The 60,948-nt window shown below is 37.0% G+C and overlaps 2 protein-coding genes and 2 long non-coding RNA genes across 7 annotated transcripts; 3 read left to right on the forward strand and 1 right to left on the reverse strand.

Annotated features, from left to right (window-relative positions):
- The first annotated feature begins 22,325 nt into the window (after nt 1-22,325).
- Nucleotides 22,326-28,408, forward strand: LOC135767076 (uncharacterized). Its single transcript, XM_065276678.1, has 10 exons — nt 22,326-22,462; nt 23,247-23,555; nt 25,387-25,680; nt 25,972-26,032; nt 26,139-26,219; nt 26,417-26,508; nt 27,361-27,413; nt 27,614-27,697; nt 27,820-27,873; nt 27,966-28,408. Exons 1-9 carry the CDS (start codon nt 22,342-22,344, stop codon nt 27,871-27,873), a joined length of 1,149 nt encoding a protein of 382 aa, XP_065132750.1. The 5' UTR covers nt 22,326-22,341; the 3' UTR covers nt 27,966-28,408.
- A 5,656-nt stretch (nt 28,409-34,064) lies between these two features.
- LOC135767079 (uncharacterized) lies at nt 34,065-39,962 on the reverse strand. The gene is made up of 4 exons (XR_010541886.2): nt 39,575-39,962; nt 38,488-38,588; nt 35,803-35,888; nt 34,065-35,169 (listed from the first exon to the last, which is right to left on the reverse strand). It is a non-coding gene; the product is annotated as an uncharacterized lncRNA (long non-coding RNA).
- On the forward strand, nt 37,757-46,538 carry LOC135767080 (uncharacterized). 4 transcript variants are annotated; one of them, XR_010541888.1, is made up of 10 exons: nt 37,757-37,892; nt 38,001-38,097; nt 41,917-42,262; nt 43,829-43,888; nt 43,985-44,029; nt 44,800-44,877; nt 44,988-45,041; nt 45,272-45,443; nt 45,554-45,651; nt 46,317-46,538. It is a non-coding gene; the product is annotated as an uncharacterized lncRNA (long non-coding RNA). The 4 variants fall into 4 exon arrangements; XR_010541890.2 differs by having other exon boundaries at nt 37,779-38,097; nt 41,917-41,977; nt 42,103-42,262; XR_010541887.2 differs by having other exon boundaries at nt 37,780-38,097.
- Nucleotides 46,539-52,031: 5,493 nt separating this feature from the next.
- On the forward strand, nt 52,032-58,924 carry LOC135767078 (polymeric immunoglobulin receptor-like). The gene is made up of 10 exons (XM_065276679.1): nt 52,032-52,232; nt 52,608-52,919; nt 53,009-53,305; nt 53,387-53,443; nt 53,557-53,599; nt 57,816-57,913; nt 58,092-58,138; nt 58,340-58,423; nt 58,546-58,599; nt 58,698-58,924. Exons 1-9 carry the CDS (start codon nt 52,133-52,135, stop codon nt 58,597-58,599), a joined length of 1,092 nt encoding a protein of 363 aa, XP_065132751.1. The 5' UTR covers nt 52,032-52,132; the 3' UTR covers nt 58,698-58,924.
- The last annotated feature ends 2,024 nt before the right edge of the window (nt 58,925-60,948 follow it).

Here is a 60,948-nt window from a genome sequence, read left to right on the forward strand (position 1 = left end):
GTGTGTGTTTGCGCAGCGTGACAGCCGATTTTAACAGACAGAGTTGACAGAGTTCGTCACTGTACATTAAAAATCCCACACGAACATTACAGCGTAAATGCAAGGATTAAGATTGATTTTATATATAACAGATATATACATTTACCCCTTATAAGTTTTTAAAAACATGGTAATGTTTTAATGTTTTGCTTTATTGTTTTAATGTCAGACAATCATTGAAATGAGGGAAAAATGAAGAGAAAGGCAGCAGATATAGCATCCTTCTTCAGAAAGAGTAGCAAAAAGCAGCCAAACAAATCTTAGTAAAATACATTAAAGTAGCCTTCAAAATTCACATGATTTTCTGGTCTCTATAGTTTTTTCAGCAACGGGAGATATAAATTCTGGTTTCAAAGTAAATTTCAAAAGTTTTATTTGATTAAATAGTTTAAAAAACATGGAGGTTGAATTATGACTATAAATTGTATGTTAATCTCAATTCATTTTAATAAAAATTAAATTATTGTAGCAATTGTATGTTATACATCATTGTGATTAACACACCTATAATACTTAAAAGTATTTTAAGGTTGGATGATAGAGATTTTATATGCCACCCCAGAGTAACTGCTGGCCCCTGCCTGGCCACCCCTATGAAAAATCCCTTGCTCTGCCACTGATTAGCAAAACACAAAAAATACATTATATTATAAATCTTTACCCGGACAAGTGACTTTTGTGCATGGACAAAAAGTGAAACACAAATTTACTTTTCCGAAGGACAAGTTCCTCAAAAAGTTAATGTCAAGCCCTGATAAACATATTACAACAATTTACGATTAACTAAGAATAATAGTAAACTTCATTATTGTTAATATTGTGACTCTTGATGAGTCTTGATGACGTATGCAGCTTAGAAATGCGACCTCCGGAAGGCTGCAGACTTAGGATTGAGAAACGGCCTCTGTATCATCGTTTGTTTCAAAGGTTTCGTGTGTTTAAAGTTTTAAGGTTGACCAGTTTGATTAAAATAAATAGCACCTGCACTTTTTTGTACAATTACTTCTATTTATTAGTGTCAACCTTCTATTGTTCATGTTTAACAGCTAACAAAGTTACTCATCTACAGGGGTCTAAAATTAGAAAAAGAGACCTTTAAGACACTTTATTATAACTAATGGTCCTGTGTAGCACATTTACAGATATTTATATTAAAAAAATACTCTGGTAAAAATAGAAGTACTGATTTAACTTCTTTACTCAAGTAAAAGTATCAAAGTAAAGGCTTGGAAATGTACTTAAAGTATAAAATTAAAAGTAGCCATGCCTTTAGTTCTTTATAAGCCATTGCCTACATTTTATTTGGATGTCGGCAAAATAGGCCTTCTTTTGACATGAACATTTGCATGTTGCACATTTAGCTGTTAAAGTTGTGTAAAAATGCAAAAAAAAATAAGTTAAAACATATTTTTATCATGGTTGTTGATATAGAGAGAGGTGGTGATGGAGCAGTGGACAAGACACTTGCTTTTGATTCCCACTGTTACACATCCACCAAATAAGTAGTTATGTGTCATACTGTACAAAAAAGTTGCATGTTGCACATCTAGCTGTAAAATAAATTAAAATGTGTTTTTTGTTCAAATAAGTTGTTATGGGTCCTACTTTACTATCCGTATAGATCCGCCACCAGTTTGATTGGCGTGTGTGTGTGGGGGGGGGGTCTCAATATATTTTCCTGCTTTTTTGTCCTTAGCCAATCACATGCCTGTGTTGGTAGAGAAACTGTTAAAATAGAAGCTTATGTTACATTTACAGGTTCTGCAGACACGAGAAGAGATACAACAATATAGCTTAAGACAGATAATGCCGTCAGCTTTTTGATCGACTATTATGTTCTATAGGTGCTGACGTCACTGCCTGCGTGAAAACTGATGTAAACGCAGTTGACTGCATAGCCGGCTTCTTGATTTGCATGTAAACACATGAAAACAGTTTTCTATAATAAGCAGATTTTTAATAGTTATCCGCTTATTCTGTGCATGTAAACGCACTCAGTGATTCCCAACCTCAGCCACTTCCGTTCCCTTCAGCACTCTCCACTCCCATTTTTGAGGTCGTACCCAAGCAAACCAAAGAGGGCTGAACTATGATAATGTGGTATTGTCTATGTCACCAATCCCAGGAAATGAACTGTTGCCTACAATCCGAGTGTTTTTTTGTAGTCCTAGAACGTTTGAGATGATAACTCGCGTTATCGTTTTCTTTGAGGTATGTACTTTTTGAATATCGTTAACATGTACTAATAAACACCTACACACAAAAGGATGTCTAAAAACGTGTATCTCATAATAGGTGCTCTTTAAAACAACAAACTTATACAAATGCAGTACCTAGCGCTTCTGCTCAGTCTTTTCCAGTTTTTGTTTCCCCTGATCCTGTTGTGAAGATAAAAATGTTTTTTTTTTTCAGTTTTCTGGACAGGGTTTAGATTGAGCCAGGGCTAGGCATTAGTTATATTAGGACATTTAAGTAATTTTTACAAATATACCTTACAAAAAACTATTTATTTAATGCCGTGACAAAACAATGGCAATGATGTATGTTATGATATGCCATTACAAGATGTTTTTAAATTATGCAGCTCAAACATGCATTTTAGTCTGGCTCTAGGATAAACCCTGTCTAGAAACACCAACAGTAAATGTATTGAAATCCCACATAACTGCAAGCAGAGATTCACAGGGTTTGTGCAGATGTTTTACTGTTCATACAACATCAAAGAGTTAAACAGAGATAAAGCCATATTATTCATATGCATTACACCATACATTAGACAGCTTCAATAAAATGTTTGTTTAATAACAATATTCAATAACAATGTTCAATAACTCAATGTAATATCAAACTACATGACAACCTGTATAGCATGGACTGAACATGGCTCACCATCCTGTTCTCCTTTAAAGAGACAAAGTTGAATGGTAAACAGAAAGCTTTTACATTAATCTTTACATTTAAATCTTTAATGAAAAACCTCTATCAACTAATTATATCAATTCCCACCCCTGGTCTAGTGTGACCTTACCATTAGACCTTAATTAGCTGCTTCAGGTGTGTTTGATAAGGGTTAGAGCTAAAACTCTGCAGGACACCTGGGGCACGTTCAAGCCCTGCTAAAAAAACCAGCATCAAACCAGCATGACCAGCATGGGAATTATGGTCACAGCATACCAGCACCAAAACACAACATATGCTGGTATGACCAGCATGGGATGCTGGTGCTAATGCTGGTTTAGCTGGTGCTAATGCTGGTTTGGTGCTGGTTTAGCTGGTGCTAATGCTGGTGCTGATGCTGGTTTGATGCTGGTTTAGCTGGTGTTCACTAGCAAACCAGCACCAAAACACAACATATGCTGGTCTTGCTGGTATGCTGGTTTTTTCAGCAGGGAGTTCAAAGTGGTGCGCAACGTTTTGCTATGTTTTCCAGTTTCCTGGCAACCGTGTGCACTGGTATGCAATGGGGTTTGAGATACGTTTTCTCTTGTTTGGTGGGTGTGTCAGAACTGCAGTCCATTCAGCAGCAACATGTAAATAAACCACATATTTATAATGATTTCATCGGGCTCTGGAAACATTTAAAAAGAATACAAGAATGGCCTTCTCAGCTGCCGTAATTGCAACTCTTGCCTCATAAGAACAGTGTGTTCACCATTTCGGTTTAAAAAAAGTGGTGCACCGTTTTGTCGGGGCTGAACGCAGCCCTCCAGGACCAAGTTTGGGCACCCTTGGTTTAGATCTAACCTTTACAAAGCACACCTGATTCAGCTAATCAGGGTCATCAGAATTAATAGAAACTTTCAAGCAGTTGTGTTGGAACTGGTTAAGACACAGACTATTAATTCAAAAATTTAAACTTATTTTTCCACTTTTTTATATTAAAAAATGTCACCAAATATAATTGTGTACATAAAGACTGAAAAACAAAATAATATTTTAAAGCAGCCTTCCCCAACACTGTTCCTGGTGACACATCAACAATGTCTATTTTGGATGTCTCCCACATTTGACCCCATTATTTCCTGTCCCTACTAGTCAATTCAGGTGTGTCTGAATAGGGAGAGTTAGAAAACATGTAGCATTGGCGTGTCTTCAGTAAAGCGGTTCAGAAACTATTTTCATCATGCTTATGTTAGATAATATGGTTAGGTACAAACTAGGGGCCCTGAGAATGTGCCACGGGGGACCTGGTTTTCATTTATCGTATATTCTGTGTAATTAATCTCAGAAAATAAGGCTTCTAATCAATAGCACTACATTGTATAAATGTATATGTTTGGTTTAATTCAAATGTAATGTTTTGGAATGTCTTATGTCACTACTTTTCTTTAGGGGGCCACTAAGGGATGCACACAAGGGGGGTAGCAAGCTGAAAATGTTTGAGAACCAGTGCTTTAGGCACATTTACCTAAAATTAAATAAAATATTAACATTACTATAAATTCTACCTCCATGTACATGATTACCATGCACCATAAAGGGATTTTTTTGTATGACACTGCCTTCTGAATCTAAATGACTCTCTAAGTCACCCTTATAAACATAACAGATATAAAGAATTAATCTTTCTTTTTTTAACAGGGGAAATGTCTGTCTTAGAAGGTCTTCGAATTGTTTAGCAGGAAGATTAAGGGATTTGCTCAATTTCATCAAAGGAAGAGCTACAGAAGTACAAAAAAATTTAATTCAAGTCACTGTTATGTGCCATTATAAAGTAGACCAACTGCATAAAAAGTTGTCAGGTAAAATTACCCATACGACTGTTGAACACGGACATGTTTGTATCCAACATTAGACCCACTTCAAATGAAAATACAACTAAAATACAAAATGAATTACATTTGTTATGAAAAACTCACTTTTCTGGGTTTTGTGGTGTTCTTTTGTGTCTCTGGTGCTTCCACACACATATAAACTTGGAAAAAATCCATCCATGCTGTTTTGAGTGAGATACAGGTTTCTGAATGTCTTCTGCCTTGAGTCTCAGATTGCACGGTTTCAAACTCATCTCTGTTGTGACGTAACTAGCCTTGTCGTCACATTCCGTTTGAATTTTCCCGCCCACCAACCCACTCGCAGGTCTCCACCCACCAAGTAACTAGAGAGCAGTCACTTCGCTGATATGCTCTACTGTCATCATGTCTCACGGAAATAACAACGCTATTTGGATATTATAGATTATACTCCCATCTACTTTTAAAAACAAAGTTTTAACGCGTGTTTATTGCAACGTAAAGTGTTATCTTATATACAGTTTGTTATGACGTAAATAGTCCTCAGATTGTAGGTAATATTAAATCTGATGTAGACAACAGACTATATATCTATATTTCATGGATTATAAGCATTTGTGGACATTGAATGTATTTTATTGGACTTTCATGGATTATTCACACATATGAAACAAACTGGATTCGATTCGCGATCGTTATATCAACACAAAAGGTAAGAAGTCACGTTTATATTCTGCATGTTGTCATCTGGACTTCTGTCACAAAATACTACATTTATGATGCTAGAGCATCTGTATCTTAAAACAGAGACCATACACTGATGCTAAACCCATAGATCTTTTAAACGATGTATAGTAATGTTAATATATTATTAATGTTTGTAGACCGTAGGCTATATAGATATTGTTAGCACCGTAAACTGACATCCTCCCACCCAAGAATAGGTGCAAGCGAGTGGGTGAACTTGTTTGTGTGTCGGTTTTAGCAGTCATTTGCGATTGAGAATGACGAGATGGCTAACCGCTATGCTAGTTAGTTTTCAGCGTGGTTTCTCCTGCAAAACCAGTAACATGCTACCAGTTTTCGAAAGTTAAAAGAAATATTTAACTGCTTTAGTTTACAATTCTACATGAACTTACTAAGTAATAGGGGTGTGACGAGACGAGATTGGGTTGACGAGAACGAGACAATATTTTTACACTTTATCAGAAACCCTAAATGATAAAATAAATGAATAAGAAACTGAAATCACGTTATTTTTAAATGTTTTAACTAATAAAGGACTGGCCATAACAATTATTTTGCTAACTGATAATGAAGTAATTTGTTATTTTGGGTAATAAAAATAGACCCAAGTGAGCAGTAGCCTTTAAAATTACATAATAATGAGGATGCAATAATAATTGGTTCAAATAAAGTATTAAAACCAAGTTACATTAAACAACATTACATTAACAAACACAAAACAACATTACATTAACAAACACATTACATTTGTGGCCTATAAATAAAAAGTTTTATGTATTATAACAAATGCATGCAGGGGGCGATAGTGGACTCGTCTCGCAAACGCTATCTTCATTTTCACTTTCACTTTAGACGGAGAGAAACGCTTATTTTTAGCCAAACAATGTTTAAATCCATTTTAATAATATTTAATATATCTCCATTTCTTTACACTACAAATGATACAGCTACTGTCATTTTTTTGTTTTTTGTGCAAGAACATGCAGACATTAAATCATGTAAACTCTGTGTGAGGGTTTAATCTGCTGAGACACATCTGACATTGATAGTAAGACAGTCTTTATGAAGTAAATGCAGTTCAAAAATTCGACCTCTGAAGGATGCAGTCTTTTATTTGAGAAACGGCCAGCATTTCACCTCCACAAGAAATCTCGTGAGACACATTTAGTCTCGCGAGACACATTTAATCTCGCGAGATATGTCACACCCCTACTAAGTAATAGTGTTTGCCAAACTAACCAAGACCGGGCCTTACCGACCCGGTTTTTCTGACAAGGCTAACGTACCCCCAAGTCTCTATCACTTTCCCAAGATATGGTCCGGACCTCCCGCTAGCTTCTAGCAATTAGCATGCTGTCCACAAGCAGTATACATCTCCCGCTGGGTTTAATTTCTGTAATTTGCGAAAATAATGCGTTTGAAAATGTTTAATAACAGGAATATGTTAGCATTGTCCAGGGAAAACGAGTGTATTGTTGGGTTAACGTGATTTCACAAAGTAAGATGTGATCCTGGATCAACTCCGTTGTTGGTCCTGGATCAACATTTTCATTAACCAATCAGATTGCAGGATTAGGATTAGTGTGTATGTTAGATTTAGGTTTAGGATTGGGTTAGGGGCTTTTAAGAAATACTCCTCAAACTATTATTTTACACTAATTTGAGGGTTTAAAAATGGTTGGGGTTTGAGTTAAGGGTAGGTTGGGGTATCTTTGATTAAAACGTTGACCCAGGATCAACAAAAAATTTTGATCCAGGATCACATCTTACTTGGTGAAATCACGGCGATCGTATTGTTGAGACTGCTACATCACACTCTGGAATCATTATTTCATGAGTTTCTTCTCCTGGAGTGTACTTATTAGTGATACTTTTTTGCTTGATTTGCCTGTTGGCAATACATAAACCGTTAATAATAATATATAAAAATAATAATACAGTCTGGTCTGCTCGCGATACCATTGCACATGCGCACATGACGTTAGTAGTGGGCCGTGATCAAAGGAGCAGCAGCTCATAAATATGTAATGACCACCTCAAAACGGCACAATCTGAAATGCACTGAAACAGAGGCTACTAGAGATGGGTAACAATCTTTTCCTACAAGCTATTTCGAGCAAACAACTTTTGAATAGAGCCTGATCTATGTATCGGCCGGCCGATATTGTCGGCCGATATGAGCTAATTGCATTTATATCGGCATCGGCGTTTATAACGGCCGATAAAACATGAGAAACAGTCTCTCATGCTTCACTTATGTTATGAGTGTTGCATAGTTTGCCCACAAGAGGGAGGTCTGCAACTCCTCAGTTGACAACAGCACCAGAAATCCACTACAGAAGAAAGCTATCAGCCAAGTCGATTGCAGAGCATCACACCCGGCATGTAAACTCAGAGAAAAAGCGGAGGTTACCTGTGGCGCGTGGCCGGCGAGCTCAGAGTCGTATTTGTAAACAACGGTGGGTTATGACTTAATATCCACGGTACGTCTTTTGTTGTTTTCACATCTGTGGCAAATGCTGACGGTCGCAAAGTTGCTCGTGACAAAACAACATTGCGTTTGGTGGCGTCAAACGGGGCTTCACAGAGAATGTGCTAAGAATGTCGGCAGTTTGGCAAATAGATGGTAAGCTGTTTTAAACAACTTTGGTAAAGAAATGCGGATGTTAGCTTCAGGGGCCTATACCATGAAGCCGGTTTAAGTGGATAGCCAGGTAAGTTTAAGATTAGTTTGCGCCAACCCTGGGTTTTAGGTCCCATGAAAGTAGCGCGGCTTCAATCGGTGTTCGTCGCCATGGTATCTTACGCTGCACGGCTAACCTGCCCCAGGGCAAGTTATGTTCTGGATTCAAGATCTGAGACTGCAGTTTGACCAATCAGCTGCGAGCAAAGACATATATAGGTGACGTAACTAATTTCCAGCGCCTGTACTCTGTTACAATGGCATCACATTTTCTTCCCAATCCTGTGGACATCGGCGCGCAAATTGTTAGAAGAGCACTTCGTAGAGAACGAGTTTTTAGGGACAGACAAAATCCTCTTGACTTTCATGATGATTATTTGTATGAAAGGTACAGATTTTCCGCGGAAGGAATAACATATATTTGCGAACTTCTTGAGCCGCATATGTGACCCGTCACGGAAACCAGGGACTCAAGTCGGCAGCACAAGTTTCGAGAAAATGAGAAACAAAGTTTTTTTTTCGAAATTTGTGATTTTCGTTTTATTGCAGAATCTGTTAGTTGAGATCACGAAGAAGCCTCTCCATGTTTGAGATAGCAGTTTTTGTATATTTAAAAGCGTACATTTTGCGGTTAAAATAGGCTTGTTTTTCCGGAGATTCTAGCGTGCAGCGGGGGGCGTCATTGTCTGTGTGTATATTTACATACTGTAAAAGCTTTTGTTTTCGCCTCCGCCCCCAAAGGGATAAGCGTGACTACTAAATAAGGATAGTTCGCCCAAAAATGAAAATAATGTAATTAATGACTCACCCTTATGTCGTTCTAAACTCGGAAGACCTCTGTTCATCTTCGGAACACAGTTTAAGATGTTTTATCGTTAGATTTAGTCCGAGAGCTTTCCCCTTCATTGAAAATCTATGTATGGTTTCCATGTCCAGAAAGTTAATAAAAACATCATCAAAGTAGTCCATGTGACATCAGTGGGTCAGTAAGATTGTGTTGATGCATCGAAAATACAGTTTGGTCCAAAAATAGCAGAATTGCGACTTTATTCAGCATTGTCTTCTCTTCCGGCTCGAGCGTGAAGTCACGTGACTGTAGTGACGCGCTGCCCTGTTCCTCAGACATGTTTGCTAAGTTTTTTTTTTTTTCCAAACGTATAGCCTGCGTCTCCCCAGACTGTAAAGCTCGGGCGCACAAAACAAAAGAAAAATAAAAGAAGCTGGGGCGGAACAAATAACAGTCAGCCGCATCGTACGTCAGCCGCGTCACCGACTTTATGCGGCGCCGCAGTCGGATGACGTCAAAGTACCACGAGAGCTCTTCAAGAAATCTTACAGAGTAGTTTAATTTTGACTCGCTCTCGCGGTACTTTGACGTCATCTGTATGTCAGTTCTTGCAGCGCAGCATGAGTCCAAACACACAGAAGTTACACAGATATACAGTAGTTGTATTCTTCATATAATTGGCTACATGTTTTGTCTATCAATATTTTCCATGAAGTCATTGGCTGATGGAGGAACGAGCGAGCCATTGGTAACCTCTCTAAAGGATGTCACGTTTTCGACGGCGCTGTTTGGATGATCTATTATACTACTTCCCTATTTTAAATACAAACTTTGAAGGCGGGTTCATGTGTTTAATGGAGTGTAAGCTCATATACCCTTACATGTTACGATTTAAATAGTCTTCAGATTATATATTATATTGTATTACCAGACATTCATGCAAAATCTGATGTAAACAATCTATATTTCACGGATTATACGCATTTGTAGACAAATATGGTCATTGGATAATCTGAAACAGACTGGATTCGACTTGTGATCCCCACAAAGGTAAAAGAGTCATGTTTATTTTTGCGGGTTGTCATTTGGTCATAAAATACTACATATGATGCTAGAACATCTCAAAAAGGGTTTTACAGGGGGCATGGCTTAGCTAAATGAGATGTAAATGAGCCCTATTGTCTCCCCCAGCTGAAAAGAAGAGTCCCTTTCGTCTCGATTTTCTCGGTTTGAGTATTTCTGAGTTCCTATATTCAAATGGCCACAACTTCTCCAAATCTTATCAGATTTCCATGTGTTACACATCGTTGGAAAGCTTAGAAACTGCACTTTCAGAATCTGTGAATAACTCAAAATGCCCAGATCCGACTTGTGTCCCTACTTTCCGTGACTGGTCACATATTACAAATGTGACTCGTCGAAGCCATGCCCTAACTGTACCGCAAATGGTATGTATTGCGTTGCGTTTTTTTGCAACTGGTACATATTTGTATGCGGTCGGTGATGCGGAGAACATTGGAAAAAACAGTTTGTCGAACCATTCGCAAGGTGGTCCTCGCACTGCAAGGTTACATAAATAGTTTCATTGTGTTCCCTGGACATTTATCGCCCATGTCCATAAAAGAGGGCTTTTATAAAATTGCCGGTAAGATATTCATAGGGTCACATCACATGAACAAATGTAACATTTCACATTGTTTTTTTACCTTCAAAAATCAGATTTCACTTAGAGCTCCTAAATGTATTAGTAGGTAAATGTTAAGACTGGTTGTATTTATTTTTTTCATTATTTTAAATCATATGATAGGATTCCCTAGAGTCATAGGAGCAATAGACTGCACACATGTTGCAATCTCCACAGCTCTGGGAGAACATGAGGCAGATTATGTGAACAGAAAGTCCTTTCACAGCCTTAATGTTCAGGTAGGTGTACTATACATGCAAGAATTGTTTTTTGCATTAACAGTGATCTTTAACGTAATAGTGACTTCAACAGATAGGACAATGATTTACTGTACATTTCATCTGCAGATGACTTGTGATCATGAATGCATGATCACAAGCTTGGATGCCAAATGGCCTGGCTCAGTGCATGAATTTTCCGTGAGTCTGTGTTGTGTCAGCGATTTGAGGAAGGCAAGTTAAATTTGGTAAAGTACAAAAACACTTTAACATGTTCATTTTAATTGTGACAGCCAAACTAACACAATTTTACCCTTTTCTGTTCCATGACAGGGACTTTTGATGGCCTGTTGGTAGGAGACAGAGGATATGCATGTCAGAGGTTTTGGCTAACCCCCTATCCTGACCCTCAGACAAGTGTAATACTGGATTTTAATTAATCAACTTTAAGTTTATTTATGAAGAGACACTATAAAACAATTAAACCTCATGTGGTGTTGCTAACCCAAGTTTGACTCTTAGGTGAAACTGTTTACAGATATGCAACTCCCTGTTCTCCTAATCTCTTCATCACAAAGGCTTTGGCACTGTTAGCCTTAAGGCTCACATCATTGAGTATCTGCTGAAATATATGATGTAATGTATACATATTATGTGGTTCTAAGTTGGTATTTAATATTAATGTTTAGTATTATTTTAAAGGTCATGGTGCGATGAGTAAAAAGGTCTCATTTCTATAAGTCTAAGATATGATGGATTAAGGATTTAGAACTTTGGATAGAAGATGCATTTCTTGTAGAGGTGGGGTTTTTCCTTGATATTTCTGGCTAGTTTGACCAGTTGCCAAGATACTCCTGGCTAGTTTGACCAGGTGCTCTTTAGTATCACTTGGCACAGGTCAAACTGGATTTTGACCAGGTGTTCTTTAGTATCACTTGGTACAGGTCAAACTAGATTTTGGCAGTTTTCTCAAGCTGTGTATAAAAGGTGGCCTGGTAAAACATTCTGGGAGCCATTCTGTACTCAAAAGCTCCCACACTATGTGTGTATTCAAACCTTATGGAGGATCCTATAACCAGGAGCTTCCACACTTTGTGTGTATACTAAAACATCATGGAAGAAATCTTTAACAAGAATCTTCCTAGACCACTTTGTGTGTCTTTAATTGCCAGGTATGCTTTGTATTTTGTGAAATGTTCATTTTTCTATGCTGATCTTTAAGTGAATGTTTTGATATATTTTTGATGGATTTGAATAACCAAATTATTGATTTAAGTGTAACCTGCCTGGCAAAATAAATTGTTAATCTTTATTCATTCTAAAACTTGTCAAATCTTTATTATATTTTCAGGGGTTAAGTTAGATGTATTGAAGGGGGCATAGATTAGGAGAATTGCCTCTATTGAAAATATTACTGGAGTAATTGCCTCCCCGTTTTAAGGTTAGATGGAGTAACCTCAACCTAAAACATAGATGGATCCTCTTATTTTCAATGTGTTTGGAGAAACCTCTAACTTTAACTTAAGTTAGAAGGAGAATGCCTCTATGCCCAGCTGTATGGAACTGCCTTAGCACCTTCAGAATTACACCTTATTCCCTATGTGAATATAATTCACTCTAAATAAATATAATAATAATTTTATAAATTATGATCAGCATCAGAATAGTATTGGTAACGAAGAAATTGGAGTCAGATTATAATTTAACCACAGAGGTCAAAGAAACAAATTAAATAAATGGAATTACTCTTCTAGAAGCGCTACGGAGGGAACGAACACGAGACCCCTTCACCCACTCCACTTGTATCTGTCGTTGGGCTTGTGAGTGGCGTCTTACACAAGGCCACAAAACCGCTTCAATGTGGCCCTCAGTAGAACCAGGGTCAAGATTGAGATGACCTTTGGCATCCTAAAGGCACGATTCAGCTGCTTTAGGCGCTTAAGAGTATCACCAGAGCGGGCGTCACAGATAGTGGCTGCATGTGCCATTCTGCACAATATAGCCACTATCAGAAAGGAGAGAGTACCACCACAAAATCACCTTCTCCCTGATGAAATTGACCCAATTACAGTTGACCACCCAACTGGCGCAGCTGTCAGAAATGCTATCACAACTCAATATTTTACTTAATAAAAATCACATTGACACTGCAGATAGGTCTCAAACTGTTTTATTTTTCATGTCATGTGGCTGGGGGGAGAAAAGTAAGAGAAAGTTACATTAATAAATATTCATAGAGTTCATACTGAAAGGTTACTAGGTTAAATAAGTTCACATACTGAGGTCTGTTTGTTCCAGCTGCTTGATCTCCAATTTAATTTTTTAAATTTGGAGTGTTTTCAGCTCACAGTCTAGCTCCTTCAATGTGCAGTCCAGTTTCTTTTGTAAAGGGCCCTGACTGAGTCTGACTGAAACAATTCAAATCACAAACAGTCAGTAAAACTCTTCTGGAGGTTATTAAAAAAACAAAAACAAAACAAAAAAAAACATTAAAAGTGGCATGACTTTTTACAAACATAAGAGTGACTAATTTATGTCAAGTGTTTAAAGCATTACCTTGTTCACATTCCTTCTATAGCCCATTGAGGAAGAAAGGGCTTCAGTTTCTGGGGCAGGTGGTGTAAAATCCTAGAAAAAAAAGATGTGTTCATGTGTAAGGGCCAGTCACTTATGACATTCAAATGTGTGCAACAATAAAAAGCCCACTGCATTCACCTCAGCAACTGTGTCAGAACACACGGAAAGAGTGTCTTCATTTTCTTCACCCTAATAAATAAACGTAGTAGGCCCATGTAATACATAACTATTATAAATCAGGTTAAGTTCATGGTGTTCTGTCTGCTGCATACTGACCTCTGGGCAGGAGACTGTGTGTACAAGAGCTGGCCTCATCAGGGACACTGCATTTCCCTGTACTGCAGAACATAGAGTCAGCCATATTTAATACTTTAAAAAGTAGCAATGCATTGCACACACATACCCAGTGTTACTTGCTTCGAGGAGCCAGCACCAGGGTCAGATTGCACAGCACCTGCAATCCCATCCATAATCGGCCGCCCCTTATTGTTACTAAGAGCCAACTCCTCTGCCACAGTGTATTCTGGAGGAGGTGGCCCTCCCCCAGTTTTCCTTATGTCACACTTTTTTCTGTTGGCTGCAAACAAGTATTTGTGATAAAATGTTAACAAAAATAATACAAGTTTCTGGTAAAAATGCTACTTACCACTTTGAATTATATTTTTATATTTAGTTTTGATCTGCTGCCAAGAACGTATGGAGTTGGGGTTGCATCTAAAAAAATTCAATTAATATAAAAAATTCTGTAAGTAATAACCATACACACGCACACGTCAATGTTTAATACATTTGTTTCTATTATTATACATATATATAACTTCACATTATTGGCCTTTACAAGGTATTTATTTAACTTACGCATTAACACAATCTGCAATCTTCCTCCAACATTCTTCTCTTGCTTTGGCAGCAGATACAGTGTTACTGCGTGCTTGAAATACAGTTTTGTATTCTTCGTATTTCTGAAGAATAACCTCTTGCTCCTCCGCAGAAAAGTACACAGCTCTCGCTCTATCCATATTTAACGCAATTGGTTGTTCGGTGCCGACGTCACTCTTTTATGTGCACGCGCGCGTGGAGTAATCATAGCTTAAGGTTGACAGAGAAAGTTGATGAGCCGCTTCATGGGACCAATAAAGCCTGATTGCATCGGTTTGGTTTTGTCAACTCCAAACCAATCCTGAAACCCAGAGTTTGTTCAGCTACCTTCATGGTATAGGCCCCAGGTGTGCTCAACTTTTAAGCAGCATGTGTGTGGAAATGTCCGCAAACAGTTCAGGGGTAAACTGATTGGCCCGAAGCTGTCAGCGCGGTCTGACGTCGTCCGTTCTTAAAGCCGGTAATCCTATATTTTTGTTCACACACAGCACTTACTGGTAAATTACTTTCATTCTTACAACCGGTCTTACTAGTAAATTGGGAGCACTGATTTACCGGAAAGGTTCTGTTCACACATGACCTGTTAACTGCAAATGTTTTGATTCAGATTCACAAAGAGAAGGGGAGAAGATATACGGGTCCGTTGTGAATGTGTTTGTGAGAGCAAATATAGTGTAGTTACAGTAACTACAGTAGGTGTGTCAGAAATGATTAAACCAGAGGGGACATGTATTATAATTTATTTACAGTACACAGACTGTTAAAATCAGCTTCAACTGGAAGTAAGTAAAAGTGTTAAATGTTTAAAACAAGACAGTTTTTTGATCATTTAAAAATATATACTTTTGATGTGCAATTGTTTAGTCATTGAGGCTGTAATCTAAGGCTTTTTTAACATAATCCCTTCTGGAAAATGGTTTATACAGCCCACATACATAGAACAGGCAGATATTTTGCAATTGAATGTTGTGTAAGTGCAGTTTATAGGAAATGGGTCTAATATCCAGTTTATTTTAAAAATCAAAATATGGGCTTATAAATCGGCCCTTTTCGAGTTAATATCGGCATCAGCCCCCAAAAATCCATTTTGGTCGGGCTCTACTTTTGAAACATGCTTTATGGAACTCATACACCTATTTAACTTGTGGAAAAGCAGTCATAAGATGGGCAGTAGTGGTAGTGTGTAGCTGTGGTCATTATATTTAGCATTTAGCATTTTACAATACTGTTTAAATATTAACTTAAAATGCCTTACTGGGTAGATGTTGACGGACCAGAAGATGTTGATGGTTCCGAAGAATCACTATGCCAAATATAACACATGTTAATTAATAACCAAATACACAATCAATTTGCATAAGTGCAATGGCAAAGGAAACAACTGTCATAAAAATGAAGAGGTCTTAAAAACATTTTTGGATGAATTCAATTTCATGACAAGAACATAAATTGTGTCCAAGAAATCACCACATTAAGTTTCTACTGACTTTATCTTCTTTCTTAACATTGAAGGATTTCATTGCATTGAAACCAAAGACATAAAAAAAAGAAAGTCACACATCTCTGATTAGTAAAAGAGAATTTTTTAAATATTGTGTTAACAAACCCTAACCCTTCAACTTACTTTTGTTGACATGTACTGAGATGCTTTTAAAGCTCACAAAGTGGCACCTTGAGGGAGCATCTGTGGCAGGTCTCCATTGCCAAAAGCTACACATACAGAATTAAGTGAAATCAAAGTTGTAATTTCTATAAAAAAATATGTAAGTTCAGACAAATTACACTTCTTTTTACATTACCTCTTTATCAACTTGACGATTGCATGGCATTAATCGATGCTGTAGAGCTATTATGTATGCTATTTCCCTGCTTAGTCCACTCTCATGACAAAGGTAATCTATAGTGTAGCCACCTGATGGCACTTGTATGTCTATTAAATCCTTATTTCTGCTGGCTCACATTATTTTAAACCCACTGCTTTCTTTCAGTGCAGGGAAGTATTCATACAAAGCTGAACAAAACTCTTTGAAAGAGCATTTGCTATCCCTAAATTTAACATGCCTTTTCCCGACCCCAGCAGAATGTAAAGCAACTGTTTCCTCCGGCCTTGGAACAGATGTAGTGTTGGGCTCAGGCACACAGAAAAATCATTGGACCAGGGAGAGGGTTTGGGTCTGGTTCTTACTCTTTCACTGGAGCCATATGGCCTAAAAAGAGAAGATAGAGTGGACTGAACTCTGTGACTTGGGTTTTAAGTGAATGTCGAAGGACCCTGATTGGGTCCAAGCAAAACCCTGGCCGCATCCTGGACACTTAGGATTGCAGCTTACAACTAACAATACTTAGCAATGTGATGTTGAGATTGAACCGGTTTTATAGTGACAAACAGAAAGTGTGACATGATGAGATTTCAAAATAAAAGACTAGAAACGGAACATCATATAAAAATAAAAGAATTTAACAACAGAACACAAGACAAAACCATTACAGGGGCAAGAGAGCACTATCTGCTGTTGTCTGCAGGTATAAAGTCAGAGATTTGTTTATTTAGCCACAGAAAGCCATTGAGAAGAAAACCCAGAGAGGAATTTGTTTCAAAAAAACATATGTGACTCTTTCCCCAGTGAGGGGAAACAATGGCAGGCTTATAAGTTTCACTCATATTTATGAAGTCATATTGACTTTTTCAAATTTAACCTCACATAAACACATACAGTAAAGTAATCATTGACATTTTAGCCGTAAAGTAATATCTTTGCGTAGTTTCCTTTCCTGTAATGTTGTTGCGTATTGATTCAAACAAGTACAGTAGTTACACTCCAACTGTAAAGTTAGCTAAAGAGTTGTCATGTGAAAGTGACGTGAAAGACTAAAAATAAGAAACTGCCCCTAAGAGTTTAACTGAACTGCCTCACACAGTCTTACAGCCTCTTGGTATACGTCTGAGCCAAAAGAACTGCTGCTCATCAACGGATCAATATTCTTCCTAAGTACAGCTAGCAACACATTCTGAAGAAAAGTAGGTGACTCCTGGACTTTCACAGTCTAGGTGTCATCTAGCTCTGGTACTGGGCCCTCTCAATCCACACCCCAATAATAAAATCAGTCTAAACAAAAAGTAATCAACATAACATTGAAGCACATGATTTTTTTTTCAGGTTAGGCTATTCACAATTCACAATGGAGTCTCTGTTGTCAGAAATTGGCCTCAACCCCTAGCTGCTGTGGAGAACGATTTCTCTCTGAGTAGAGAGGATGTTGATCCCATGTTCTCTGGAACAGATCCAGGTGCATGTTGATACAAGGCAGCATCACATAATGTAGGCAAATCATATGAATGTCTAACGAATGTTCAGAGAGCCAATTTCCTCTAGGTACCGTAAAGCGGCATAATAGTTTCAGGTGACTGCCCACCAGACATCCCTCCAAAGACGCTCAATCCTCTGGTTGTGAACACTTTTGCCAGTAATAAAACTGTTCTTTTCTAGGAAGAAAAAGTGATTTTTATCAATATAGTGAAACTATCATTAACCGAGAGCATTATCGTAAAACCAATTTACACACTTGTAATACTTGATATAGCTCGACAAAAAGTGAATTGCAAGCACACACATTACAAGTGACCGATCACTTATTCCCACCCCTTGGACGCAGATGTACGGAAGCCGAGAGAGGACATGCACTATTATTATTTTTGCTTGCTTGTTTTCTCGTGATCACAACTTAATTTCTCGTTATCTCAAGATAACAAAAGTTGTTTTTTCGTGATCTTGACATAACAAAAGTTGTATTCTTGAGATGTGATTAAAGCTTACGTGTACTTAATAGAACGTGTTGTTTTGTTTGTAAACAGCAAAAGCATGAACAAATGAGATTTTACTTAGATCAGAGATTCTCTCAAGCTGAAATGGATTTGTCAATATTTGCAATTTTACAGTGGTGAATTTAGGGACCGTCTTTAAGTTGCTCAGTAATATACACGTTTCTACTTTTAACAGCATTTAAATAGAAAGACTTAAAGTCAACAAACAGTCACAAAACCACCGTGTTTATGTGGTTGTCAGCTATAATGCACACTTTTTAGATTTTTGATATTTATTTAAATAAAATTTAAAGTTATCGTTATATATGAACTGCCCTTTAATCATGATGTTTTCTGCAATTGTGACGACCGTAGCATGGGGCTTCTTATGCTTGCATTGTGATCTGTAAACACTCGCTTCCAAATTAGTCATGTTTCTTACCCTATTTAAATGAAAATCTTTTAAGTACCCCTCATATGTAACACCCAACTTTAGAAAAGTTGTTTCAATAAAACGCACAAATTATGCCTTACTTGATCAGTTTGTGATTGCCATCAATATGCCACAGTGCCAATGGTGCTGCTACACAGTAAGTTCTTCTCTGGATGACGTTCAGCTGAACTCCAAGTAGAACTGTTCCTAAAGGATCCACGATTTTCAGCATTTCTAACAGCCATTATCGTTGTAATTTAGTGGTAAGAGAACCATTAAAAAAAAAAAAACATATATTATAGAATACACTCAAGAGACACAGAAGGTAAGCTAGTATGGGATGTAGACTTACATTAAAAGAGTTTGGAAAGCAATTACTTAAATGATCATTTGGGTGTGTGTCGTGCATTGGGGAAGGAAATTTATTACAGTTGTAATTATGCTTTGTCTTAGCTATAAGCGTCATTTACAGGCAAAGCATTGTTCATAAGCAAAGAAATCCTCTTACATAACACCACAAGCTCGCAAAAATCCACTAGCAACTCTGATGCCAGAGTTTGGGAACTGTAAAGTGGTGTCTTTTGAAGTCCTTATCTGAGATATTACTGTATACCTGTCAAACTGATACGCCAAGCTCACGGAGGCTTCTCTTTACAGTTGCTTTGCTGATACCAAATAATCTGGCCGAATGGTAAACTGCAACTCAAGAAGAAACTCCAGGTGGTCATAATTGGAGTTGGGCGTCCCCACTCACTGGTACAAAGAGTTGAAGCTTCAAATCGTGTAGCTGTTTGGTTCATGCTAGCTTGCAGAAGACCCATGCTCTAGATATTTTTCCAACTGTCTGGTAGATAAACTCAAGAGGCAGATCAACAAACTGTAACAAAAACATGTTTATGCTGTCTGCCTGCCTGAAAACAAATTCTGTTTGTTCAGATTGATGGACACGTGGAATTGCATTTACATACAGAAAACGTAGCACGCAAAATCAATTGCCGTTCGACCCCGCCCCCGCCCTGTGAATCACTGCGTTAACTTTAGTCGTTACAAAAGCATTCATTTTTATTACAATTTTTGTACATTTTGCATGCGTGTCATGTATTATCATAACGAATATTCTGGATAGTAGTCACTAAAGAAAAAAACGAAACTAAACATTACAAAAGTTGTTCCCTTTCTTGCAGTTAAAAACCGAAGAACGACGATGTATGTTGGTAATCAAGTAATTTGATAGAATTTGACAGGTTAACCCTTTTTAACGAATGCATATATAAAAAACATAGTTTATAAAGATAAACGGAAACAATATTCATTGTGAGGAATGGAAGAATTGTGAGTTACAAAGTCAGATGCTTTTGGCATCCGTGTGAGCAAAACAATTAAATAAATAACATGTGAATGACGCGTACAATATGACAGATTTGGGAAATCTGTATTGGATTATTATTTGGAAAATATTACACTGCTTTGTTTGGCTATAATAACAAGACCTTAAAATATGCTCTAGATGGATAGCTCCATTTTGTAGCCATGGTGGGCATATAGTATGCGCGTCCTTAGCACACAGCACTTAGCATGTTGTCTGAGAACATATAAGTAATTAAAGAAATCATTAAGTATTTTATTAAATATGCATAAATCCACATGTTTGCAAATTATTAAAATTAAAGCGTCTTGTTTACATTAAACATATAAATCATTTTGAATTGGTATGGAAGCCCTATGCAACTTGCATAATTTGCGTATAGGAAGGCCCGGCACTGGGCTGAACACTTAAACTTCTTTCACATGGTCATTAAGAAATCTTAGTTTTTCAACAAAAAAATCTCCCTGAAACATTATGTCCTGTTATTATGGAGAGTCTACTTTATTAACGGGCTTTGTTAAAGGGGACAGAGAATGAAAAACCATTTTTACCTCGTCTTTGTTGAATAATGGTAGTCTACCCACATTCACAAACATACAAAAAGTGCTAAACATGCTAAACATCTCAGTCTCATAGAAATTCCTCTTTTAAAAATGTCAGCCAGAAAACGGCCCAATCTGAAAAACTGATGCTTATGACATCACAGGCATCTCACTGCCCCTCCACTTTAAAATAATTGGCTACATTTTTTGAGTGGCAGCAAAGTCAGCCAATCAGTAATGAGATTGCAAGTTAAGCCAGTAGGGGGAGCCAAATAGGTGCAAAACCACTTGTTTAAAATCCCCCACCCTAATAGAGCTATCTGAGAGAGGTTTTTAGGAAGCTTCTAAGGCATTACAGACCCAAACAAAAACTTTTTTGTCTACATGTCACATCACAGAACAAGGATAAAGACCCCGTTAAATCATTCTATGTCACCTTTAATCTTAAATATTTTTGTTTGGTACCTTTTTAACCCACTTATTTCTACATCATTTCAACCAAGTGACACATGATATAATGTATCTTAAGTTGTTATAGATAGCCTTAAAACAGAGGATGATTCATCATCGCTGTGCACAGGACTGCTGATGTTTATTTCTGAAACCTTTCTGAGTCCCCACACTAACTATCTTGTGCTGTTCCTGAACAACTAGAAAAAAATGGTCCACCTTTATATAATTGTGTTACAGCATGTCACTGTTTAGGTATCCCTTTTCAATCCCAAACATCACATAATCTAAATGTGTTAATTTAGTTGTTTTAAAAATGAAGGACAAAGATAATGTTGGAGTAGGGGAGAACCGGGGTGAAAGTAACGCGGGAGGAAAGTATCAAAGTGATTTTCTCCAAGCCCTGATAACATTTGCATTCCAAACTACAGTATGTATGGAAGTATCTTTAGCACACAACCCTTGACAGAGCTGACAGATATTGCGTTATTTCGTCACCGTTTTGCACGTCTAGGTCCAGAAAACTTTTTTTCTTATAACGCATTGTGTTTCTCTGTTACAGTACTGATCAATCGATAGGTTATTTAGTGCTCTAACATGACATCTCCATTCCCTTCCTTCAGGGAACAAGGGTTACAGAGAATTTATTTGCATATTTATACCATAGGTGCCTCAATCAGCTCCTGAGGTCATGAATTGATATATTGTGTAAACAGGTTTGGTCAGTGGTAAAGAAGGACCCTAGCTCAGTTTTCATTGGGGCACTGTTCAGTTATTTTCCTGTGACGTGACTACTTAAGCGAGTTATGTTTTAATTTTGAAATGCTTGTTAAAGTGTATTATGAAAAACACTTTCATTATTCTCTTACATATCTGTGCATACATTTGGAGGAATATAAAAAATGACCAGCAGGCTGGTTGGTGATTGGAGGTTTGAAGTTTGCCCGCGGGCCGCCAGTTGACTAGCCCTGCTGTATGCATATTTTGACCACAAACTGCAAACTTCTGCATTCACTTACTGTTCTACTTCAGCTTTTACTTTTTGCTAAACAGTGTAAACCCGTGAAACAAACTGCACGCTACCAGCCACATACAGCAAAAAACATGATGCTGCAAAAAATTGCATGAGGTGAACTTATTCTCATAAAGAATTAAAATGATACTGCAAAAAACGCTATAAGGGAAAATATTTAAGATCTTCCTAGAAGGTTATACTTTGTCATGTGTAAGTCATTATGCATTATGTAAATGAGCCTGTTTGGAAACTGTTGTCACAAGCTACCAAAGATGAGATTCAGGAAGTTAGAGGTGCTATAAATGTTTAACACACTGTGTATAAACACTATAATGACAGGTGATCTCCTTTAGTTCGGTGTATTTTTCAGGTTTAACGTCAAACCAATGAAAATTCTCACTGATATGATGAAGAAACTGAAGATACTGAGAAATGAAACATCACAGCTGTTTGGTATGCAGACAGTCAGTTTGAAGTTCATTCTGGTCATTCTTTGGCTTATCACAGGTACAGTAGGTCTTTAATTCAGTTTACTCATATGTGTTGTTGAAATGTCCTGCGTTGTTACCTGATAAACTGTAAAAAAAGAATGGGTTTAAATTAAGCCAACTGTGTTTGGGTAAAAGATGGACAAACCCAACCATGCATAGGTTATTTTAACCCAACACAATGGGTTGACAGTCTAACCAAAGCATCATATGGGTAGTGTTTATTTTGTGTTATGTAACAACCCAGTGTGTATGTAATGTGTTTTAAGCTGTGTATGAAGATTTTGAAGAGACCATAACAGTATTTTCCACAAGTGTAATTTGCAATACTGAAGTGTCATATTTAAATAAATAGCATGTTTCGTAAAATATAAGCATAAATCAAGAAAGAACAACAACAACATATATATCAATTCAAGTCCTTTAACATAACATTATATACATCTAAGGACAGCATGAATGCTTTTAGTGTCAGCTTCATTCATATAACATTACATACAACAGCTTTTCATCGACTTAAAAATGTAATAATTAGGAGGGGCCTTTTTGATCATCTAAATTTAAAACAAAAATATATGGTCCATGCAATAAAGATGTTTTCTTACAAACAATAAATATTTTTCAATGTACTTCATATCGTATCTTTTGGGGGAAAATAAGAAAATGTTGAGATCTGATTTTGACACAACATGTAAATAACACATAGGTTTTATATACAGAAAATGAAATTTTCTAAATGTAAACTTATTGACACATTTTTTTTTAGGTAAAATTGTAAGAGTTGATTTGTTTATGATTTATAGGTGATGACTGTTGGACAGTAACTGTTCAGACTGGTGGATCTGTTATTATTCCATGTCATTATGAGAGTAAATACACCCAACACAAGAAATACTGCTGCTATCAATCATCAGGATGGTACAGTTCATGTTCTCCTATGGCATATGCAAATGAAACCAAAAGAGACTTGTCAGTAATTGATCATCCTGATCAGAGTTTATTTACTGTCACTATGAGAAACCTCCAGCAGAAAAATGGATATTACTGGTGTGCTGTGGAAATTGAAGGAGACTGGGATGTGACAGAGTGGTTTTATCTCAAAATTCAATCAGGTATGAGATTTCTTTTACACTTATACCATGGTCTGTTTAAATACTCGATTCTGATTGGCTGGAAGGTGTGCATTAAAACCGTTTAATGCACAGGTAGTTCCAGTCAGTTTGATTACAGTTAGAAATTAATCCGCTTCTATAAACATTGGTAACCATAGTAACACAGTTACACTTGCAGAGAGAGCGAGAGAGACAGAGCGAGCGAGCGAGCGAGAGAGAGACTAAGTGCGTCTCTCTTTAAAGTGCGCCGGTTTTATTTCACACTTTACATAAATAAATGACATGATTAGTTCAAATAAAGATTGCCTTGTCACTGTCAGTGTTGCCTGTCATTCATAAATTATTTTAATAAATCAATTAAAGAATCATTAAGTTAGCTATATGCTTAAGCAGAGGCGTTTCCAGCTTTGAAGGACATTTGGGGCTTAGCCCAGACCATATTAAATACAGGGATCTCTCAAAGAGTGTATAAAGTGTATAATAAGAATATTAACGTGATCTGTAGCATAAAAAAGTGTACTCACCTAATCGCGGCGGGTCGCAGGAGTAAAATGTCATAAGAACTTTAATCTTTCCTCTCAAGTAGATTTTTGCACGTGAGTTTTACTCAGACAGGACCTGAATGAGCTGATGTCACAGAACCGCCAAAATTAGATTATTAAACTGCTGCGCCGAAGGAATAACGATCAAGTGATAAATAAACCTACAATACTGTATACCTACTGTATAACCATCTTATTTATGTACCATACAGAACGTCTAAAACATAATATAAACAGAACATCTAAAACTAAATATACGTATTGCTGCTGGAGACTTGCCATTGGCTGTTGTAATTGAATAAATAATGAGGTCAGCGTAAGAATAGATTACAGGAGCTATTTTGGGGATGTTTTTATAAATATTACTTTGTTTCATGGTATTATGTTTTATATTATTACGTTTAATGTTATAATGCGTTATTATAATTATCTGATTTAAATATTAAAGATACTTTTTCAAGTTACCGTTGTTGAGATCAGTGATTCCTTTCCCGTAGCTAAATAAGATCTCGTCAGCTCCTCCCCTAACTGTTGCATATTCAACAGAGTGGCAGAAACGGAATAGCCCATAGGCTACCGACAGCAAAGAAACGTATTCTATAGGCTAGATATTTTTTAAGACCTAGCCCTATGTCTGTTTCTAACAGACTGTATGCAGTAAAGCCAAAGCACAATGAAATAAGACAACTTAATTTAAAAGGTTTACATAGGCTTTTGTCCGGTTTTATATTTGTCAGTCAACTTTTCAAAATACATTCGGAGCAACGAGGGGATAGATTTTAAAAAAGAGACGCACACAGCCACAGGTAACTCGCGCACGCATCTCTCTCTCTGTCTCTCTCTCTCTCCCTCGGGTCCTCTTTCAGTTCTCTGTCTCCCTCTTTTACTAATGAATTTAAATAAATGTGATAATTCATTAAAATAAAAGCAATACAATGGCACTACTTTATTTAAAGCGGACGGAGTGCGAGCCTTAACTTAAGAAAATGACCGTCATTTTTACCCGTCTGTTAAAAAATTACACTGTAAACATTATTTGCAGCATTAACTTGGCAAATAACCAAGGTATAAGCGGGATAATCCACGGCTAGCCATGCATTAAAGGGTTTTAATGCACTTCGCAGAGGCAACCACCCTCCGCTACGCGTCGGGTGGTTCTTCGCCTCTACGTCGTGCATTAAAACCCTTTAATGCATGGCTAGCCGTGGATTATCCCTTACTTAAACATTAGAATGCTTTTGATTCTGATAAATGTAAATGACAAATATCATCTGTCTGTGTGATGACAGCTCCTGATCTCTCTGTGATGTCCAGCAGTGTAACTGTAGATGAAGGTGGTAATATCAGTGTACAGTGTTTCTACACTTCTGCATACAAGAAAAAACACAAACAGTGGTGCAGATATAAAAACAAGAGTTGTTACACAGTGGGAAGATCTGACACATCCCAGTATTCAGTTAAGATCAGTGATGATGGGAGAGGATCTTTGACTGTGGTGATGTCTGGACTGATGAAGAGTGATTCTGGCTGGTATTACTGTTCTGTAGGAGATCTACAGGCTTTTGTTCAACTCACAGTCAATGGTAAAACTCAGTCAATAATCAACTTTATAAAGCCACATAAAGAAATTTTATTTTAGAATGTTTTATCTGTGTTTAGTTGCTAAAGTCTCTTTTGGAAATTCAACCCCTGATAAATTCACTAATACAGAACCTACAACAGGTAGTACAGTCTTATTAAAAAAATATTTAAACCGTGCTGGTTTTGATGATAATAGCTAATAAAACATTGTAATTCATTACTTATTACATGGCACTCTGAAATGCTTGATTCTGATTGGTCAGTCACAACCTTCAGAATTTTGTTATCCACAGAAAGCAATCAGCTGACACTAACAGCACAGTCTCATCTGAGTACTGCCAGTCATCTTGTCAGGTGCGGTTTAATCCTTACAAATAAATTAAATATAAAATGCATAATTAATAACACATCCATCAATCTATGTGTTTATCCGTATTTATTTCTGTTCTTTGTTACTTAGCAGACCTACAGCTCTCTCTAATTTAAGACCAACTCCTAATAACAACAATCAAACATCAAGCAGTGAAGGGCAACATTTTAAGTATTGAATAAAGATGCTCAATGCTTCAATTGATTAAAGTTTATTTTTGTTGAATTCATATATATTTTATAAAAATCCTTAGATTATTTTATTAATATTATTTGTGTTTATTTTTTAATATATATATTTTTTTGTTTCTACATTTTAAATTTATTTTTAATTTCCATTTTTTACTGCATTGTTATTTATTATGACAGACAGTATAGTCATCTGAAGATTTGGCTTCTACCCATTGTTCTGCTGCTGATTCTAATTACTGTGACATCTGTAATACTGAGAAACAAATACAGTAAGTATTACATTTATTCATTTGAAACTAAGTCATTTACAGTGCATTCAATGCACATTTAGGGGGTTTCACAATAGCACTGTTGGTGCGCACCTGGGTCCATTAATGTTAGAGTTCGCTTTGTTTGGATGATGTGAACACTGTTTTCTGAACACAGGTGTGCACCCGCAAACAGCACCCGAGTCTGCCTAAAAGGGTGGTCTGGGGTACGATTTGTGTTACAGTTTGTTGCTAATATGAAAACAATCGAACTAAATCACAGAAGTGAACCACTATTAATGACACGCACTGGCGTGTTTTTGCTCATTAACATTGTTGACAAGCACTTGCGGATATCTGGGAGCGAGAGAGATGCGCTGTAAATATATTTTCTGTTCAGGTTCTGCTTGCCTCCACAATCGTCAATGGACAGCCCGTTTTCTTTTGTAAAATTAAGTACTTTTGCAGCACACAGATACAAGTGGGTTTCTGTATTTATTCATTGATATCAAGATCAAAGGTTCAAATAAAGAACAATGAAGATATGAAGTTAAATCTGTCCATCTTTCATAGCCGCTGCCTAGCAACATCAGTAAAAGCTGCAGCTTAAGGACACAAGTGTACCGCGGTTCAGAACTAAATATTATGATGTGTACAGAGGCCAGAAGAGAATAGGTAGGGCGTAGCAATCCAACTCTGGTTTGGACCATCCAGCAATCAAACCTAATATCAAACCACCTTTAATGTCAATATTTGTGTTCTCTGTAGTTGATGTTTAATGATTTCTGTCAGATTGTCATTTGTATGTTTCAACCGTTTGTATTGATGTTTAAGTCTAAAAGAGCAATGAAATATGTTTCTTTTCTCTAGCAGGGAGAAAAAACAATCACATCTCAAATGAGAAAACAGACAAAGCCATTAATGAAGTGAGTTTTAATTTCAATTTACAATTGTTTATTAAGCAGATGTTTTTATCCAAAGTGACTTCAGTTCTGAGGAATGTAACACAAGAGATTCATCCTATATGGAGGCGATCACATCAGAAGCGATGTATTAGTTACACAAAAGGCTGGAACAGTGACAGTAAAGTATGTGAGAGACTAAACCGATGTGTGTTTATTGACAGGACAACTCGGTTAATTCATCCTCAGTGAATCCTAAATGTGATGTGATGTACAGTTATGTCATTAATCTTCCCAAGACTGAAGCAGTAAGTGAATTCATAACAACAAACACAATGAATCTCTGATCTCAGTACAGTGTTTTAGTTTATGTTACAGTAACATTTGTGTTATTGTCAGTATGACTTTATATGATGTTTTTTTTTTTCAGTGTGGACCAGCATATGTAGAGGAAAATGTGATCTACAGCTCTGTGCGTGAATAGGTGAGATGTTACTGTTGTGTTAATCACAATAAACACACAATGTTGTACACACTGTAAATACTGTAAAGGTAATTTTTAATTTGATCACACAGGTGTTTGGACTGGATTAAATACTGAGCAAAATATGAACCCAGTGATACAAACAACAAAACAAACTGCTGTTTTGATAAGATATGACATTATAAAGTTATTTTAGCATGTGACATACCCACCTCTTTATTTATAATTCAGTCTGAATATATTTGGTTTATTTATGTATGCATACATAGAAAGTATGTGCCTAAATGGGTCTTAATTAAATAAACTGTGTTTGTATTTCATTCACTTTTAGTTGATTTATATAAGCATCTTCAGACACAAGTACGTTGTTTTGTGTTTGTAAATAAGTTAGGTTGTATTGTGATTTTCTTTAGGTCTAAACATCAAAAGAAACTCTTTTCAATAAAAAATTGCTTTTGAATGTTTTATTATTTTCTGTGTAACATTTAGCATCATGTATTTTTCACATCAGTGATTTTTGTATTAGTCTTTTAAGGCAAAATGTGAAAAGCTGTTTTATTTGTAAATCATGACTGAGCAGTGACATTTTATTTTTTTGGTTTTTTTTTTTTTTAATATTGTTGGAATATTTGTATCTTGTGTTTTTACTGTATTTTATACTTGTACAGCACTTTGGGGCAGTGGTGTCTGCTTGTAAATGTGCTTTAGAAATAAACTTTGACCTTGACCTTATATTTATATTATCTTTTACTTGTCACAACTTCGGTCTGATCGACCGTTTCTTTCTCTGTATGTGTGTGTTTTTTTGATTTGACAGCTCTCCTTGTGGGTATCTGTCATTGCGTTCTCCCCTCCCTCTTGTTATTCATCATTGTTTGCAGCGCTTTTCCTTGTGTACCTGCTTCCTATCACCTCATTAGTTCAAAATTAAGCTCCCCTCAGTTTCTTGTTCTGTGCAGGACTGTTTGGAATCCTGATTTTGTTTTCTAGTCCTCGTCTCTTGTCTAGTCTTGTTGAGTTGTTACTGTTTTTAGTTTTGTTTTCTTGCTGTACGCCGTCAGTGTTTTCAGTCTCCAGTGCTTTTCGTGTGCTTTTTTTCTTTTGTTAAATCACTTCACCCTGCCATCTGCCCTAGTCTTCCAGTCTGATCTGCAGTGCCCACTTCCCGTCGTACTGTCTACTGTCAATCGGCCTTGCTCTCCCTATCGGTCTCCTGGCATCACAGTGGGCACAGCCAGCTGCGGACTTCTTCCCCACCAGCTCGCACGAGAAGGGCTTTTCCTGTCCAGTCACATCTCGCAAGTTTGAGGTTTTGTCCTCCCAGTTAGCTGGATTAAGCATTTATTCAGCGCGATGTCAGATTTTTACCACCGATGTCTGGTCAACATTGACGCAACCTTCTCACCAGTCGGGCTAGAGAATGTGGAACAGCAGTATGGGATGCTCAAGCACTAGCCTTGGTGCCAGCCAATCTTAGCCCTGCCCACAACATTTTGAGGACGGGAAGATCGGTCTGGGGTTTCTCCTTTGAGGAGCTACTATGCGAGACCCAAAGCTGGTCGACCAATCAAATTGTCAGGACGGGCTTTATACGATGATGGACAGATGATCAAAAGTAATGTAATCAACCACGTCACCAAAGAGCGCGTGTGTTAAATCTATTTACAACTAAATGGCTGCTGCTGTAGAATTCAGATGTGTGGATTCTGACATTGAGTCTGTTCTAAAAGATATTGACAAAATTTCAGCTTGTGTAAAGGACATAAAAGATTGGCTTAATTCAAATTTTCTTAAACTTAACATGGATAAAACTGAGATCATTTTCATTGGAACCCCGTCACTAACCACCAATATTTCTTCAAATTTCACCTGTGAAATTGCTGGTTCTCACATCAAAATATCCAATACTGTTAAAAACCTAGGTGTAATCATTGACTCAACGCTTTCTTTTCAGTCCCATATTAATTCACTGGCAAAATCTGCATTTTTTCACCTCCGTCGCATTGCCCAACTCCGCCCATTCATCAGTACTAAAGACGCTGAAACTGTCATCCATGCATTTGTATCATCACGTCTCGATTACTGTAATGCCCTTTTCATTGGTCTACCTGTCAGCTCCATCACCAGGTTACAATATATCCAAAACTCAGCTGCTAGACTTCTCACTCACACTAAGCGTTCTGCTCACATCACTCCAATTTTGAAAGATCTCCACTGGCTTCCGGTAGTCCATCGTATTAAATTCAAAATCCTACTGCTTACCTTTAAATCTCTGCATGGTTTGGCTCCCCCTTATCTCTGCAATATGCTCGTTCCCTACACCCCAGCTCGCTCACTACGTTCCTCTGACTCTAGTCTTCTTGTTATCCCTCGGTATCGCCTTTCTTCAATGGGGGGCAGGTCCTTCTTTACTATTGCACCCAAACTTTGGAATTCTCTTCCCCGCTCTCTCTGCAGTGTAAATAATATAACTGAATTTAAATCACTACTCAAAACACACCTGTTTTTTGAATGCTACTCTTGCTAATTTGATTACGCTGTATTTATCCCAATATCTCCCTGAATGTTATGTTATGCATCTTAATTTCTGTTTTGTATTGTTGGACTTGTCTTTGTCTTTTCTGTACTTATGTGTCCCTTATCACTGTCATTTTGTTAACATCGCATTTTTTGTTGTAAAGCGTCCTTGAGCTCTGGAAAGGCGCTATATAAATAAAACTTATTATTATTATTATTATTATATTGACAGAACATTGATTTTAAAAGAGGAACAGAGAAACGCGATCAAGGCATTTGTTGATTGGAAAGATCCCATCCTTCCTACGGGATTCGGCAAAAGTTGGTCGCACTTATGGAGGACCAAGTTAAAGAAGCAACTGAAATGGGTATCACGGCAATGCAACTCGGCGTGCACGACGAGATGGATATAATTAGCGGTCGTTGCCAGCCTCTTTTCGGAACCCCGGAATCGTGGCTGCTGAATAAGTGGAGGGACATGCTAGGCTCCGATATTTTTCAAGTAAACGTAATGGGTATCGTCATGGATGAAGTTCACCTAACGTACAAATGGTAAGAGATAGTCTTACTGTATGACTTAGTAAATACTTAATGTTGTGATATAAATGAAATGTTGTAAAAATAGTAGGTGTTGATGTACGTTCGCTAACTCAGACTTAGTATAATCACAATGTAAGTGTCATTGTAGCAAAATAACTAGCAGTTCGGTCAGGCTGCAAAAGACGTCATTTCAACATACATCACACACCGTTGCTCTGATTGGTAATAGGTCTATCCAATTGAGTGCAGAGGCATTTTTCGGTTGAGACACGCCTCATAATCATAGCCCAATGGAGTGGTATCAGACTCCTATTCTGACTAGAATTGAGCATGACAAGTTTCAGTTGCTTTATGGCTTTTAATGTTTTTAAAAAAGCTACATTTTTAAGTCACTGATATAAGTCCACAAAACCCATACTAAACATGTTTTTACAAGATTTTCTAAACAGGATTTAGTAGTCTAGAGATTTTTTTTAATTATGTGAAAATCATTCTGACTACTCATTCACATAGAGAAATATATTGATTTAGAAATTGTAAGAAACTTTTTGTTTAGAGGGGCCGTATGCGAGAAGGATTGATTGACAGCTGGGCAAACAAAAGACTTGCATAATGAGCCTTTAGGCAGGAATGTGAGAGGGAACTACAGTAAAGATGTAAGTACAAAATAAATGTATACATGTTTCTTTGTGGTGTATTAAGAAGTTAACAATATAATCGAAATAGAAATGAAGACCAGTGTGACATTTTCAGTTTATTTGGAAACAAATCCTATTCAAAAACTTAACTTGTATAAACTAAGAAACTGATACACAACATGTGGCTCATGTTACCATATAACTTTATGTCCAAAAAGTGTAAATATGTTTTTCCACTTCATAGTTTTGTACTGACGAGAGGGATGCAGACCTGTAAGAGAGTTATAAACAGCTGTTGGCATAAATTGTCCACAGAAATACCCTTACATACATAACTGATGGGTAAATATCACTGATAGCACTACATTCAGATAAACTATCATGAACATAAACTACATTCAGAACATCTCAGATAAACATCTGCAGTGATTAGTTTGATAAAAAGCTGTTTTCAGATGACTGTTTTCAGATGCCCACTGACTGATCATCTAGCTTCTGTTGTTTTAATGCTTTTCTGTAAGCGTGTATGAACTTTAAAACACATTGCATATGGCGTCCATGTGCGCGAGTACTCGCGTCTCCGCGTAAACAATGCGGCACTCATAAAAAACTGTGTTGCATGTAAAGCGCAATGTATGGAATTGCGTTGCATGTAAACAATATATGGAATCATATTACAGCACACACTTAAAAGATCCTGCAGTGCAGCCTCACTGAAAGTTGCCATGAAGGATTCGAAAGTGAATTACTGTGTTAAACACTGTACGGCATGTAACCGTTATCCACCATTACGTGAGTTCACGCGTCCTCGTTTGTAAACAATGCGAAAGTTTTTCAATCCGAAGCGTGCAGTCTGCTGAGGTTGCTTATGTAGGCTGAACTGCACAAGCCATAAGCATATTACCTTCTTACCAGCATTACTTTCTCAAATCAGGATATTCTTCTCTCAACATCGGTTTCCAACTTGGGTGTTATTATGGAATTCCAATTTGACCTTTGAGTAGTGTTGTTTTTGGCAGCCTGTTTTCATTTTAGTTTTAGTCTAGTCTTTGTGTCAAGCTGTCATTTTAGTTTTTATTAGTTTTAGTCACGTCATACTCTTTTTAGTCTAGTCAAGTTTTAGTCAACTAAAATTCTTGCCATTTTAGTCTTATTTTAGTCAGACTTATCCATTACTATTTTAGTCTAGTTTTAGTCGATGAAAACTGATGACATTTTAGTCTAGTTTTAGTCAGTGAAATTGTATTTAGTCTCTTTTTAGTAATGCAATTCTATTTAACCCATATAGTATAATGACCTAATAGTATTATAGACAAAACAATATTTTCTTTTAGCCAAACCCATTTCAAACAAAAGTTATATTATTGTTACCTTATAGACCCAAGAATACATCCATTCCAGACATGGAAGATGCTCTGATTTGAATAGATATTTATTTTACTATCCTCTGAGTGAGTGACTTGACTGTTCGTAAGAGTCTACATAAAAGTCTACATAATCAAAACAGAAGTAGTCTAAGCAAACACACACACACACACACACACACACACACACACACACACACACACACACACACACACACACACACACACACACACACACACACAACTATAGTATGTGTGAGAATAGAAATATGCTATTGTTAACATTTATAATTGTATTTTGACCGCAGCACAAACTACAATCATACATATGTAATTATATCCCAGATAGCACACGTACGTCTCAGATACGTCTTGTAAAGATCTTTACATCTGCTGACGATCGTCTTTGAATAATACGTCTTCCATATCTCTACAAGACGTATTTAAGATCTTAAAAAATTCTAAATCCTACCTGCCTGCAATGCATCTCCGTTTGGTCTTGAATCCGATCAAACGCAGACGAATCGGCAAAGACCTCCAACTCATTTCATTTTTTAAATAAATGTCTTGTTTAATTGTTTTAAAAATATAGTCAACATGTTTTTAAGGGTTGGCATTAATTTTGAAGCAAAAAATATAATTAAATATAATTAATAAAAGCCCATATCACGTATAATAAAAAACAATGTAGACATTTTGCGTTTAATCCAAAACGTTAAAAAGGCACTTACCGTATGGTGATAAAGCACCATGCACAAGAAAAGGTGATCTCATACTCTTTCTGACTACAAAATATTAACAAATACAAAACACACAAGAACATTGCCAACAGCCACTGCCCCTCTGACTGTTTTATCAGTCTGAAATGAAAACAGTTATACATTTAATTAAATAAAACAATTGCCAACAAGCTGATTATCTTAAGGTGACCCTGCTTACTGCAATTCCTGCTTATTATAATTACTGGGTGTGACTCACATTAAGTGTGTTTGTCAACAGTTATATATCTAAGGTTGAAACTTTTGATAGTTTTTGACCCCACGCCATCCATTGAAATTGTGTAACACACCTTGCATTTTCACAACATTTAGTTTTAAAAAATCATCTGAACAAACTCTGAGCAAACCAAAGGTGATATTAAGAATGTTTATATAGATGAAGAAACCTCATAAAAAATTGAAAACACAATACACAATCATTTGACCAGGTTTAATCCAGCATCACAGCATGAATTATATTGACTAGTTTGTTTACCAAATTTGAATAAAATGTTTAACCTATGTGTTAATATGATTACAGCCACAGTGTAACAAAATACTGCAAAGCTATTGATCACGTTCTCATTACATTACTTCACAAGACCCAAAGCTGATCAGGACACTTTAAGAGCACTGTAACGTAGTAACCGCTGAAAGAACCATGTAATACTGTGAATATAATGACAAACTGTTCCATAACACTTAGATGTGACTTTAATTACAATACAACATACTCTTTCTCATACTCAGGGTTTTTAAACTGTGGGTGAAGACCCACTTGTGGGTCGCACCGTAAGATAGTGAGTGTTGCATTGTAGTAATGGTTTGTCCAATTAATTATTAGCAATGGTTTTGATATACTATAAGATTACACCTGTCTAAAGCCCATAATACATGGCACGATTTTTGGCTGTCCCAGATGAAAGATTACCAATCGTGAAACAATTGTGGAGATTTCTGTGATCGTGGCTCTTAATTGGTGGTCCTATCTCATACAGTGTGAGAGGTTTAAAGACGTCTGTTTTCCCAGTCCTGGGACCAAAGACACCTACGATAGTTTTATGACAGTGTAAGAAGTTCAGCATGATCAACGCACATCAACAATGTGTTTGCTTCTACGACCTGAATACCTGTATTTGTGTACCACTGGCGCATGTTGATGACAGATGTCGCAGCTTCAGATGCAATAGGTGTCTTCATCGACAGTCTACTGCTGAAGTTTAAACAATCCTTGTCACACAGTGTGATAAGGTCTTATTGGATTGCAAAAATCCTGCTGTGTATCCTGGGCTTAATATGTTGTGGAATGAAAAGTTTGGAAACCCCTGCTTAACACAAAGTCTCATTTAAAGTTTATAAGAACTTTTGCAATAGACCGACACTAAACGAAACTGATGGCAGATGAGGTGTTGGGATGACAATGGGCCAAAGTTGAATCTGTGCATCTTAGCAGATCACAGGCAGGTTTCTCCTGAAATGCTGCATTAAGAAAAGAAAGGAAAAGATGTTAGAACATTTTTAAGGAAATTTAAATAATTCTCACAATCAATATTGGACTATAAACAATAAATTATTACCAATGCAATAACATGCAAACAGACCTGTCAACCACCTTAATAATAGATACTACGCGGTAGGCATGGACTGGTTACCAGTTTTAAGGTACACCGTGGTTTTAAACAGTCAAGGTTACAAAACCACTAAAATGGTCTGTGAAACCGTCTCCAAGGTATGAACTGTATTTATACAAAATTCATTAAGTCATGTGATTGATTTGATGTTTACATGTAATATACATTTCGAAAATATTATATATAATATAATTTAAAGGCTTTATTTTTACCTGCCATTTAAAAATAAAAAAATTTAGTGTAGCAATGGGAATACCGCAACACTGTGAAACCGTGGTATTTTTGCTAAAGGTAATCATACCGCCAGAATCTTATACTGGCCCATGCCTACTAAGCGGTTGTACCATGTGTTAGAAACATCAAGATTCTCAAATTTTTAGGGCTAGCGCAATACCACAGTTTTGGCTATTCTTCATGTTCTCTAGGGCAGTTATTTTGCCCCAGTGACAGAAACAGCGACAGTAATCAAATAATTCATTACCTTATCTACATGTGGGTAGAGGCCCACAGGTGAAGGAAGATTTTTGGCCTGCACTTTCACAGCTGGTAAACATGGATTGTGGTGGGCTAGTGACAGAATGAAGAAGATCAGTTTAAAATGTGCTTTACAACCAGAGGTTGCATTATTTTGACAGACAAGGGCTGTAAGAAAATTGTCAAAATCAATAATAATATGAGCCAACAGCCAAACAATAACAACTAAACTCAATCAACTATCTTAATCTGCCTGAACTCAAATCTTGTGGTCTATAAAGTGGGAGTTTATCTGTGTGTAATTTAGGGATGTGCATTTATGTCATTTTTTCATTTCGATTAATCCATAGGTCTGAAGAACGAGTACTCGATTAACTGGGGGCGGGGCAATCAAAGGGGCGGGGCGTACACGTCATGGTGAAAATGAAAATATTTTTATTAAAAACACTCAAATAAAACTTAATTTCGAAGAAACTATGACAGAACAATGAACACATACTAGATGAATTAATGAATTAAATGTTTTTAACAGAAACCTCTAACAGGAAAAGCTGCGTGATGGAATGAAACTAAAGGGTTAACAAACACAAACCGAAGCGCTTTCTATATGACGCACTCTGCATAATATTAAGCCATTATACAGCATAAATGTACAACGTCCATCTATCTGCATAAATGCAAGACTTCAACTAAGTTTTCAACTAAGTTATCTAAAAAAAAGAAAGTTTAACTCCCTTTGTGGATGTGAATCATAAACAGCACACTTTTAAACACGTCCAGTCAAAGCACAAGCTTCATAACATTAAGCAGCTTTAAGTGTTTTGATATCATTTTAGCATTTAGCTGTGTGGTGTCGTCCTCTTACCTCAGTCAAGATTTAAAGTCTATCTCTTGACATTTGATGTATGAATATGAGATGATAACCCATTGAACTTTTGAAGGCGCTGTACATTTTGCAACTGACTGACTGTATTTCCGAAAATCACGGCATCCTTTTAAACCATAGTGCCTCAGTGATCATGTGAGGTGTGACCGGCTTCGCGGGCTCGCGGGCTGCCGCGCATTACGCGGACCGGCGGGTTGCTGATGCGCGGTCGCGCGGAATTATCTGTTTGTTTTTGAATCACGCATGGTTATGCTACTGATGTCATACGTCACGACGTCAAACACGCATCTCCAGACCCAGTCTTTACTACCACATGCGCTTGTAATGCTAACCAGACACCCAAATGCCGCCATATCCACAATAAATAAATAAATAAACCCACATGATCATCGTTTTCGTGATCGATCATCGATGCCACGTTCGAGTACTCGAGCAATCGAGTACTCGTGCCCATCCCTAGTGTAATTTAACCATCATGTTAGACTGAAGGAATTGCAGTTATCATTAGATTTCCCGACAGCACTGGACAAATGACTTCTCACACTCAGTGTGACTTGAGACAAAGGATAAACAAAGACATTGAGTATGTTTACATGCACATAATAAGAGGACAATTATCTTATTATGATATTATAAAAATCAGCTTATTACATTAACATGTTTCAAGCGTTTTAATTTACTTTTATTTGTGAAGTTTATCTATCACAGGTGGAGACATACGCACATACGAAACGGCAAAAAAGACTTTAAAATCTGGTTTAAGAGCAAAAAAAACTACCTGTGCCAATCAGTTTTTGCCATTTATGGGCTTTACCCTATAAAAGAAAACCATTTTATGCATTTAAATGACCTTACACGTTATCAGTTTATTAAGCGTTTAGACCAGGGATGGGCAACTTCGGTCCTGGAGGGCCGGTGTCCTGCAGAGTTTAGCTCCAACTTGCCTCAGCACACCTGCCTAAAAGTTTTAGTATGCCTAGTAAGACCTTAATTGGCTGCTTCAGGTGTGTTTAATTATGGTTGGAGCTAAACTCTGCAGGACACCGGCCCTCCAGGACCGAAGTTGCCCATCCCTGGTTTAGACTATGTAGACACACTCACTGTGCACTAAAATTAAAAAAAATTGGTTAACACGACCACTCGTGGTGGCTTCACTCAGAGGTTGGAGAAGACAACCGGTGGACTAAACATCAAGCCTCTGCACGATTCAGGTAAGTGGAATAAAATACATTGTAAATAAACATTATTAAAACAGATTGTGAAGTCATTCATTCAAAACTTGCTATGACCTAAGCCTAAATGACTTAATTTCTTTTTAGAATTAAGACAACCTTAGCAGGAGAGCCCCAGCAGTAACTTTCTCTCAAGCAGATGAGCAATAAGTTGCTTTGTATGAACACCACCCTAACAATCAAGGTAAAAGAGCATTAAACATTAAAGGTATTGCGGAGAATTTAGGTTTTCCGGGTGGTTCATCAAGACTATTGGTCCTCCTAGTTGTCAATCTGGAGTGTTGCGCAATTGCATTTTTTTTAAAAAGCGGAGACGGCGTTTCTTTTCTAAAATTCGAGAAAATCCTCCGCTACACCTTTAAGTGGAACATTTCTATAGCATGCTGCTTATAGCTAGTGAGAAAGATAATCTAATTGATCTACCATGCATATCCTTCAAATAACTTAACAGAACAACTGAACATGTATAATATAATTTAATATGTACATTATTAATAATAATTGTTAATAATATTTAATATTTGTGAAATTATATACTTGTGAATTCATTATATTTGCAATGTTTATACATTACCTGTTTTTAGGTAAACAGATTATCCATCAGTGGGTGCCTCAAGGTCGGCTCTGTAAATACTGTATTCTGCATGTTTCCGAGCACACGTTTTCCAGGACACACTAATATTAAACAGAAAAACAACATAAATCAGTGTTAAACACAAACAAATTTTAGGTAAATTAAATAAGGTTTTCATTTTCAATCAATATAAAAGAAATAAACGCAATAAAAAACAATGTCAGTGACGTAATAAATATGTGTAAATTTACACGCATCATTTATTAAGCATTATAAAAAATCCAGCAATATGATTAAACTTTGGTTATTTGTTATTATCCCTGCATTCAAATGGTTGCAGGTTGGAGCAGGAAGTTAACCCTTCTGTCGCGCAAGCGCGAGCATAGACAGTGGTCGCGAGGCCATTCGTACGTCACGTGAGCGCCATTTTCATGATATGACCGTTTTTCCTCAGGCACACTTCAACATTTTCTTCGCATTTAACATCATTATTAACATGTAAATAATATAATTCGTAAACATAACGTTTATGTTAATTTATAATATGTTTTTTTTTATTATTGTTGGCTTTAAGTTAATTTGTCTGTCAGACTCAGTTTGTTCGTGTTGGTAAGTAACTTAACGTACGTTATTAACGTTACGCTAGCCTTTTGTCATGTATGTGTTGTTAGAAACTGATAAAAATACGAATTAATTCACAGATATAAATAACTTTATAGCTAATACAACTGATAAAATATATTAACTTAATTATCAAACCACTTCGCTATAAAACTTTAAGGCTTCTTGTGAATACCGATCGTTTACATAACGTTAACTTACGCCAAGCAAGTCGGACGGGAAGATTGATACATTTTATAACTCAAGTAACTTTAAGTTAAACAGGGGCTGGTCTAGGCTAACTTAGCAAATGTTTACCCCACCACCGCTGAGAAAACGGTTACATGTTCAACGTGCCTTGCCTTCGGGATTTGCAGCTCGATTTTGGCTTGCATTGATAAACGTTACAAACAAACCAAAAAAAGAATGATCATATACGACAATCAATCTTTAGATCCACTACATGCATAACATGTTGGTTACTTACCTCTACTGATGAAACTCCTTCGTCAGCGTTGTAACTTCACATGTTGGTTTTGGTAAATCACACGAGGCCAAAGATCGAGGTGAAAAAGAGAAATAAATCGTTCTGCGATCGTTTAACGCGATGAGACACGAAGCCACAGGCTACTCCAGCCCAAAGATTAGTGTAGCCCTTGTGTCAGGCTTCACGTGGCTTAGCCTTAACCAGTATGACATCACAGTACCGCGTGATTACACTGTTTCGTGGGCTTTTGAATCACTCTCGCGGTACTTCAATGTTTGCGCATGTGTGCCTGAAGTCAATCACTCATGCTTGTAACAGGGGTAGCGTTTGTGCGCTCAGTGATTTAGGGTGTTACAAAACAAGATTATTACATGAATATTATCAATTAGTATTGTAATAAAGCTTTTTAAATGTTTGTTAATGATTAAGTGTCATTAACAAACTCTGATTTAAAACATCAATATATGTGACCAGTCACGGAAAGTAGGGACACAAGTCGGATCTGGGCATTTTGAGTTATTCACAGATTCTGAAAGTGCAGTTTCTAAGCTTTCCAACGATGTGTAACACATGGAAATCTGATAAGATTTGGAGAAGTTGTGGCCATTTGAATATAGGAACTCAGAAATACTCAAACCGAGAAAATCGAGACGAAAGGGACTCTTCTTTTCAGCTGGGGGAGACAATAGGGCTCATTTACATCTCATTTAGCTAAGCCATGCCCCCTGTAAAACCCTTTTTGAGATGTTCTAGCATCAAATGTAGTATTTTATGACCAAATGACAACCCGCAAAAATAAACATGACTCTTTTACCTTTGTGGGGATCACAAGTCGAATCCAGTCTGTTTCAGATTATCCAATGACCACATTTGTCCACAAATGCGTATAATCCGTGAAATATAGATTGTTTACATCAGATTTCGCATGAATGTCTGGTAATACAATATAATATATAATCTGAAGACTATTTAAATCGTAACATGTAAGGGTATATGAGCTTACACTCCGTTAAACACATGAACCCGCCTTCAAAGTTTGTATTTAAAATAGGGAAGTAGTATAATAGATCATCCAAACAGCGCCGTCGAAAACGTGACATCCTTTAGAGAGGTTACCAATGGCTCGCTCGTTCCTCCATCAGCCAATGACTTCATGGAAAATATTGATAGACAAAACATGTAGCCAATTATATGAAGAATACAACGATATCTGTGTAACTTCTGTGTGTTTGGACTCATGCTGCGCTGCAAGAACTGACATACAGATGACGTCAAAGTACCGCGAGAGCGAGTCGAAATTAAACTACTCCGTAAGATTTCTTGAAGAGCTCTCGCGGTACTTTGACGTCATCCGACTGCGGCGCCGCATAAAGTGAGTGACGCGGCTGACGTACGATGCGGCTGACTGTTATTTGTTCCGCCCCAGCTTCTTTTATTTTTCTTTTGTTTTGTGCGCCCGAGCTTTACAGTCTGGGGAGACGCAGGCTATAAGTTTGAAAAAAAAAAAAAACTTAGCAAACATGTCTGAGGAACAGGGCAGCGCGTCACTACAGTCACGTGACTTCACGCTCGAGCCGGAAGAGAAGACAATGCTGAATAAAGTCGTAATTCTGCTATTTTTGGACCAAACTGTATTTTCGATGCATCAACACAATCTTACTGACCCACTGATGTCACATGGACTACTTTGATGATGTGTTTATTAACTTTCTGGACATGGAAACCATACATAGATTTTCAATGAAGGGGAAAGCTCTCGGACTAAATCTAACGATAAAACATCTTAAACTGTGTTCCGAAGATGAACGGAGGTCTTCCGAGTTTAGAACGACATAAGGGTGAGTCATTACTTACATTATTTTCATTTTTGGGCGAACTATCCTTATTTAGTAGTCACGCTGTTCCCTTTGGGGGCGGAGGCGAAAACACAAGCTTATACAGTATGTAAATATACACACAGACAATGACGCCCCCCGCTGCACGCTAGAATCTCCGGAAAAACAAGCCTATTTTAACCGCAAAATGTACGCTTTTAAATATACAAAAACTGCTATCTCAAACATGGAGAGGCTTCTTCGTGATCTCAACTAACAGATTCTGCAATAAAACGAAAATCACAAATTTCGAAAAAAAAACTTTGTTTCTCATTTTCTCGAAACTTGTGCTGCCGACTTGAGTCCCTGGTTTCCGTGACGGGTCACATATATGCTACGTAAATTTTCCTTAAATCATCAAAACATCCAAATTCAATGAAACAAAAACAACAACAATGTATTTAAGATGAGACACATTCAGCATTTATAATTTTTTCTCTCTTTTTTGTTTGACTTTGTTTTCTACAGTAGCCTGTTAACAGTAGACCAAAGGTATGATGATCAATTATAAATGCAATATGGTTGAAAGGTCAGTAAACAAACAACAAAAAGGTAATTTCTTAATAGAATGTCTATACATTTTTTGCTTTTGTTACATATTTCATACATCAAAATCATTAAACGTTAATAATTATGTATTCCAACTTGTTGCAGCTTGACAAAAATGTAGCTTGAAGGAGAAGGGACAGCTGAGTAACAAAGTCCTGGTATGCAGACGACGATACTATTACACTGACAAGAGTGTAATGATGATGGAGACACAAGCCAGAGAAAGGGGGGACCAAACACCAGGCCAGAATTCTGCATGAGTCAGGTAAGCATAATGAGTTACAGCAGTGGTTCTCAACTCTGTTCATGGAGTCCCACTGCTCTGTGCATTCTGTATGTCTCTTTGATTTGACAGACTGAGGCTGCGTCCAAATATCACTTTGTGCATCCTATCGTGCATCATGTTCTGGATGTAAAGCATGAGACTTTTAATTGTATGTTAACATTTCTATGGTGTTCACTGCATTATTGTTATTCATTTTGTGAAACATCTGCAACATTGTGTCGTTTATTTAGGGACTACTGAATAAATAATACACTTTAATAAAGCTACATACTCAAAACAAAGAGCTTTTTTACAGGAGCAAAGAATTCTGCATCTAAAAGTTTGATATAAGCAAATGTTCATTTCAGAGTGTTCATTTTATTTACAGAAAAACTTAAAAATGTTAAATATAAATTAAAAGTAGTAAATAAAACACAAATACGTTTTGGTGCAAATTGCTGGCACTACCTGGATTGAAATTTTTACCCATGCTAAGTGTGTCCCATCGGATGAATAATTCTACATGCACGCTTGGGATCTTCACGCCCACTAGAATACTTAGGCCAAATACAAAAAAAAAACCGTAATGTAAGTAGTCTAGTGCAAAGACAAGTGTGAACATTTGGACACAGCCTCAGTTCAGTTCATGAAGATCTCTACTAATGAGCTGATGATTTGAATAAGGTGTGTTAAATAAGGAAGACATACAAAATGTAAATAGCAGAGGACCTCAAGGAACAATGTTTAGGTACAGTTACACTGTATAAAACATTAACTAAACAGACAAATTATTTGTCATAGCTTCAATAAACAAAAGAATGTCACCTGCATAGTAGTGTACCCTACTACACTTGGTCTCTGCAACAGTCCAGTTTAGTTCATGGTAGGGGGGCATATTTAGAAACATAAATATTTTCAAATTATTTGCGACCCTTACAAAGACACTAATTTCCCACAGCCAGCAACAGCACAATGTTTGTCTGACATCACAATCTTACTGTTATTACAACTTTATGATTGTCAACAACTACTACTTTAGACTGAACACCAGTGGGCGGAGCCAACGATATAATGATGTGCTGTGTCTTTCTGTGGGGGAGGTCAAATGAAAATTAATTTAGCTAGTGACATCACTACTCCAGCCATTTTACATTGGTAAAAGAAGAATGCTGTCTGCGATTCACTTATGTTTCCATGATTGCAAAAACCTTTATCGAAGTACATATACAATTGTTTAAGTGTCATAATTAAAACATGCCTAAATTGGCAGTGACCCTGGCTTAAGTCGATACAAAACTCAAGTGCAAATCATGACACTCATATTAACTGTAGTTTTGCAAATTATTGTAACACCGATATCAGTTATGAATAATGTCTTATGTAAATATAAAAAGATCAGAACAAAAAATGAATATAGTCAAAAAAATATGATCTGTGCATTAAGATTTGCATTGTAAATGCAGTCTTATTGTTAAGAAAAAACTTGGTTATTGCTGGAATCATGAATGGTCTGAATAGGATTGGAGTTTGTTTACTTGTGAAACTTACCTGCACCACCATTTACAGATCCAGTGGGTGCAGATCATCATACAGATGGTTCAAGTGTGGATCCACCTAATATTCAAGGTAAAAGAGCATTTGTTCACAGCATTATCTAAGAAAACATATCACTAGATATTACATATTAGATGTTCATGTCTGACTCTGATCCATACGAAACAGATTTTCTGTCCTGGGACACTCGGCTAACCATCAAGAAAGAACACAGTAGGTTAACAAGAATCTGACCTCACGTTTGATCATTACAAAATTATGGCAGTACATTACACATTTAAGGACTGTTATTCCTCTGGCTGATTTAAAAATACCCAAAAGTTCTTAAAAAGAAGCAGCCCTAGTTATTTTGGCTTGTTAAACATAAACTATATAGACAAAACTATTGCGACACCTCCTTCTAATAAACAGGTTTAAATACTTTACTTATTTCCATGAGCACAAATCTTAATGCTACAGCATATGATATTCTAGAAAAACCGTTTGATGCTAAATTTATAGCAAGAGTTTTGGCAGGGCCCTTTTCAATACCAACTTAAGAATGACCCTACAAACAAAGTAAGGTTCAAACAGAAAATTAGTGATTCAGTCTGGTGTGGAAGAACTTTGACTGGTCTGAATAAACCCCAGACCTTAACTCAGCTAACACCTTTGATATGACTCAAAGGTTTTTAGCCAACAACTCATCACCTAAACCTATCAATAACTTGTACAAGAAGCTGTAGTTATTTCGGAACAGAAAAAGGCACTTACAAAACTGTTGCAACAAAAATCAAAATCAAAATTCTTTGTAGTGGTATTATATGGTATAGCATTTATATTTGTTTTGATTGGACATACTGGAATAAATAAACATGTTTATTAGAATGAGGCCTCCCAATACTTTTGTCTAGTGTATTTGCCACAGACAGGGTAACGCAATCCTTAGAGTGTGCTTCTTTGTAAATGTGACAAATGAAAATGACCTGATCCATCATTTCCAGCTCCAGTGGGCATCCTTTATCCATCCAGACCCTCATACAGATGGTTGGAGTTTTGATTCACCTAAAGTACCATGCAAGGTAAGAGAGCATTTGTTGACATAATTAGGAAGAAAACATAAACGCATTGTTCATGGCATTTAAATACAACATAACACTGTTTAATACTACCTTTTCTGTTCAATCCATAGAGCACTCATTTTCCCTCTTGAGACCATGGTGTGACCTGCAAGGTCGAATGGAGAGTAAGTTGCCTAAAAAAAATATTTATCATTATCACGTCATTAGCTAAACATCAAAATGTCTGAGGCAGATGCAGGTCTGATAATCTGTCCAACATTCAAAACCTCACAGTAAATCTACAGTCTTGAGTACTGTTTTAAATCAATGTATACATATGCTCATTATGAATTTTAATAAAAAATACTAAATGTATATAAAAAGCCTCAATTCAATAATTTTTTTGATATTGCAGCTGTAAACAAGACAATCTTGGAGTCACCTGCATTCACTGGTCCAGTTGTTAGTCCAATTACAGATGGAGATTATAGAAGAGGATGATGTCTTTTCTCCAACATCTTTCTAGACTGATAAAAGATCTAGACAGGCTTGAACAAAAGTTAACAGAGGGGCTTATATAGAGAATGGTAAGAACCATTTTATCCGTCAAACTTTTTACCAATTATTGTAAACATAAACAATATTATAGGGCTTAATTTGTTTTAAACATTACTTCAATGTACTGTATCTGTTTAAGGTGAGCAGCTACACATAAAAGAAGAACATGGAGAATCTGCCCAGAGGTGTTAACCAGCAATGCAGCTATACAACTAAATTGATGCAGGCGGAAACAATGTGTGTATGTTATGTCCAAATGTTGTTATGTTCAAATGTTTTACAATATACTTAAACAGGTGGACCTGTCATTATTGCATTAGTCAAGTACAACTGAGTAGGTTAAGTTTACATATCAACGTCAATAAATATATATACATAAATATCAGTCTTGACAGCAAACATAATAATGTTAAATAAAATAATAATTACAGCTTTTTAAGAAATTTACACGGGCTCAAACTATCAGTGAAATTAACTATCAAAAACCTAAAATAACCACAGACACGTGAATAAAATATCGAACGTGAACTAGCTAGTTACTGTACATACATTGCTTATTATCAACGAAATTTCTAGTTAACTGATCCCACACCCAGCATTATTAAAATGTATTATTACTACATACCTTAAACAAATGTTCCCTTAAATCGTCAGACCAGGACAGGTTTCTTTCTTGCCCTTCTTCTTTTGCATTGCGACGTCGATATAAGTGCATGGTGTGGTGTAGCACGAATTTAACGCAAAGACGCTCATATTAATAATATACACGATATTGACGATTAATACGGATGATTTTATCTTTGTTTGACATTCTAATCAGAGTTATATTGAGGAAACAAAGAAAACATATGACATAGTTTGTAAAATTAATTTTTCCTTATTTTTGTAATGGTTTCTTTTAGAATGCAGCTGCTGCAGATGAAGAATCTGTCCGTCTACCACTGAAGGAGACGCGGAAAATCGGGAAAAGATGTTCTTTGCCCGAGGAAGCATTTGATTAATTTAAAGATATTGTGTTTCTTTGTATGTTATAGAAAAACATTGCTTTTTTGCATACACTCGTGTAAATATGCATCTTATGAATGTTTTCCTTTGTCTAATTTTAATAAATTTTACGCAATCAACTGCCTGCTTTATTGAAAAAACTGTTTTAATTGTTGTCAATGATATATTGTAATAATATGTGTGTATAACTGTGTAGAAGATGTAGTTTAGAGCAATTTATTTTTAATGATCTTTTAATCGTCTTTTAAAGCTCTCAGAAACATCTTAGAAAGAGCTCGATTAAAGCTCTTATAAAGATCTTTTAAAGATCTAAGAAACATCTTGGAAATATCTTAGAAACATCTGCTAACCATCATTCTAAATATCAAGCGTCTTGAAAAGATCTTAAAAGCGTCTTCAAAACGGCTGGGCTCGTACGTCTCAGATACGTAATTCATATGGGCAAACGACCTTTATAATACGTTTTCCAGACGGAATGGAAATCTGAGTGATTACCTCGCAGATACGTATCTGAGACGTACGTGTGCTATCTGGGATATTATTATAGTTTATATTTCTGCATCTGTACGTTACCACCAGTGTACCTAATGGACTTTGGCTTAATCTAATGTGACAAAGCTGATCTTAAATGTCAGTATAAATCCAAGCAATTTTGGAGAATTACTAAATGTTTTTCTTGTAAGTAAATTAAAAGTCAGCTTTAAGAAAACATCAGATGTCTATTAAGAAAAGCAAAGTTGGTATGTATGATTATGTTCTCAACAGTACAGGTGTTTGATTGATTTAATACTCAAGTATTCAGCGAAGTATGTTTTGTTTATTTAAATAATAAATAAGTGTAGTTATTAAGCATATACAAAACAACGAATGTCTGTAGGATAGATATATTTACAATGTTTCAAAACGCAACGCAGCACAATGTCATTTAAACAACTGTTACATGATATAAATTTGTACATTGTTATACTGGTGGTGTCAGCAATCAAAGCTATAGATTTTAACAGGCTTGTTGAACTGACCTGAAAGTGATGCACGGGATTTATTTTGGACTTTTCTTTTACATTTGGAGCCAGAATGCTGCATCTTCCCGGTCGGAATCGCCGCGCGGCTACAGCTTTTCTCATGTAGTTGAAAGCGTTTTGTGCAGCATTTAATGGAAATGTGTTTATCTTCAACAGCGACTGCCATGAAGAGTCGTGTCCGTAAAAGGGAGAGGATCTTAGGTGCACGAGCAAGGCTTGTGGACCAACTCCGCTTCACCTCTGTAACCGCCCCCGTTTCTCCGCTGTCCGCATGTCTCGCGGTTGCCGCGTACACTGTTTGAAATGCCCATTAACGTGCAAATGGAGGCGTATGATATCAAAGCATCGCGAGAGCAGACTGCTCCGCATGCTTTCTACTCACTCTCGCGGTACTTTCATGTTTTGATTGATCTACGCAGCGCCAACAACACACGTGATCACCTGCAGTCAGGTGGTGGGGGCGCGGAGATGCTGAGATGGGTAAAAGACGAAATAACGTTATAACATTTCGTCTCGTCTCGTTTTGGTCAACGAAAATGAAGAGACATTTTAGCTTAGTTTTTATTTTGTAAACCACTTTTAGTCTCGTTTTTATTCATCAACAATATTGCATTATACATTTTATTATAGTCATCGTCACATGACCAGCATTTTCGTTACGTCTCGTCTCGTTTTCGTCACGTGAAAAAGGTTCGTTGACGACTATATTTCGTCATACTTTTCGTTGACGAAAGCAACACTACCTTTGAGGCTCATGTCAACAATCTGTGTAAAACTTCTTATTTCCATCTAAGAAATATTGCCAAGCTTCGTCCCATGCTCACTCTCGCAGATGCTGAAAGGCTTGTCCATGCCTTTGTTTCCTCCAGACTGGACTATTGCAATGCATTACTCATTGGGATCCCTGCCAAAAGTTGTCAGAAATTACAGTACATCCAAAACAGTGCTGCTAGGATTCTGATGAGGGTGCGAAAATATGACCATATTACCCCCATCCTTAAAACACTCCATTGGCTACCGGTTACATTCAGGATTGAGTATAAGGTCGCTCTGCTTACCTACAAGTGTATTCTTGGAGATGCACCCTCCTATCTTAAGGAACTTCTTACCCCACAATCCTCTACTCGTTCTCTCCGCTCTGCTATGAGGGGGATCTTAAAACTACTTAGGACAAAGCTCCGTACTATGGGAGATCGGGCTTTTTGCTCAGCTGCACCCAGATTATGGAATGCCTTACCTGTTCACCTGAGGATACCACAGACTTTTAATTCTTTTAAAAACGGACTAAAAACCTATCTTTTTAAAAAGGCATTTAAGTAATACTGCATCACGATTAGGTTTTATGTCTTTATGTGTATTAGTTTTAAAATTTCTTTGATTTGTTTTACCTTGTAGCACTTTGAGATGTTTGACTTAAAATATAAAGTGTGTTATACATAAAATTTATTATTATTATTATATTACATGATAGCAAAATATAAATGAGGATAAATTAATTATTCAGGAATATATCCTCCCCCAGTGCATCTTCCATTGTTCTTCTTCTTAGGTAACATTAACGTTAAAGATAAACGCTTCTTCCTCAATGTCCAGACATAAATGAAGATCTTTCTCATGTGTGTGTATCATCCAAACATGTGGTAAAGTTTTTAAATCTGATAAAACTCTACACTTTGTCATTGTTTGAACTGTCCATCTGTTCATTATCATGTGAACAGCGGGTACCGCCTGTGAGCATGACCGCATTAGAGATAATGAAGTCAGCCAGGAAAAACTGTACTCTCTTTACTTCAATGCAGATTATATAAACCGGCAATATATATATATTTTGATTATAATTAGCTTGTTTAAAAGTAGACATGTAAGGCTTTCTTTGGATATGTGTATCATTCTTAAGGAGTGTAATTTATCAGTTCTTACATGCAGACGCACAGCTCTAATCAGCTAATTAACTCAAAACATCACTCAGTATAGCTCTGTAGGCTACACAATCATAGGGAAGACTGCTGACTTGATAGTTGCCCAAAAGATGACCACTGACACCTTGCATAAGGAGGGGAAGATACAAAAGGTCATTGCAAAAGAGGCTAGCTTTTCACAGAGCTCTGTATAGCACATTAATAAAGAGGGGGAGGGAAGGAAAAGATGGGGTAGCAAAATGTGTACAAGCAATAGGTATAACTGCACCCTGGAAGGAATTGTGAAACAAAACCCATTAAAAAATGTGGGGGAGATTCAGAAAGAATGGACAGCAGCTGGAGTCAGTGCTTTAAAAACCACTACACACAAGACGTATGCAAGAACTGGGTTTCAGCTGTCGCATTCCTTGTGTCAGGCCACTCTTGAAAAACAGACAGCATCAGAAGTGTCTCGCTTCTGGAGTGCTGCTGAGTGGTCCAAAGTTAAGTTCTCTGATGAAAGTAAATTTTGCATTTCCTTTCCAGGGTCCCAGGGTCTGGAAGAAGAGAGGGGAGGCACACAATCCACGTTACTTAAGGTCCAGTGTAAAGTTTCCACAGTAAGTAATGGTTTGGGGTGCAATGTCTTCTGCTGGTGTTGGTCCACTGTTTTTTTTTTTAACTCCAAGGTCAACACAGCCGTATACGAGGAAGTTTAAGAGCACGTCATGCTTCCTGCTGCTAATAAAACTTTTATCCACAGCGAAAAATTCCACCTTAAATCTGAGCAAACACCTAGCAAGCCGGCACAGGAATGTGAAACTTACTGAAAAAATCCCTGAACCCCCAGCTGACATGACCGCAACGGCTCCATCTCATACATGTTCACGCGAAATCTGATGTAAAACAAAAGACTATATATCTATATTTTATGGATTATACGCATTTGTGGACAAGCTGACATGACCGCTGTGGCTCCATCTCATACACGTTCAAGTGAAATCTGATGTAAACAACAGACTATATATCTATATTTCATGGATTATACGCATTTGTGGACAAAAATGGTCATTTGATTAATTCTATTAGACTGATTTCATGGGTTATTCACACATCTGAAACAGACTGGATTCGATTTGCGATCGTTATATTAACACCAAGGTAAGAAGTCCCGTTTATATTCTGCATGTTGTCATCTGGACTTACCTACTGTAAGAGAATAATTTAAGGGTGTTACATACAGTATAATCCCTTAAATGGTTCTCTTAGGTAAGGGTAATCGTTAAATGTTTCACGACAGCGACCCAGGTTTGTTGTTATAAAATACTATTGTTGCCATGGAGATGCAACAGAAAAAAATTAAGTTTTTTTGCAACACCCTTAAGTTTAAATGAAACATAAGGGTGAACTTAAGGGAAAATTACACTTAAGGTATTAATGCAACCGGCACTGTTGCTTTATCCTGTAGCATATTCAGGTCGTGCATCATGTTTTTGAAAAGTAATTAGTAAAGTAACTAGTAAAGTAACTAATTACTTAGTCATAACACCTGAGCACCAGTGCCACAGACCACAGACTGATCGACTCCATGCCACGCAGCATTGCAGCAGTAATTCAGGCAAAAGGAGCCCCAACTAAGTATTGAGTGCTGTACATGCTCATACTTTTCATGTTCATAATTTCAGTTGGCCAAGTTTTCTAAAACTCCTTTCTTTGTATTGCTTTTAAGTAATATTCTAATTTTCTGAGATACTGAATCTGGGATTTTCTTAGTTGTCAGTTATAATCATCAAAATTAAAAGAAATAAACATTTGAAATATATTAGTATGTGTGTAATGAATGAATAAATATAATATACAAGTTTCACTTTTTGAATGGAATAGTGAAATAAATCAACTTTTTGATGACTTTTCAATTATATGACCAGCACATAAATATGTAGTGTTAACCTATATGAGAAACTGCAAGCTACTAATCAAAAACAGCAGGAAATAATTCTCATAAAGAATAAAAAAATGAGATAAAATTAAAATCTAAGATTTGCATTAAAGTAAAATCCTATAAGGTTTGCATTTCTTAATAATGTCAAATGTATATTTTTATCAAATTAAATCATATTAAAGTCTGTTGATGATGTCTGCTGTCACCTGTGCTGAGTCTACATGTTTTGACCGCAAACACTCAACCATATTCTGCATTACTCTGTCTTTGTTAGGACAAAAGGCAAAATCTGTATGAAATGTTAACTCATACGAGGAACTGCACGCTAGGCCTACCAACCACAAACAACAGGAAACTGGGTCAAAATCTTACATGAGGTGAAATCCTATAAGGTTAGCTCTTCTTAATAATATCAAATTCATATTTTTACCTATTTTCCTATCTCAAATTAAATGGTCACATGAATCATATTAAAATGTGTTAATGATGTCTGTTTTCACCTGTATTCCTAAGTCTACATGTTTTTTTCACCCCAAGCAGTCCAAGCCTGCAGTCAATCACTACATCAGTTTTATATTTGTCGTTTTTAAGTAGTGGTAAACAATGAAAAAAACTGCAAAACGCCAAGCCTTGTTTTTTTATGTAATTTTTATGTAATGTCTATCATCCTGTGTAAAAACTGTTATCACAAGCAACTCTTAGTGTGACATACAGGAAGTAAGAGATCTAACATACAGCCATAATGACAGATGACCTCCTTTAGATGTACGTCTCCTTCAGTTTCATATTTCAATTAAAAACTTTTGTTTCCTTACACAAGTGATCATTTCTGTTAAGCAGTAAAAGTGCACATGAACATGATGAAGATATGGAGAAATGAAACATCACAGCTGTTTGACATGCAGACATTCAGATTGAAGTTCATTTTGGTTATTCTTTGTCTTATTCCAGGTACAGTAGGTGTTTAATTCAGTTTACTGCGTTGTGACGCTGTTTGTGTTTGACTACTTTTAACAGCATGCTAATTAATGCTTGCATACAGATCTCATCACCTCAATGAGAAACCAAAATGTGTAACTTATGAAAAAAAAATATTTGCCAGACTGCAGATAAAAAAACTTGTTAAGGCAAAATGGTTCAAACTGTGTAAAACAAAACAAAGATATATATTGTTTTAAACTATATAATATACTGCATATTTCTTTTCATTTTGATAATAAAATTGGCAGTTATACTGTATAAAATACAAGCATCTTTTGATCATCAATGTTGACAATAAAGCTGTTTTGGTAAAATTGTAACAGTTGTTTTATTTATGATTTCTAGGTGATGAGTGTAGGACAGTAACTGTTCAGACTGGTGGATCTGTTATTATTCCATGTCATTATGAAAGTAAATACACCCAACACAAGAAATACTGGTGTTATGATGCAAGAGCAGCTTACAATTACTGCTCTATTCTGGCATATGCAAATGAAACTAATGGAGATGTGTCAGTAATTGATCATCCTGATCAGAGTTTATTTACTGTCACTATGAGAGACCTGCAGCATCAAAACACTGGATATTACTGGTGTGCTGTGGAAATTAAAGGAGGCTTGGATGAGACAGAGCAGCTTTATATCACAATCCAATCAGGTATGAGATTTCTTTTACACTTAAACATTAGATTGCTTTTGTTTCTGATAAATGTCAATGAAAAATATCATCTGTCTGTGTGATGACAGCTCCTGATCTCTCTGTGATGTCCAGCAGTGTAACTGTAGATGAAGGTGGTAATATCAGTGTACAGTGTCTCTACACCTCTACATATAAGAATAAACACAAACAGTGGTGCAGATATAAAGACAAGAGATGTTACACAGTGGGAAGATCTGACACATCCCAGAATGCATCAGTTGGGATGAGTGATGATGGGAGAGGATCTTTGACTGTGGTGATGTCTGGACTGATGAAGAGTGATTCTGGCTGGTATTACTGTTCTGTAGGAGATCTACAGGCTCCTGTTCATCTCACAGTCAATGGTAAAACTCATTCAGTTATTAACTTTTCCTGTTATATAAAAATATAAAAAAATAAATTAGTTTCATTATATCTGTGTTCAGTTGCTGTAAGAGATCTACAGACTTCTGTTAAATTCGCCGTGTCAAAAGCAACATCAGGTAAAATAGCCTTGATGTATACAAATTATTTAAATCTAGTTAGATATTATTTACTGATAACTGTAATAAAGCATTTAAATGAATAACTTATTATCTGCATTTCTGTTTGACAGCAGTGACTTCAGACAACAGTTCAACAAGAGACATGAGAGACATGTTAGTAGTCAATCTATCTTGTCCTGTCCTGTAGTTTAATAATCAGATGTTATTTTTGTGGTTTATTTTTTTCTGTTCTTTCTTTCTTTGCATAAATCTCTTTCTATATTAATATCAATTCCCAATTGTCAGGAAAATAATTACAAGGAGTCTGAGTCTTGTGCGAGTGTTACTTTTAATGAATATAGAGAAGAACAGAGTAGAGAAAAATCCACAAAGGTCTGTAGGAAAGTCACAGTTTCACACGATCAGTGAGCCTCAGAAGAGAACCAAGTTAGCATACTGCTTGAAGGCAAAGCAATCCAACTATCAGCCAGGACGAAGAGATAAATGACCAGTAGAAACTAGACCGGACCAAAAACACAGGACTGCGGAGCTGGAGCTGCAACAAGTAATCCAAACGCCAGTAACTGACAGTAAGTAAAACACGGTGGCAACACAGGAATAACAACCTGGACTGGCAGCGACAGTGATTCCCCGACAAACAACTGACATGAACAAGACACGTCTGACAACCAATGATAGGAAACGAGAGGGAGGAGCAAGTGCACATGTAAGAGACCGTCACCAAACAGAGGTAAACATACACACGCACACACACACACACACACACACACACACACACACACACACACACACTACCGATCACACAAGGGTCATGACAGTACCCCTCCCCCACAACCTTCACCAGATGGATTAGAGTAGGGCCAACCTTGTTGCCAACGGAAATCCTCAATTAGACCAGGATCCAGTATGTCCCGAGCCGGCACCCAACACCTCTCCTCCGGACCGTAGCCCTCCCAATCCACTAAATACTAATGACCTCTGCCCCTGCGACAAACATCTAGTAATCTAACCGTGTAGGCAGGAGCACTATCCACTAGACGTAGGGACAGATCCAGCAGAGTTAATGTGGGCGAAAATCACTGGTTTAATCCTGGATATATGAAAAACAGGGTGAACCCGACCAAGAGTGGGTGGTAACTTAAGCTTAACTGTTACCGGACTGACGACCTTAATGATACTGTATGGCCCAACAAAATGAGGAGCCAGCTTACGAGAAGGCTCACGGAGAGGCAAATCTTTGGTGGAAAGCCATACTTTTTGTCCACAAACATAACGGGGTGGTGGTTGCTGATAGCAATCAGCCGCAGCCTTGGTTCGTCTGGAGGTCTGTAATAAAAGGGTTTTAGATCTCTTCCGAGTGCTTTGCACATACAAATGAAAGCTAAAGCAGACAGAACTACTGCGTCGGGTTCCTGTGATGGAAAAAGGGGAGGCTGAAAACCGATAAATGATTCAAATGGAGATAAGTTAGTCGAGGAAACAGGAAGGGAATTATGTGAATACTCGACCCATGGAAGCTGTTGGGACCAGTAGTTCAGATATTGTGACGACAGACAGCGGAGAGTTCGAACAAGTTCCTGATTAGTCCATTCACATTGTCCATTGGTCTGCGAATGATAAACAGAAGACAAGCTGGCTCTAGCGCCGATCTGTCTACAAAACTTCTGCCAAAAACGAGACAAACTGAGGACCCTTATCTGAAACCACGTCAGTTGAAGACCATGTAACTGAAAAATGTGGTTAATCAGAACCTGAGCAATCTCTTTGGCAGAAGAAAGTTTGGGTAGGGGATTAAAATGAACTGCTTTAGAGAAACGATACACCACAGTCAGAACAACAGTGTTACCATCAGACTTCAGTAAGCCAGTGACAAAATCAAGGGCTATGAGACCAGGGGCAGGAGGGCATGGGCAAAGGTTTAAGCAGACTAACGGGAGGTTTATTAGACGCTTTACTACAAGCACAAATCTGACAGGCTAATACAAACTGTCTGACGTCCGTAGCCATAGAAGGCCACCAGAAATGTTGGCGGATGGCAGCCAACATCCTCCGAACCCCAGGATGGCCGACAAACCTGGATTCGTGACCGCACCAGCTCAGGAAACCACAGACGACCTACTGGGCACTCCTCCGGAATTTCCCCCTCTCGACCGGCCTCTCTCACCTGCTGCTCGATTCCCCAGACGAGGGCACTGTCTACTTTCCCCTTCAAAAGAATGGTTTTGGTCTGCTCGGGTTCTGAAGAACTGAACATGGGCGAAAGAGCATCAGGTTTTTTAGAGCTGGGCCGGTACGAGAGGGGGAAATTAAAACGGTCGAAAATAAGTGCCCAGCGAGCTTGTCTAGATGTTAACCTTTTGGCTGAATGGATATTCCAAATTTTTGTGATCCGTCCAGACCAGAAAGGGCTCAGAGGTTCCCTCCAACCAGTGACGCCACTCACCCAAAGCAAGTCTAACCGCCAGCAGCTCCCGATTACTTATGTCATAATTTCGTTCTGCTGGGTTTAACTGGTCAGAAAAAAAAGTGCACGGGTGCACTTTCCCATCCTTAAGTGACCGCTTCTTAACAAAGAAAAACCCAGCACCAGCTGGAGATGAGGTGCGGCAAATGAGACCGGCATTTAGCACTTCATTGATGTATTTTTCCATAGCCTCTCTTTCAAGTTTAGAAAGGGAAAATATATGACCCTTAGGCGGAAAAGTACTTGGGAGGAGATCGACTGCACAAACGTACGACCGGTGAGGAAGCAGAGAGGTAGCCCGGGCTTTACTGAATACCTGGTGCAGATCAGAATAATCAGTCGGGACCCCCTGAGAGATCAGCAGCAAGAATCTGAAAGGTAGAACAAACAGAAGCAGAATGGGCAGGACCAAGACACGAGACATGACACAAAGACTTCCAAGACAATACAATGTTGTTCTGCCAATCAAAGTGAGGATTATGTTTTATCAACCAGTCGTGTCCCAAAATGATGGGTGAAAGGGACTAAAGTAATAAATAAAATTCCATAACCTTACAATGATTGCCAGAAATGTACAAACTAACAGGGGGTGTGCGGTGGGAGATCACTGCCATATGCTGACCCTTTAACGTCCAGGCTGAATACCCCAGGACTCAGCTAAACTGACGTCCAAAAAACTTGGCTCTGCTCCCGAGTCCAGCAATACCTGTGAGGAAAAGTCATCATTGTTAAATTTAACAATCACTGGTAACAAGGTGCGGCTTACGGGAAGTTTAAAAGATGAGATGCCCACTGATACTCCCGGACCTTTGAGTTTCATAATCAGCGTGTCACGTTGGACCTAAGTATCAACACTGCCTATCCATGTGCAACATGTTGTAAATAGTTTGTTTTGTAAATAGTTTGTATTTTTGACTCATGTCACAGCACTGCCAAGCTACATGCAATACTTTGTAAAGTTTGTATTTTTGACTCATGTCACAGCACTGCCAAGCTACGTGCAATACTTTGTAAATAGTTTGTATTTTTGAGTCATCTCAAAGCACTGCCAAGCTACGTGCAATACTTTATCACAGGTTGTTGATGACTACTATATTGTAAACATATAAAAACCTATACAATTTAATTTGTTCTATAATGTTGTACATTTTCCTAAACCATGCAAAATTATGTAAGTGAATAAAGACATTGTTTCATTTTATATGAGTAAGTAATGAGTAAGTGTCCTTTTTGGGGGCTTCAAGTAGCACAAAGAGAAAATGCACATAAATGCCTTTTAAAATACATCCAGAAAGTTAGCATTTTCCAGAAAAACAGTGTATATTATTCTGTCACATACTAAATCAGAATAAAATGTGTGGAAATGGTCAGATAAGCATGTTAGACCTCAAGGTGGTAACCAAGTGCCCCTTTGGAGTCTCCAAGTGGCTTTTTTGGAAAGACACCCAGACATACACTAACAAAAAAGCTTGTAAAAACCCAATTTTTGCTTGTATCAACTTCAAACTTTCAAAATAGACTGTCAAGACCGTCGTTGTAGATCAATTATATTTTCAGGCTCATTTACCACTGGCTTGATAATTATTTTGCCATAGAAATGTAAAAATGGAAATTTTTCAAAAGAGACAAAATCTTAAATGTTGTATTTCTGCTGCCATATCTATGAAATAGTTATTGCTAGAACAGTTCTGCATTTCTAATAGTGAAATATGAAGTGTTAGCTTTCAAAAGACACCTTGGTTATGTTTGTAGACAGTATGTTGCATGAGCAACAGCCTTTTTATTTTCGGTATGCCACTTGCCAGAGTGGGGGGGGCTGGCTAGACGTCTAAGAGGTTAATATGCTTAGTAAGGTCACTTTGTATGATTTATGCTAACATGAAGCATTGTTATTTATTATGACAGACAGTATGATGATCTGAAGATTTGGCTTCTACCCATTGTTCTGCTTCTGCTGCTGATTCTGGTTACTGTGACATCTGTGATACTGAGAAACAAACACAGTTAGTATTACATTACATTTATGTGACCTACAGTACATTTAATATCAGTATTTGAGTTGATATTTAATGTTTTCCATCTGGTTTTATGACTCATTTCTTAGTTTCAACAGTTTGTGTTGATTTTTAAATACGGTTAAACTCAAACAGAGCAACTGAAAATTTCTTCTTTTACTAACAGAAAGAAAAAACAATCACATTACACATGAGAAAAAAGTCAGTGATGAAGTAAGTATTTATTTGAGTTTTTATTTGTTTATTTAGCAGATGTTTTATTACAAAATCATTTCAGTTCTGAGGATTGTGTCACAAGAGATTCATCCTGTATTCAGACGATGACATCAGAAGTGATGTAATAGTTACACAAGATGCTGGAAAAGTGATAGTAAAGTATGTGAGAGACTGAATCAGATGTGTGTTTATTGACAGGACGACTCAGTTAATTCATCCTCAGTAAATCCTGAATGTGATGTGATGTACAGTTCTGGGATTAAACTTGCCAAGACTGAAGCAGTAAGTGAATTCATAACAACAAACACAATAAATCTCTGATCTCAGTACAGTGCTTCAGTGTATGTTACAGTAAAATGTATGTTATTGTCAATATGACCCTATATGATGTTTTATATTTTCAGTTAAGTCCAGCAGATGTAGAGGAAAATGTGATCTACAGCCCTACATGTGTTTAGGTGAGATGTTATTTTTGTGTTAGACACAAAAATAATAGACACACAATGTTGAACACACTGTAAATACTGTAAAGATCATTTCTCATTTTATCACACAGGTGTTTGATCTGGATTAAATACCTGAACAAAATATTAACACAGATGCAAGAGCTTGCAAGTCACCAACACAGATAAAGTTGTTTTGAAAAGATAACATTATGAAATCATTTTATTATTTGAGATATCCGCCTCTAGATGTACTGTACAGTACAATACAGTCAGAATATTTTTGGGTTGTTTTGCATGTGCAAAAAAAAAAGTATGCTTGCATGTGTCGTAATTTAATATAATGTGATTATATCTAATTCATATTTATTTAATGTGAATTATAAAGTTGCTGTTTGTAAAAAAAAATGTTAGGCTGTAATGTGTTTCCTTTTATGTGTAAAATAAAAACTAAATGCTTGCTTCTGAACATGCTATGCTTTACACTGTAAAACAAATTCATAAATTAATGATCAATGATTTGTTTGTAACACAGAGGTTGTTGGTTCAATCCCACATTTGACAGGAAGTGATTAAAGTGTTTTGTTGCAGTGAAAGTTGTGTCTGTGTGTGTTCATGACTTGCTGTGGATGGGTAAAATGCAGAGACAATCATGTCACTTTCACTTTTTCAATATTGGTCACTTGGTGTTTGATCATAATAATCTGAGGAAAATCCGTAAAATAACAGTATTTGGCTGCAGAACTTTTGAAGAAAAAAATCTGTAAAATTATTGTTTTTGACATTAATGGAATTAAGAAATTTTACGTTTTTTGTTTGGCACCCACTGCTGCCAGTCATTTAACTGTTTTTTTTTTTTTTTTTTTTATGGTGTCGCATTCAGCATCATGTAATATTCACATCAGTGTTTTACTATATTAATAACATAGTAGATTGTGTGCTGCACATTTTACAGAGGACTACGTTCTAAACATGGGGAAGTACAAATTAATGCTGGATGTAACCTACACAAAGGTTTCGCGCTGGTAAAGTTGATCGATCAGTTTAGCCATCTGTGTTTTCTGGGTCAGATTCAGGCTCATATTGATAAGGTAGTAAATAAGATAGTATCTCCTGGCTTTTACTTTGCTTTGGGAGCTCATCTTTCAAAACATGGTAAGGAACGTCACATTTCCGTTTACATAATTGAGGTATTTGGCCAATCACAGCGCATTGGATAGCTGGCTTTCTCAGAACGATAAGCTTAATACAAAATGACCTGTTACAGATGGGCAGCATTAGAGGTGGTACGATAATGTACTGTATGTGGAAGATAATGCATTTTTTTTATCATTAACCACAGAAACACATTGTATTACACCAAATACACATAATAGTGTGATTTTTAGTCACAAAATATGGGCCCTTTAATGTTCATAAGATCTGCATAATTTTTGCACTTCACAAGTTCAGTATTTTACACGTTTTCAGATTGTTTATGATGAAATAGAAAGTTTTTGACTGAAATTTGGACATATGCTGCTGGCCCGAGAATTTTTGGTTTCTGTTGCATCACACCACCACCTCTACAATGGCTGAATAGGTGCACTGGAACAATCCTTCCTAAAATGCATTAAACTTTCGTTTACAAAGATGTGAAACTCACCGAGTGGTCGGGGTGTTCACTGATATGCTCACACAAAAATCGCTGCAAAAGATGCTTTCCAACAGGTGTTTTAGCATTCGTTGTAAACTTGTGGACCTATTTTTCCAAACGCCTCACACCAGTATATTCTTCTGTTGAGAGCTTGAATAATAAACACTCCAGCCCAGTTGGTGGCGATAATCCGCCTTTGCCAATTGCAAGAATACAAACAACGTTCCCGGCGCAGAGTAATACCGTACCTCACAGCACATCTAATACAAGTCAATGGAGTTGGACAAAAACTACGATAAAACCTGTTGGAATGCGTCTTTTGCAGCGATTTTTGTCTGAGCATACCAGTGAACACCCCTGACCACTCGGTGAGTTTCACGTCTTTGTAAACGAAAGTTTAATGCATTTTAGGAAGGATTGTTCCAGTGCACCTATGCAGCCATTGTAGAGGTGATACAACAAACACCCCAAAATTCTCGGGCCAGCATCATATGTCCAAATTTCAGTCAAAACCGTTCTATTTCATCATAAACAATCTGAAAACAGGGCTTTAAGTGTAAAATACCGATCTTGTCCTTTAATTTTCCCTCTACGATTATTTACAAAGGTTTTGATTTGACCCCAAAGTCACACAATCAGTGACAGTTCACTAACCACTGCCTGTGGCACAAAGTCTAAAGTGACAAAAATAAAAAAGACGTCGAAAAGAGCCGAAAGAAATCATTGTC

Source organism: Paramisgurnus dabryanus, chromosome 6 (assembly GCF_030506205.2).
Source record: "Paramisgurnus dabryanus chromosome 6, PD_genome_1.1, whole genome shotgun sequence".
Classification (NCBI taxonomy): domain Eukaryota; kingdom Metazoa; phylum Chordata; class Actinopteri; order Cypriniformes; family Cobitidae; genus Paramisgurnus; species Paramisgurnus dabryanus.

Bases quoted from the DNA above. Each gene is read 5' to 3' on its own strand.
- LOC135767078 (XM_065276679.1), top strand. From the start codon at position 52,133: ATGAACATGATGAAGATATGGAGAAATGAAACATCACAGCTGTTTGAC. The intron at 53,306-53,386 runs GTAAAACTCATT...ATCTGTGTTCAG, and splicing joins TGTTCATCTCACAGTCAATG to TTGCTGTAAGAGATCTACAG. The intron at 58,424-58,545 runs GTAAGTGAATTC...TTATATTTTCAG, and splicing joins AACTTGCCAAGACTGAAGCA to TTAAGTCCAGCAGATGTAGA.
- LOC135767076 (XM_065276678.1), top strand. From the start codon at position 22,342: ATGAAAATTCTCACTGATATGATGAAGAAACTGAAGATACTGAGAAAT. The intron at 22,463-23,246 runs GTACAGTAGGTC...TATGATTTATAG, and splicing joins CATTCTTTGGCTTATCACAG to GTGATGACTGTTGGACAGTA. The intron at 25,681-25,971 runs GTAAAACTCAGT...TGTTATCCACAG, and splicing joins TGTTCAACTCACAGTCAATG to AAAGCAATCAGCTGACACTA.